Raw genomic sequence first — 72,089 nt, 5'->3', positions numbered from 1 at the left:
GAAATCAGGCAATGCTTCCTTTTCTACCTTTTCCTTCCACTTTTGTACCATCGGATCCTTCTCTTGGGCTTCTTTAATTCGATCAAGAATAGTAGATGTTACCCGAATATTCCCAAAAGTTATTTTCTTGCATCCCAATCTAGGGTTCCACTCACTAGCTGCTCCTAACATCTCCCACTCCTTGACCATCAGCCCTGCTACTTGAGCCTTTCGACTTAGGGCATCCGCCACTTCGTTAGCCTTACCGGGATGGTAGTTGATCGTGCAGTCATAATCTTCTAAGAGTTCCATCCACCGGCGTTGCCTCATATTCAACTCTTTTTGAGAGAAAAGGTACTTAAGACTCTTATGGTCTGATTAAACCTCAAAGGTAACCCCGTAGAGATAGTGTCTCCACTTTTTCAGAGCAAAGACCACAGCAGCTAACTCCAAGTCATGGGTAGGGTAGTTTTGTTCATGGGTTTTTAGTTTCCTAGAGGCAAAGGTAATCATGTTCTTATTTTGCATTAACACACACCCCAAGCCTTCCCTCGAAGCATCGGTATAAACAGTGAAACTGTCCTTCCCATTAGGCAAGGTTAAAACAGGAGCCATGGTTAACTTTCGCTTCAACTCCTAAAAACTAGTTTCACACTTTGTATCCCACACAAAACGGCCATTTTTCTTCGTCAGGTTGGTTAAAGGGCCGGCTGGTTTGGAAAAGTCTTTAATAAAGTGTCTATAGTACCCATCCAACCCTAAAAAACTATGAATCTCAGTGAGATTTTCTGGCCGCTTCCATCCAGCCACTGCTTCTACTTTCGCGGGGTCTATCGTGATACCTTCTTTTGAAATCACATGTCCCAAGAAAGAAATTTTCTCCAGCCAAAATTCACACTTACTAAATTTGGCGTATAGTTGATGATCTCTTAGGGTTTGTAACACTAACTTTAAATGCTCCTCATGTTCCTCACGGGTTTTAGAATAGACCAAAATGTCGTCAATAAACACGACAACAAATCGGTCCAGGTAGGGTTTGAAAACCCGATGCATCAAATCCATAAAGGCGGCAGGGGCATTGGTCAACCCAAAAGGCATGACCACAAACTCAAAATGCCCATATCTAGAATTGAAAGCAGTCTTGGGTACATCCTCTTTCTTAATTAGCAACTGATAGTAACCCTGTTGGAGATCTAACTTTGAAAAGACCACTACGCCTTGCAACTGGTCAAACAGTTCATCGATATGGGGAAGTGGATATTTGTTCTTAATGGTCATACTATTTAATCCCCGATAGTCGATACACAATCTTAAAGTTCCATCCTTCTTCTTAACAAATAGTACCGGAGCCCCCCAAGGAGATCCACTCTCACGAATAAACCCACGCTCCAACAGGTCTTGCAACTGCAATTTCAGCTCCTTGAGTTCAGCAGGTGCCATTCGGTAGGGGGTCTTAGATATATGTGATGTTCCTGGTAATAGGTCAATCTTAAACTCTATCTCTCGCTCCGGAGGTAAAGTTACTAATTCATCAGGAAACACATCCGGATATTTACTTACAACAGGCACATCTTCAACCCTCAGCTTATCAGTGGGAGTGTTTATAAGAAAAGCTAGAAACCCTTGTGCCCCTCTATACAGTAATTTCCTAACCCGAATACCCGAAATCAAGGCAGATGAGGCTAAACTACCCCTTATATCGAGCCTTAGGGTTGCCTCCCCCGGTATACGAAAGTCCACTACTTTTCTCTTACAATCGAGTTGTGCATCGTACTTAGCTAGCCAGTCCATACCCAATATAACGTCGTACCCCTGAATGGCCAAACTTATAAGATTCCCCAAAAGCTTCCTCTCTCCTACCCAAATTTCGCAATTCGCATACATCGAACCATTAATCAAACGTTGGTCCCCCGTAAGAGTACTAACTTCTAAGTCATAAGGCAAGCTAATAGGGGTTATATCAATGCCGCACATAAAATCGAGGTTAACAAAGGAATGGGTAGCACCAGGGTCGATCAAAATCCTAGCTAGACGATGAAAAATAGGGATCGTACCTTCTACAACCCCAGAGGAATCAGGGACTTGTTGTTGCTCAAAGGAGTAAACCCGAGCTAGCACCTTTGGCTTTGTCCCTTCTACCTTGGACTGTCCCGAATTGGCCTTCGACGACTGGGTGGTCACTCTCACCTCTCGAGGTAACACTGGACAATTGGCTATTTGATGCTCCGCACTCCCGCAGCTCAAGCATCTTCTCTCTTTCGTCCAACAGTTGTCCTCAGTGTGGTTTGGTTTCCCACAAAATCCACAGGGTCCGCGTGCAACTGAGGCCGAACTTCCTTGTGAGATGCTTCTCTGCGGGCCCCATCCATTGTGACCACCCTTCGGCGGAGTCCCTCGCGTCATCCCTGGTTGCCTTCCTCCACCGGCTCCTCTTCCAAACTTGGAAGGGGTCCCTTTATCCCCTTGGGTCGAACTACTCGCAGAGAACCCCCGTTTCTTCACCTGAAAGTTCCTTACTTGAAGCCTTGCATTTTCAACTCGCAAAGCTTTCTCCACGGCGTCACTAAAGGTATTGATCTGGGCTACTGCCCGATCCTTTTGGATTTCCACATTGAGCCCCTGAATAAAACGCCGAACTCTCCTTTGCTTCGTCAGAATGAGTTCAGGGGCAAACTTCAATAAACGAGTAAACTGGCTCTCGTACTCAGCCACTGATTGAGTCCCCTGACGGAGCCTAATGAACTCGTCCTCCTTCTTTTCCTGGACTAGAGAGGGAAAGTATTTCGCGTTGAAATCCCTCACAAAGTTTACCCATGTTCTTGGTGTTTGTTCCCGGTCCCACTTCATTCGTATCACGTTCCACCAAGAACGTGCGGCCCCTTCCAATTGAAAGACAGCGAAAGTAACCTGCCTCTCCTCTGAATAGTGTAGGGAAGCAAAAATATCTATCATTTTTTCTAACCACTTTTCGGCCACGTCCGGATCTGGCCCGCCCAGAAATTTTGGTGGAGAGAACTTCTGAAATCTCTCTAGGGCCTGATCTTCACTCTCTACTACATGACCAGGGTTCCCAGGTTGCTGGATAGGAGGTTGGCCCTGCTGTTGCACTACGTAGGCTAACAGGTCAGTCATTTGCTGCATAGTAGCAGCTATCTGGGCACTAGGGTCAACCCTAGGTTCAGGATTTGGTTCAGACGTGGTGTCCCTAGTACCCCCGTCAGTTGTAGGTTGCCTAATACCGCGTCCACGGCCTCGTCCACTACGAGTGCCTTCCATTGCTCTAATGTCAATCTAAAGTCGAGGCACAAAGTTAATATTAAAAGTGCATATAAATATAGTCATATAAGCATGAACAAAGAATCAAAAGTCAACACCACATAAGGCATGTGTACACATAGAGCATTTATATATGGAACACATAACTGTGTCAAACAGTCATACATAAGCAGTCGAGCAAATATATACAAAGGTACTCCCGTGAAGCCAAAAGAGGGTCTGCCAAAATACACTGTACAACCTAGGGCCCAAAAGTACCAAACAACTAACCAAGAGCCTCTCCTAGGTATCCCTCACACGGGATCAAAACAAAGCTCAAGGAACCCTAATCTAGTCCTCCACGGAGCCAACCGACTCCCCCCAGAGCTAGAGCTAGGGGCGCCTCCCTGACCTGGAGCTCCACCACCCCTTGGCGCATTGGCGCCAATCACCTCCAGGATTAGCGCCCCATACTCATCGATAATAGCGCCGGACCGGTCTCTCACCTCCCGGACTATTCGAGTAAGGCGGTCGTTAACCACCTGCAACTGCTCTCTCAGAGCGTTCGTCCTCTCCTGCTCCATGGCCACGTCCCCCTGGAGCTCTCCAATCCTATCGGCCCGCATCCGCATGATGCCCCTAAGCCTAAGGGTCTCAGTGCGCTCCTTGGCGGCATCACATCTAAGCCTCCGTCGTTCGGCAAGTACCGCCACAACCACGTGGTCCGCGTAGGAGTAAAACTGGCAACGCCTACAGCGGCGGGTCCGGCTAGCGGTATACCACAGCCGAATCGGACCTCCCGGTCTCTCCTGGTAATCGATAACCCATGGGCGCCTCTGAGGTGGCTCGCCTCCACCCGCTCCACTAGTTCCGGCCATAACCTACAAAGATAGCAAAGGTTTATATCTTAGACAATGTATTCACACTTAATAGCGTCTAAACGCAATCCCCAAAGGTTCTAAGAATCAGGTTTCAGGTTTGCCCAGGTTATTTCTAACCTAGGCTCTGATACCACCTGTGACAACCCCACCTTCCCCTAAGACGTACCAAAGGAGTTAGTGGATTGCCTGCCCAGCTCTCGCCAGGACTACTATAACAGTAAAACACCATCTCAAGTTGTTCGGAGGTCTATTAGCGCGCTTAACCAAACCAACAATCAAGAAACGGAAAACAAAGGTCAAAACGTAAGGTGAATAGTGACTGCCACATCACCATTCGCCAAGACCCAATTGAATACAAGTAACTTCTTACAATCCCTGAAAGGAATACGGACAAGCCAAATGTAATACATTGAACATGAGTACACACACTGTTACAAACCACATTTGTATGTTTACAAGCCAAGAGGAAGCATTTTAAATCCAAGTACAAATGAAGTTTTCAACTAGTGAGGGACTATACAAAATCTCTTAACTAGCTCTACTCAACTCATTCTTCACAACCAAAAGTCCAAAAGATGATTCCCTGTAAGGAAAACAAAATTAACGGAGTGAGCTTTCGCCCAATGAAGTACCATCACATAAATATACTAGGAGCACATAAACACAGGAATATTGAATCCAAATACGTACATCAAGTAAGCAAAAGTAACCACACCCAAGTATAAGGAATGAAAGGATACGGATGGCTCTCAAGAGCCCTTTTCCTCTTCTGCCATACTTGATCTCATCTCATTGACCCTCCGTCAATGTATACCAGGCAAACATGACCGTAGACTCCTCTTTACTCCGATTATCCGTCCACCTCACTTTCCCCTTACCGGGCCCGAACACCAAACAGTACAGAATTGGTATTACTCGAGTATACCGGAATCAAGGGTCTCATACCCAAAGATTCCCAAATACAGTCCCCATGGCTTGTCAAATGTCCCTGACCAAGTCCTTACTGGCTCGAGTCCATTGACTTCCAATGAGGTAGAGCTCAGAGTAAACAGTAAAGGTCCAGAGTTACAGTAAAGGTTGGTATCCAATCGACACCAAATCAAGTACAGTCAAGAGTATTCAAGTGATATAACAAATAGTCAAGGAGGCCAGAGAGTACGAGAGTGGTAAAGTACACCCTCGCCTCACCTAGTCCAAACAATAATCACAACTAGTCCAAATCATAGAATTCAAGTACAAAAAAGCCACGGAATAACAAACATGTAAGTAGTACACTCACCAAGTTTAACAAAGAAATTTCACAAGTTTTCGCCCGACGTGAGCCTCGGATCACCGGCACGCCCTATAATAATCAAGAAAGTACAATTAAAGCCCAAACACGAGTCGAATACCTTTTTAATAGGGACTATTAAGGCAAGACCCAAAAATAGCTTGGAAATAAAAAATACATAACATTTAGGGTTAAAAGTAGAAACAACCCCTAAAACCGTTCATTCTTATCTAATCTCAACCCAACTCACAAGAACCCGATACCCTAGACACTTGGACAGCATTTCCCCTAAAATTTCAGCTTTTCCAACCTACAAGACAATCATTAAAAGCCATCCAACGCAACCACAAGCACCCAAACAATTCATAAGCCATTCAATATACTTCATTAGGGTCACAATACCCCTCAATTATAGTCAATTAGAAGCTCAATAATCAACCATAGAAAACCCCCAATTAGAAACCCTAAAATCTGAAATTTTCCGCACAAGTGGAAATTTTCCGCAAATAATCACAATTAACGCACAAGAGAGCTATTTAACACCATTTAAACCACCAATTCAAGCCCAAACATATCCATCATAGGAAAACAGAAATATTCCCACAAAAATCAGAAAATTTGCTAGCTTCACTCCAATCCACCAAATCTTCCGAAAAATCACGTATATAGCTACTATAAGGCACCAATTGGCCAAAATTAGAAACAAAAGATGAGTTCCAAGCAAGATACCTTAGATCTTCAAGAAAGGTTGTAGCTTAGGAGGTTTTCTTCCAAAACAACACCACCAAGTTCTTCAAACACTCTTCGCAAGATGATTTTATGGACTAATTCAAGAAATAATCGGTTACTTTTCAAGATTTGAGCAAGGATTTGAAGATGAAGGTTGAAAATTTTTTTCCTTTGCTTGCTAGGGAGTTTCGGCCAAGAGGGAGGAAGAAATGAAGACAGATTGGTCAAAATTAGACTTTAAGTAAAGTAAGGAAAGTTAGGCCAAAAGTTAGGTAGGTTTAATCCAACAAAATTTGGACACTTGTCACTTTATTTTTGCTTAGAGTTATCCTCTTGTCCCTCATGGTTAATCCATCTAGGTAACCTCCAACTATCTCTTAATACCTAGTAATAAAATCCCTTTACGCAAAATTTAACCTAATTGGCCGAATTTTTCTCACTTAATATACTAGCGGGTCCCACGTCCAATATATATTCCTAATTTGTCACGAACTACCTTATACTAGAAAAATGATTTAAAAACTATATTTACTGATAAAATGTTAATAAAAGTAATATAATAAGGAAAATAAAAGAAAATGGGTGCCCCGGAATAAAACCCTAATTAATTTTTTTTTCCGTTCTAGGTTCTCACAACTATCAACCACGACACAAAACAAGGAAGTCCACAAATAATAACTACCAAGAACTCCAAGATCTTTCAAGAACTTTCAAGGAAGTTGTCAGGAACTTCAGAAATTTCAAGATTGTGGTCAAGAATTCAAGAAGCTCAAGATTATTGTAAGTTCTCTTCAAGATTCACAAAATTCCAACAAGTTTTGCCAAAATCCAGATATGAAAACCAAGTAAACAAGTTGGATAACACAAACAACAAGGCTGGACAGATTTATATTCGGATGAACAGTAACTATGAACAGTGTCGGGTGAACAGTACCGGTGAACAGTGTTTTTTTTTTTTTTTAACAAGGCAGCGGACAAAACACAAAGACCCTACGACACAACTACGAAAAATAAGGATATAATGAAAGATACCTCTACCAAAGCTCTGAAGCCAACTGATACGTTCCTCGATCAACTTATTTCGAGACACGTAGCACGTTTGCCCAAGGATCTAGCGAGGATGTCCAACGCTTGGAATTGCGGGATCTAGAACCAAATGAACGACACGATTGGATTCAAGACAGTAGTACGACGACTCCAATGAAGGTGACTACTCCACGGGATAGGTCGGTAGAACAATTTAGGACGAGATGCAAGATTGCTCAAAACCCTTGCCAAAGCAAGTAAAAGGCTCGAACACTCTTCTTAGAAGAAGGAACGAATATAAGACAATTTTATTGATAAGAGTTCTGACCCTTAAACCTTACAAAGCAAGCCTATTTATAGGCTAAAGTGACTAAAACCCTAAAGGCTAGGAAAAGGAAAAAGTCGGCCCATGCTCTTGGAATAAGATGGGCCGGCCCATGCTCTTACTTAATCCTTAACTAATTGCTAACTAATTGATGGGGCCTAAGGCCTTATTCTCTTGGTGGCCCGCTTGACTCTTCGTGGGCTTGGATCATGGTATAAATGACTCGATTGTCTCCTCCAAGCCCTCAATATCTTTGTGAACTCCATGTTGGTCTTGGACAATTCGAACAAGGGATTGGAGGGATTCTTTGAAGAGCTTGGCCCGTGCACGTGTGAGTGTGATTGGGCCCAATGGAACTCGGACTGGGTCATTACATAGGCTGAGATCCGTGCACACATCAGTCTAAAATGCAAATGCAATATGCCTATATATATATATATATAAATATATATATTTTTTATTTTTTATTTTTATTTTTTTATTATTTTTTTTCAAGGTTCTCACATATTTATTTATCATTTTATTTTCGAAACTTATTGACTTAATTATTTTTTTGACATCATTCTAGGATATCTCTAAATTCTCAATTTCTAGAATAATTAAATTTAGTGATTGAATTTGACCAATTATTTGTTATCTATAATATTTCAAATTACGAAATAAGGGTAATAATGGCTAAGTCTATTCAAGATTTTCTCGAGTTATCACATTCTTCCCCCCTTAAAAGAATTTCGTCCTCGAAATTCATACCTTCAATCACAAAAGTTCCAGGTATTCCTTCCGCATATTTTCTTCCAAATTCCACATCATTTCGTCTAATCATTCATGTTTCCACCAAAACCTTAACCAAAGAGATTTGTTTCTTAGTATTTTCTCCTTCCGATCTAAGTGTTGTATCGCTGTTTCCCCAAGTATATAAAATTCAACTACTTTAATTATACAATTCTACTAGGCGTGATACATAATTAAACAATCTATACCTAAGATAATGTTATAACCCTTAGATTATCGCTCCTTAAACTTTATATCTCTCTCAACTAGTTTATATACAAATGTGTAATAATGTGACGACCCCACCTTCCCCTAAGGCGAACCAGAGGGTTCGGCGGGCCGCCTGCCCGGCTCTCGCCGGGACTCAGTCGTTCACTAAAGTCCTCAAATGAATTACAAGAATAAACCTCAAATATACATCACATGGTCCACAATTATACATCCAAGTCTCCAATAATTACATGTCACAAATGCAGCGGAAACTAATTCCCAACTATACATCAAATGATTCCAAATTCAAAACTGTACAAGATATAGGCCATCCATTCACGTGAATAAGCACAACAAGTCCTGCCTTCGCCTTGAGCCCTGTGGAGGGGAATAAAATATTTTTGGGGTGAGCTAGAAGCTCAGCGAGTAACCAGAAAATCAGTAATCAAATCGGTTTAACAATATTTCTTTTCAATGATGTCATAAATCAAATGATAAGTCCAGAAACGATTACAACATTTACAAAATATTAAATATGGAGTATCAATAATTCAAGAAACATGTACAATGGAAAGTGATAGTAACATTCATGAAAAGGATACGTTCATTTTTTTTATCAATAATCCCTCGTTCATCTTTTTATTCGTTCATCTTTTTTTTTTTTTCCGGACGTTGGCCGGTCTCCACCCATCCGGACGTAGCCGGACTCCACCCATCCGGACGTAGCCGGACTACAAGGTAATACTCGAGTATACCAAATTCACCCAGGGTCACCATATCGCCCGACCGAGTCCGCTTCTGGCTCGAGTCGATCGGTAACAAAGGGCAGTGGCCAATTCAGCCAAACGGCTTACATTCATGCGCAACTAGCATTTCAATAATTAAATCCTTGAAAATTGCACAGTTATTTAGGTCGAGTGCGATAAAGTACACACTCGCCTAGAAAGCTCGTTTTGGAAATCATTCAAAGCACTTAACACGTTATCAATCAATAATACAAGTCATGAGGTCAAGAAAATATAGCAAATAAGGAACACTCACATGCAAGCACGCATGATATGCAAGAAAACAGTTCAAAAGTAACTTTGGAAACAGTTTAAAGGTAAATAATGCAAGAAAACGGTACAAAAGTAACTTTGGAAACAGCTCAAAAGTAAATAATGCAGGAAACGGTTCATAAATAACTTCAGAAATAGTTTGAGGTCACTCACCTCAATGGCTCAGAAATCATCCATCATGTATCATTGCCTTGCTCAAACCCAAGTCTTAGATCACAAACTCAATGCAAACAAATCCTTTAAAAGTTCGGACAACACTTCCCCTAAATTTGCTTACTTTTCCAGCCGTCATGGCTTCATGATTTCCTCATTCCAACCCAAAGGTACACACACAACAACAAGTTCATCCAATAGCCATTCAGCAAACTCCAAGTAGTACTAGTACAAGTCAAACTAGGGAAAAGTTTGGAAATGAAAGTTAAGCTCAAAACCAGAAAAACAGTTTTGACGTCATTTTACGGTAATGGTACCAAAGGCACTACGATTGTCGGATGAAGGTGCAAGACCCACCGTTTCGAAACTAAGAGATAGGGCTACAATATTACAGAAGGTCACTCAACTCAGTTTCGAGTGTAACCTGGTCAAAAACACAAGAAACTACACCAGAATCACAAAAACAGCTTCACAGAACGCATTCTAGCGGAAACATCATAACTCAGGCTCTCCAAGTCCAAATCCAGAAATTCCAAAACCAGTTGAAAGCTAAGAAACAGGGCTAAATTTCATCAGTAGGCCGTAACATCCAATTCGGAAGCAATTCCAGCCAAAACAACCAATTACAGTCGCAAATCCCAATTTCGGGTAAACCAGAACAGCAATAGGAATTTCAACTTTTCTCACTCTACGCTACTCCGATTGACCTGAAATTTTGTAGGAACCTCTACAATGTCATTCCCTACAACTTTCATGTTTTAAGCAAAGTCCAATTCGGCCTCTATCTAGGACCTAAAAATTCAGACAGAATGTTCATCACAAAACCCTCACTTTTCAATTTTTGGTCCAAAACAGAAATTGGTTGCAATTAATCACTTTTTCCACCTCCTAGAGTCATTAAACATCATTTCCAATCATCATACATGACCCCATAATCATATCCATATGAAAACAGAAAAATCCCCAAAAATAATAAAACTTCGTCATTTTCAACCAAAATCAGGAAATCAACCATAAAATCACTTATTCAACCACCACCAATCACTAATTGAACATTATCAAGATCAAAGGAAAGGTTCCTTAGTCACTTACCTTACAAACCCAAGAAAAGACCCAACTTAGCACCTTTGCTTCTCAAACCACTTCACTACACACCTTAATACTACCAAGAGAAAGGTTTTTATGGAGCAAATCCAAGTTTAATCGGTTAAATTGTTTGATTGGAGCAAGAAATGAAGAAGTAAGATGAAAGCTTTCCTTTCTTTTCTCCTTGTGAAGCTCAGCCAAGATGATGAAGAATGAAGGTAATTTTGGATCAATTTGATACTTATTTGGTAAAGGTAGTAAGATGGTCAAATGTCAAAGTCCAACCTTCAATAACAAGGTGACACTTGTCACCCTTGAAGCTTGAGATTATCTTCTTGTCTCTCCAAGACAAATATCTTAACACCTTGTAAAATAATATCACTCAATACAAAATTCCAACAAGTTGTCAAAAATATAATGCATTTACCGCACTTGCGGGTCCCACGTCCAAAATACGCTTTTAATTTCTCAAAAACTAACCAATACTAGAAAAATCATTTTAAAACTATCTTTGCTCATAAACTTTATCTGGGGAATTTTTCTAATAAAGAAAATGCAGAAAAGGCGGGCGATTAAATAAAATAAACCCTAGAAAATTAGAAAATTTCCGAGTTCTCACACTCATACTTTTCGGGGCGTCACAAATAATCAATTATGCATGCATACAATTGGAGGTAGCTATAACCCAGAAACACATTCACCCCATATATATCATTAATACAAAGCAAATTCATGATCAATTAAATTACACCACATAACAAAGTCAATTACAGCATATATCAAGCTCAAGTACACTTTAATAAGAAGTCAAACAAGTCTTTTTAAGTACATTCAATATCCAAACATGGCAAAGTTCCGACTCACTCATCCCAACCCTAGGGTTTCTATCCATAATAGAGCTGGTAGATCCCTGAAATTCCTACCTTTATTCACAAAAGTTCAGTTTTTTTTTTCAAATATCCCAATAATATCATCCCATTCACTAGATCTATCAAGTCATGGCTTCATCATTAGTCTGTCCTTTCTTCTAAATGTATGAGCTGACAAATAGATCAAATTTACTAACTTTAGCATATTATTCATGTTCTCACCCTTTCCTGCTTCTTGTTATCAATAATTGTTATATCCACAACTTGTAAACATGTTACGATAAATATTTCTTTAGACTCATAAACTGCATCGATTCACCATAACATCATTGCCCTAATAATCACCACCTACTCCATATATTACATTTCTCTGAATTCCACGGCAAAATAATTCATTTTCTTATTTCAGCCTTGCCTTAATAGTTAAAGCACCATTAACCTGAGTCTTGACTTACTCTTATCCATTGATAAACGTTTATTTTATACTGACTACCGTGTATAATCATCCCAACATAGTCAAGGTGACAATCGTTCAAGTGCATTAACTAATCCAATTACCCTATTAGTACCACTATTCAAAATTCCTTAGTAAATTGTAGATCTATTACGTCTAATATCAAATCAAATAATATGATCATTACTTAAGTACATCAATGGCTCTTAAGTATTCTACATGATCTCAAACATTTCATACATTGGCTTTTCTAATAACCTAACAACTAGTTATCTTTATCCTATTGGACATTAGCTCCAAATAATCCTCCAATAAAATTTAAGGAGCCACAATGTCATCAAGAACTCACCTCACATGGCAAATTCGTCAAACTTATCTCACCTCAATTTTGAAAACTCTCCCCAAGGTTTAGAGCTATTCACTACTGCATAGTTCTTACTTAAACTACGATTTCACTCAAATTCTAAGTCTAAACGTATATTTTGGGTAAGAGATGGCATATATTCCATTTACCATTGAACGACTAGTAAAACTATTCATCTTAAAAATGGAATTGGCACTAATCTTCAAGATCTCACTATTGGCTCTTCACTTTTAACTTTCAAAAGCTAGACTTGGTCCTTTCGATTCTACTTTGCCAAATTTAATCATGCTTTCTAGTCCCATCATAATGCAATATACTAAATTCTTCACAATTTGCAAATACACCATTGAATGAAATATCTGGTACTCGGGTACAAGAATCTGACAATAGGATAATTCACAGCTCAGGCTGGCCAGTTCCAAGAGTAACTCACCTATATTTGAGATTCCTACCCGACGTACATATCTAATTCCCTTAACAATAGTAATTAGTTCAACACTAAATAGGCCATTCCCCACAGTCCGAGACCCCTCTCCTGGCTTGAGCTCATTAAAGAGCTCTGATACCACCTGTGACGGCCCTACTTCTCCCTAAGGCGAACCAGAAGGTTGGCGGGTCGCCTGCCTAGCTCTCGCCAGGACTCACGCAAAGAAACCGACTAAACCCTTTCCACGTATAACTTAAACCAAAACAAAATTCGTCACCCGAACAAGCCAAACCTTTAAACGACCAGAATACTAAGAATACATTAACTTCAGAGATAACATTGCCATTGGACATATGAGCGTTCACTCTTAAATACACCTCCAACCAATTTAACACATAACTACATTTATACACTTCAAACCACAAAGTGAAATCATAAAATTCAAATACATTCATACAAGTCAAAGAAAAACTTAGGGTTTGCACTTTTCCAGCTTCAAGTGGCAACCCAAGACAAAAGATACATAGTCCGATTCAAAACAGCATTCACAAAAGCTAAAGGCAGACTTTAAGTCTCTCGAATGCCAAAACTTGTTCAGGAAAACAAATAGTGTAGGGTGAGCTAAAGCTCAGTGGTGCCCCAAACATGCAATCATATAAAACAAATAGCAAATAACAACTCCAAGCTTAAATTCAACAAGTAGGAAAGCATTTAACAGCACGGAATAGGATACAGGGCTCTCTGGAGCCATTTTCCACGAACTTGATCAAAATTAATCACAGTTGACCCTCCGTCAACTCTCACTATCTAAAGTCCATGTAGATTCATTATTTTTTTTCTTAACACGTTCCAACCAACTTACTCCCACCGGGCCCGTCCTTCACACGAGAGAGTTTGGTATTACTCAAGTATACCTTTTTATAGCCTAGTCGAGGGATTCACCCAATGACGTCACAACAAGTGGTCACCAAGTCAGGATAAGAGGCCCTCCCACCCTAAGGTGTGGTACATTCCCCTGCCTGGTGGTTTAGTTGACGAGTCGACGCTCCAGTCAACAGTTGCAAGGTTTTGGTACTTGAGTTAGGATAAGAGGCCCTCCCACCCTCAGGTGTGGTACATTCCCCCACTCAGTACTCAACTAGTACAAGCATGCTATTCAAGCAACATTTCAAACAATTCACCACTCGAAAGGGCTAATGCGATAAAGTACACACTGCCCACTTCGATGGATCAGCAAAACCACATTCCAATTATCATATAACAGTCGAGAAAGCACTTTAACAAGTTAATCATAGAACAAGCACGGACACTCACCAAAAGTCAAGCTGGGAATCGAAGTCCACGTCCTCGCTAAACCCTAAAAGACCAAGTTTTAAAACTATAAGTTTTACTATACAAATTCTTGATTTATATATAAAAGATTATCAGGTATATAACTAGTTTATTTTCTCAAAATAACTCAACAATTCTCTTAGAATTAAAACTAGTAAAAGTGATAAAATATTTCGTATGGTTTCTTTACAGATACATTTTTTTTCCTAGAGGTGCAATTAGAACTAATTTACTTCAAGTAAGGTTTCTTGCCAAACAAGTTTCCTAGGCCTTTCATTTAAAGTTATTGAAATCTCATGTTTTTGACAATTTTCCTCTAAAACAACTAGCCAAAGACAATTTTACAAAAAAACCTGGAGTTTAGAAGTTAGTGCAATTATTTCCTAAAAGTAATAAGGCTAACTTAAGCAAAGAAAAGAATTAACTAGTTGGCAAAGTTTTACACGTCCCGATACTCGAATTTTAGCATAATCGTACTATACTTACTTTCTATAGCTTGATACTAGGACAAAATATTTTAACAAAACTTGGTTAAAAAGTACTCGAATTCAAAGGACCAAAACAGACTTCACGATTCCCATTCATTTGCACATTATATTCCAATTTGCCAATATAGCAAAATCACAAATCAAACATCAATTTCACTAGGGCTTCATCAATTGTTAGCCCTAGGTCTCACCAAGCTCAATTCTAATAAAAAAATTAAATAAAGGAAGTTCAAGACATCAAAACAATTCCAAACCACAAGTCACGGACTTTCCAAGTGTATTTCGGCCAAATCACTTAAACAATTCCACCAAAAACTTAACTCTTGTAAAGATTACCCAAATGGCCAAGAGCTTCATCACTCATTAGCTCTTGGCATCAAACAATCATTTCTTACTTTATTATTTAAACTATTAAAATCAAGTTTGACCTTAATATATAAATTTAACATTCTTAATATTCATTTTTCCCTTTTAATTCAAAACTTATTAACTTTACCATTTTCAAACCATGAAACATACCTATCTTCAAGTTTAACTTGTATACTCATTCAATCCAATATACTTTCTCAATCCAATATTAATTATGACTTATAGAAACTCCACTCCCTTCTTCAACTAAACTTTAAGTTATTTGTAAATTAACTTAGTCCACAACCTTCACCTCTCACAATTTATAGTCTTTGAATTATTAAGAAAGCCAATTTTAAGTGGTTAGAAGTCATTTCATGAATACGGTTATAACAAATTACTTAAGAGTTTCTAAAATATCAAATAAGTTTTAACTCATTGCCATATAACCTATCTACATAAATCAGCAACAAAACTTCAAGTTTTCATCCAACTTCATTTTCCAATTGACTAAACTACAGAGTATCATCAACAGGAACACAAGATTACAGCCAAGGAAATTAGAAGCAACACTGGTTCAACTCCTAATCTCCCTCTCTCGGCATAACTTCAGAATTTTTAGTAGCAATCAACTTAACCCAATTTTTCTCCAATAATCTCTTCAGTTCATGTTCAAATCTCTCATGCATGTCCAAACCAAGCTAATATATAATATATATTACAGTTTAACATAGAAATTCAAGACCAAAAATCATGAAGACAGTTAAGAATCTGTCATTTTCTTTCTTGGGTAAGTTGGAAAATTTTGCAGTAGAAAACTTCCCTTGGTTTCCATCCAAAATCCAACTTTTCCCCAAATTTTCTTCAACTAAACCTCCCAAACATCAAAGACCCACGTATCACATGCAAAATCTACCATTAGTTTCCATTTTTTTTCAACAACAACAGGCTGCAACTCAGCTTGCAAGCTCTCGGTTTCCAACTTCAGTCCAGCTTCTATTTTTCTTCATTAACAGATTTTTTTATCAGTTAAAACTCGTTATTCCCTCGCTAAAACTAACATGCATTCAATCTACCCTCTGATATCTAGTAAATAAAAGGTGATTACAGAATTTCTTTACCTGTTTTCCCCCTTAAAGCTTAGCAAAAGCAGACTGTTCCTATGCTTAACTTTCGGTTCCTCAAACTGCAACTACTTCCTTCCTTCCTCTCGGTGATAACTGATCAGGGATGCACTAGCAACGTTTCCTCCTTCAATCACCCCCTTAGCACTCAGTTTAGAATAGTGGAAGGAGAAAGAAATGGTGAACTTCTCAGTTTCTCTCTCTCGGTTGCTGTTGTCCAGAGTAGAAATGTAAAGCTCTCTCACATTGCAACTTCCTATTATTCTCCCTCGGTCGATAACTCCTATGCTGGTCACTCACTTCCGCACATTTGGTGGGGAACAAACTCTGAGTTCTCCTCTCAATTTTGTTGCTGATCAGATACTCCACAGCTTTGCCTCACTCGGTTCTCTTATCCTTTGCTCAGACTACTAGCTGGCTGCATGGTAATTTTGAGATGGAGGAAGACTAATTTGGTCTTTTAACATCTTGTCCGACCTTCCACTTAAGTCCTCACTCGTAGACTACTTCCAAAATTTTACCCCAAAAACAATTTGGTAGCTTACTAGTATACTATTCTCACAAAAATTCAATTATCGAGATTTCAACGTCCTAAGTGTAGTTATAAGAAGTTTCGACCTAAAATCAATTTCATTTTAATCCTAGGTTTCTGTTGACACTTAGCATTATTAACGCTTAAAATTAGCTATCGGAACTCAAAGATTTAATATTAAAGCATTAACATAATCTACATCAAGAAATATTAATTTAACTTGGCAATAATCAAATAATTCAATATTTTGCAAAATTAAGTTATTTGTAACATAAAAATTATTTTTACATACTTATTTAAAAAAAAAACAAATAACAATAAAAGTTATCAAGAGTCTAAAATGCAAATGCTGTGACAGCCCCACCTTCCCCTAAGGGGAACCAAAGAGGTTAGCGGACTGCCTGCCCAGCTCTCGCCAGGACTAACGGTGCAGTTTAGAGCGATCTATTTTGTTCCGGAACTTATAACGCGCGTAAACAAGGCAAAAGGGCAAAATAACCCAAAATAAAAAAAATGAAATTCGGAATCGGCCATGAATAGTAACCGACCCGTCAGAACCCAACCAACTATCAAGTAACATTCACATATGGAATTTCAGCAATTACAACCCAAAGCAGCATACAAAAGTTTTCAAAAGTGAATATATACATGGTTTGCCAAATTGAAAGTGAAATCGGCCCTAAAGATACATTTAGGGTTTCCCTTCATATACAATACAAAAGAAATATACATCTAGTTCATTCGGTAACCATCTATCAAGATTCATTCCAAAAAGAGTCATATTCCTGTAAGGAAAACAAAAGAACGGTGTGAGCTAATTCCCCAGTGAGATACTATCACTTACGCACCCAAGTGCATATAAGCATCAAGCTTTCATTCAATTTAGTAAAATAAGCAAAGGCACACTTCAAATATGGTGATAAAAGGATACAGATGGCTCTCAAGAGCCCTTTCCTCGTTTGCATTTCTTGATCGGACGTCATTGACCCTCCGTCAATGTTCAAAAGTAACCAACCGTAGACTCAACTTTACCTCCACTCCTTCCACCTAACATCCCCCTACCGAGCCCGAACTCCAACACTTGCACTTTGGTATTACTCGAGTATACCGGAATCGAGAGTCTCGCATACTACAAGATTCCATATAACTTTACCCAAGGTTCATTAATTGGCACGACCAAGCCCTCGCCGGCTCGATTCAATCAACTACCAATGGGGTTGAGCTCATTGATAACATTTGTAGTTGTTGGATACTCGCCCAATCGACACCAAGTCGAGTACTTTCATTTCATGTAACATTACAAAAACATGACAACAATGATATAAGGCATATAAGTGAGAGTGATAAAGTACACTTTCACTGCAATCAAGTCACATTCAATTCACTTCAAGCAAATTACATTCAAAGCCATATAGTAACACATAAGTGAGTAGTACACTCACCAGGGTCAGTGCAGATACCTCCCAAAAGAGAGCTTTAATCACCAATAAACCCTAAAATAATCCAAGGAAAACAATTGAAGGTTCCACTTTCAAAATTGAGTATACAGAATGCACATGTGAGGCTCGACTACCAGTCGTATGCCTCGCCAAATAATTGCTAAAGCAAGGTGCAAAACATGATTTTTGGAACGAAAAGGTAACATGAAGACCTAGGCTCAAACAACCCAAAAGCCCTTCACTCAAAACACAAGTAAATCCAACTAGCCTTCAAGTAAAATTTCGGCAGCATATCCCTTGTGTTTACCTATTTTCCAGCCATCATGGCTTCATTATTTCCTCAAATCAGTCCCAACATCTCGTACAAAAATAATCTCATTCCCAAAAGCCGTTCACTAGGCTTAATGGCATTCAAGTACAAAATTTAGCTAGGAAATAACCGAATATGAAAGTCAAGCCCTAAACTATTCAAATGAACACAATAAGACTCGATTACAAGTCATAAACCAATTCTATATACTACCAAAACAGGGTTCCCTAAGCATACACAAACATTAAAGGAAACCAGAAAATTCGGAAATGCAATTAACTTTGGCCCTGAAAAAACAGTTTTTGTCCTCATTTTGCGGTAATGGCACCAATTTCACTACGATTATCGGATGAGGGTACAAGACCCACCATCTCGAAGATAAAAGACAGGGTTACAACATCACAGAAGGTCACTCAACCCAGTTTTGAGTGCAAACAGGTCAAAAATGCAAGATACTACATCAAAAACATAAAACAGATTCACCAAAACGCATTCTAGCGGAAAAATCATAACTCAGGATCTACAAGTCCAAATCCAGAAATTCCAAAGCGATATGAAAGCTAAGAAACAGGACTAAATTTCATCAGAAGGCCTCAACAACTAATTCGGAAGCAATTCCAGCCAAAACAACCAATTACAGGCGCAATTCTCCAATTCGGGTAAAACCAGAACAGCAATAGTAATTTCGACTTATCTCATTCTACACTACTCCGATTGATCTGAAATTTTGTAGGCACCTATAAAATGTCATTCCCTAAAACTTTCATGTTTTAGGCCAAGGCCAATTCGGCCTCTATCTAGGACCTAAAATTTCGGACAGAATGCTCCCTCAAGAACCCTAGTTTTCTGAAATTTCTTCCAAACCAGAAATTGGTTGCAATTAATCACTTTTCCCACCTCCTGAAGTCATTATAGACCATTTCCAATCATCATAGATAGCCACACAATCATGCTTATTTTAAAACAGAAAAATCCCCAAAAATAATAAAACTTGATCATTTCAACCACAAATCAAGAATTAATCCATAAACTTGCATCTTCTACTACCACTAAGCATGATTTAAGCATCAATTAAAGGAGGAGGGTGGTTCTTCACAACTTACCTTAAAACAAGAGAGAGAGAGCTATTGGTCACCTTAGCTTTCCAAATAATTCCACACAACAACTCACCAACACTTCCTTAAGTGGTTTTATGGAGCAAAATCAAGGTTGGATGGTTGAGTAAGTTGATTGAAGCAAGATGGAAGCCAAATTCTTGAAGAGTTTTCTTTCCTTTCCTTGCTTAAGAGATTCGGCCAAGAGGAAGAGAAGAATGAGGGATTTTTGGTGAATTTTTAAGATATTTAAGTCAATTGGTAAGACATGCAATAGTAGTCAAATGGTCCAACCAATAGCCAAGTGACACTTGTCACCTTTTTATTAAATACCTACCTAACTTGTCTCTCTCACATCAATCCAAATTGCAACCTCTACTTATCTCTTAACACCCGATAAATTAATTCAGTATCCAAAACTTAACCTAGTTGGTCGAATTTTTCCGGACTTTTCGCACTAGTGGGTCCCACGTCCGGTATACGCTCTTAATTTCTCAAAATCCATTCGATACTAGAAAAAGCATCTAAAAATTATATCTGCTCCTTAAAATTATCTAGAAATTTTTTTAATCACGAAAATGCAGAAAACAAGCCATAAAAATATGAGAAATCTAGAAAATGAAAATTACGGGTTCTCACACTCTCTCCCCCTTAAAAGAATTTCGCCCTCGAAATTTCTCACCTTGGTTCACAACTAGTTCAGGGTATTCCTTTTTCACCTCCCAGGTAGCCTCTTCTATCCCATGATTTTTTTCTACTTTTTTTTTCTGCGTGAATACTATTCTCTCTCCTACCCAAACTCTGCGATCCTTACAAACCATACCAATGCTCAAACGATGATTCCCCGTAGGAATACTACTTTCAGGTCGCAGGGTAGACAAGCAGGCGTGGTATCTATTTCGTCCATCAAAATTGGGATTGACAAATGGATGAGTAACGCCGGGATCTACTAATATTTCTGCAGAAATACCGCAATCGTACCTTCCTCAATCTCAGGAGAATCGGGGACCTGTTGTGGCTCCAGTAAATACACTCGAGCTGCCACCTTAGATTTAGTCCTTTCCTCCTTGGCCGATTCGGAGTTAGTCTTTGTCGCTTGCTGCTTCCCCTTTCCATCTCGTGATAGGACTGGACAAGTAGCGAGCTGATGGTTTGCTGTGAGAACCCGTAAATCCCTAATAATTTTCTTAGGGTTTTTCCCATTTAAAGGCATAATTTTTGCATTTTCTGGCTTAGGAAAATTCTCCTGGTAAATTTTATGAGTAATTATAGTTTTAGATGATTTTTCTAGTATTGGAGAGTTTTTGAAAAATTAAGGATATATAATGGATGTGGGACCCACTAGTGCGAAAAGCTCAGAAAAATTCGGCCATTTAGGTTAAATTCCGGATACTGGTGGAAATTTATCGGGTGTTAAGAGAAAAGTAGAGGATGTGAAGTGATTGATGTGAGAGGAAAAAGAAAAGATAGGATTGCATTAATGGAGGTGACAAGTGTCACCATTGTATTGGAAGTGACTTATGACTTACTATTCATTTTTTTGACTTTTGACCAATTGCTTAAATATCTCAAAAATCACACAAAATTCATTCTTGTCTTCAACCTCTTGGCCGACTTTCTCTCTAGGAAAAGAAGGAAAAACTTCTCCAAGTTTCAAGCTTCCAACTAGTTCAAATCCTCCAAAACAATTGCTTAAATTAGTTTCTACTCCATAAAATCCCTCCTTTTGGTGCTAGTAAGTGTTTTTGTGGAAGTGTTCAAGGAAGCTAAGGTGTTCTACAAAATTCTTTTTCTCTTGTTTACTAGGTAAGTGGTGCTTGAACTTCCTCCTACACCTAATGATGCTTAATTTGTGCCTAGTGGTGGCTAAAGTGCTGAAATTTGTGGTTTATTTCTTGGTTTGAGATGAATTGGTGAAGTTTTTATTTTATTGATGAATTTTCTGGTTTAATGTGATCATGATATTGTGGTTGTTTATGATGGTTGGTAATGAGGGTTAAGGACTGTCGCGCCCCATTTTTTGATAAATAAATAAATGGTAAAAAAAAATGTATTTTGATTCGATTTTTGGTTGGAAAATGAATTTTGATTTAAAAGAAAAGTGGGCCTCAATGGGGTTTTGAGAATGCGACGATTTGACCCAAAATTATAGTTTAAAAAGGGTTTTTTGAAATAAAAAATCGGAGTCGCCACTTGGTAATGAGTTAAGGTGTACCAAGTCACCTAAAAATGAATTTTTTAAAGAAAAATAGGAAAAAGTAGTAGAAACCCCTTTTAAACGACTCCTAGACTACGTAAACCAACGAAAAAGGTTCGGGAGTCACATTTGACGAAGGGGAAGGCAAGGATACAATCCAAGGCACCCCTTTGACCTAGCCAAGGCTAGTTGGTGATTTAATCAAAGATTTTCTTGTTTTAACCAAAGAATTTATTACATTTGGATGTGCTACATGAATGCAAACCCTAGACCTAGGGGACATGGGGGAAATTTCTCTTCAAAGGTTGAGTGGTGCCAATCACATTAATTGTGAAGCCCAATAATGATCCTTCGGAGAGGTCACACATAATTCTAAATGACGTAAAAATGAGTGGAATGCATGCCATGTGAAAATGTGAGTTTGTGTGAAGTGAGAAAAATAATAAAAATAATAGGATGTAAGTGGAGGCGTGCAAATGTATTTACAAGGTAAGGTGAGTAAAGAATGATGATGTGAAAATAACGTAAAGTGCATGTGCAAGTGATATAGTATAAAATGTGAATAGTTAAGTAAAAACGTCCAAAAGTAGTGTGAAGTGAGAACGTGGAAAAAGGGATAGAATATAAAGTAGAAGTGTATAGGATAGTGAATAAATGAAATGCATGAACCCTAGAGGAATGCAAACAAAACGGGTACGGGGACTCCTAACTTTGTGACCTTAATTTTCCCTTTGATTAGAAGGATAACTAGCGTGCTAAGGCTATTTTATAGCCACACTTGCTCGTTTCCCTTATCGAAAAGGGACTCTCAAGCAAATGTACCCTATTACTAGCATGATATGCAAAAATCTAAAATGAAGGGGAAAGGGTCGGAGGAACATGCTAAATGCTAGAAAACTAAGAAAAATGCATGAAATGAAATGAAACATGCACGTATGGACTCACGAGAGAAATCCGTAAGGGTCTAGCGTTGGACTAGCCCATTCTATGAATTCCTACTAGCGTTGGACTAGTGGAAACGTACATTCATCCATCACATTCATTCATGGCTATGGAAAGCGAGTAGACATGTCAATCACTTATAAGCACATAGCACATAACACTTAGCATGCTAGACTAGATGCAAGGCCCTAAGAAAACGGTAACACATAGAACACAATCATGCATATCACACCAAACAAATAAAGCAAAGAAATCCCTATCTATTACATTAGGGAGACCCTACTACAATCTAAAAGGGGGAAAAGGAATACAATAATTAAATCCCTAACTATTACAACTTTGGCATTCAAGTGCCTTTCGAATGATCAAAATTGAAATAAAATAAGTGTATAAAGCCCATAAAGTAAATAAATAAATGAAATGAATAAACACATCCAAGAGGCATACAATCAAGCATGTAAAGGCACGTAAGGCACATAGAGTCAAATAAAGTAAGAAATAAGGGATTAGGGTGTACCTCCCTTGAATTGTCACTCCTAATGAGGAGAAGTTATTTATTTGCCCTCCAAAATAATAAAAAAGTCAAGGCATCATTTTAATCAAAAGATAATCATGAAATTGAATCAATTAAGTCATATAGACAACCCACATTCAAAAAGTCAAAAGAATACAAGACTTGATTGCAAACATTAACAAAGTTTTGGGGTCACAATTAAAGAGAAATAAAGTTTAGGGACCCAATGGCAATTAAATTAAGGACCTAATCGAAAGAAACTGAAAGTTTTGAAGGCCACCGCATAATTACTCAGAAGTGCAGGGACTTAATTGCAAATTCAATTTCTGGTTTCTTAATGGATCAGATTATTGGGCCATATTTTATTTATTTGTTTGGGCCAAAACCTTCCAAGCCCAAATCATAAGCCCAGAAGAAGCAAACCAAGATCCATTAGCCCAACCCAACTAAGTATTATTACCCAAATCCTAAATCATAACACTAAACCCAATAACATAAACAAATTAACAAAAAATATTAAGCCACAATTATGAACTAAATTCTAGAAATAATCTATCCAAGAATCAAATTAACTTGTATCAAAAGAGAACATTTAAAGGGACAAAGTTGGTGAAATTATCTAATTCTCTGGGCCAAGACAGAACAAAGTGCAGCTTGAGGGGTTCAAATGTAACAAAAGCAGGGACCCAATTGAATGAATTATAGCAGTTTGGGGGCGAAATTAAAAAAAAAAAGTAAAGTCCAGGGGTCAAATTGAAAATTCATAAATATTTCCCCGACCCAGTTCGTCTTCCTCGCATATCAATACAAGCCAAACATCGTTCAAAGGGAAATTTCAGCTGGGGATTTTCTCAAACAGGTTGGGGGCATTCGGATTTCATCAAAATTTTGCTCAAATTGGAGTTAATCAGCCCCAAAGTTGTTCAACAAACAAGAGATTTCAGTCCAATTTAATACATAAGGCACATAATCTAAAATTATGAACAAACAACATGAAAATTGTACTGAACAAACGCACGGCAAATGTGCTCCGAACATCGCAAAATGCAACAACGAAAAGTGGAAAAAAATCAACTTCAAGAAATCATGACTTTTCTTTCTGGCTAGCAAACGCACGGATTCTGGCCAGCTTTGAACCGGCCAGATTCTCCTTTGAATTGCATACAGAAAATACACACGACTCCTTTTGGTTCAAAAATTTCATTCAGACATTGTACCAAACATCTAACGGGCATTAAAACATTCTGCCAATCTTTGTCTAATTGATGGTATAACCGGCCCCAAGATCATCAGCAAAACCAATCAAATCCCAGTCCAATTAGCATATAAGCATATGTATTCAGAAATTTAAGCTATTTAACAGGGAAATTGCACTAAATAATGTCACGGCAAACCCATTTCAGAGGCTTGAGAAGAACTGAAATTCGAAGAGAAAACTTACAGGGGCTCTTGTTTTGGAGATTCTGCGAGCAATGACGGAGGAATCGGTGAGGTAGTGATGGTTTGGTGAGTTGGAAGTCTCCGCTGCTGTCTTCTTCTAAACCCTCATCTCAAACCCTTTTTCGCCGCTGTCAGCTCCTCCTCCAGATTTTTCAATTTCCCGCAGATGTTTTTCCCCTCTCTCGGCCCTCTGCTCTCTCCCTAGCCGTCATCTGATTCCCTGTTTTCTAATTTTTCCCCGTTGCTTTTCTCCTCTGTTTTTCCCTTTTAACCGACCTCCTCTTTTTTTACTTTTAGCCGCACCCTTTAATAAGGAGAAATTGAGCTGCATCAGTGCCACAGTGGCTGGCGGGCTCTAGGCTGGTGGCGTGCCAGGCGGTGAGGAGCTCAGAAATGATGGCAATGGGGCCGGGCATGCGGTGGAAGTGGTAGGACGGTGTAATTGGTCATCGTGGCGATGGCCGACTGCGAAAGCTCAGGCGGTGACATGGAAATTAACGGCAAGAATTCTGGGCTTATTTAGGAATTCATGATCAAGGACCGTTTTGAGAAAATTTGGATGGATCGAGTTGAGGAAGATTGGGAATTTTTATTTTGGATTTTGGGTTTGGAATTTTCTTTCTCTCCTTGTAGGTCTTCTCTCTCTGCTCTCAGACCGCCGCCCCTCTCTCATCCGTTGCAGTTTTTCTTTCTCTTCTCTAATCCGCCGTCCCCTCTATTTTGTTTTTACCACCGCCCTCTTTTCACTCAGCCCCCCCTTAGATTTTTCCTTGTCGGCTGCTGCCAAATGCCACCTCCTATACACTTGTCTCATACTTCCCTTGACACTTGTCTAATGATTGTTTTGTACACTTGTTCAACATGCACACTTCCACCTATTCATACATTTTCCCTTACTTTTTGTCATTTTCATTTTTCTTCAAAAATCAATTAAAAATAAGTTAACAATTTTCAAACCAAATTTAAGAGAATTAAAGCCACTTTTAACATCTTACAAAAATGAAAATGATGAATCTAACCCAATTAAAATAATAATAATAAATAAATAAATGATAAATGATAAAAAATGAAATTAAAAATAATCAAAATTTGGTGTCTACAAGGACTCTAGTAGGTGTAAATGATTGGTAATTGCAACCAATTTTGAGTTTGCAAGGAATTTGAGGAAGTTAGGGTTTCATAACCCCCTTTTCTGTCCGGTTTTGTATCATATGGTTAGAGGCCGAATTGGCCTTTGGTTAAAACATGAAAGTTATAGGTATTGATGTGTTTGAGGTGCCTGTAAAATTTCAGGTCATTTGGAGTAGTGTAGATTGAGATATGTCAATTTTACTGTTGCTATTCTGGGTTGATCAGAATGTGCGAACTGCGCTTGTAATCGCCTGTGTTTGACTGGAATTGCTTTGGATTTGGATGTTAGTGTCTTCTGATGAAATGTAGCTGGATGTCTTGGCTACCGCATGCCTTTGGAATCTGTAGACACCAAATTTTTGGTGTAATTTCATTTACTGTTTATTTTTAGTTTTTTATTTGTCGTGTTAGTTTTATTCGATTTTTAGTTTTTAGTTTATAGTTTTATTTTTATTTTTAAGTTTTTAGCATAGAATTTCTTGAAAAAAAAAAGAGAAAAAGGAAAAATGAATGAAAAAAGAGAAAAAGGAAAATCATGGAAAAAGAGAAAAAGGAAAAATCATGAAAAAAAAGAAAAATCATAAAGAAAAAGGAAAAAAAAAAGAAAAGAAAAAAATAGCAATTTTGTTTTATTTGGTTTTATTTATCTATTTTAGTCATTGGATTTTATACTTTGTTGTTTCTAGTTTATTTGTTTTATCCAAGGTTAATTAAATTATTTTGTTATTTATTTTTATCAATATTGTTTTAATTAATCTCAAAAAAAAAAAAGAGCAAAGCCGCGGCAATGCAAGCTGCGTTTCTACGCAGCTTGCAAAGAGAGAACTTGGGCAGTCCTTGGTTGCAAATATAGCAGAGGATAGCTGAGGGTTTTAGGGTTGTTAGCTTGGTATAAATAGGACAGAAATAGCAGCCGCAACGGAGGGAGGATAGGATCGGAAAGAAAGAAAAACAGAGGAGGAAAAAACAACGGCTGAGAGCAGGGGGGTTTGGTGGTAACAACTGCTGAGAGTTTTGACGACTAGGGTTAAGGAGGCTGTGAAAGAGTGAGGAACCGAGAGACAGAAGGGGACCATTTTGAGAGATAGAAAACAGGGAGGTTTTAGGAGGTTGGGAAGTGGCGAGCAAGAAGGGATCGAAAGAAATGAAAAAACTGGGTAGAGGGCTGGAAGGAAGATTGGCGACGGCGGAGGAAGACAGAAAAACATCTGGAAAAAGGGCCGAACCAAGAGAGAGCTAGAGGGAGAGCTTTGGTGGAAGAAAAAGTTTCGGATAGAGGGAGGAACAAGAAGGAAGCTACGGACTGAGGAACCCAGGAAGCTGGGGAGGCGTTTTCGGCAAAAGAAAAGCTGGAAAGCTTCCCGAGCCGCACAAATCGTGACCCAAAGTATTGGATTCATCACTGCTAAGATTGTCTGCGACGACGCACTCAACCACCATTTCTGGAATCAGCACGTACTTGCCTAACATATTTCGCGTTTGCTTCACTTCACTGCGTTTGCAGGTCACTCTAACCTTTCTTATTGTCATTTTTATACCATTTCGTGAAAATCTGGAGTTCACAGCATGAATTTCTTCCTTGCGCACACATATTTTGTTTCTTTTCTTTGCGGTTTAATCTCTGGTTCTTTGTAGAGACCCGTTTAGTAATTCGTTTTGGGCTCTATATCTCTGATGTTGGATTGTGTATTGTTATAACTCATGAAACCCAAAGTATAGGAATCATTTCTAGCCTCCTTTAGTCGATGATTAATCCTCAAATTTGCCGAAAGGAGGTTGTAGAAATTTTTCAGATTTGGCAGGTTCTTGTTTCCCTCTAGTTTTGTATTCAAACATGAGAGTGTTGAGGTTTAGAAATGGAAAGAATGTGCGGTTATGTTGTCATTTTGATTCATGGCTTCATTGATTGAAGCCGTTGGTAGTGTTTGAATGAGCAAAAACAAAAAAAAAACTGCAAAAGCTCTCGGTTTTATGACTTTTATTATGCTTGGATTCATGATGCTCCCTTGGTTGCTGTTTCCTTTATGTTCTTAAGATGTTGATGATGGGTTTTAGCAAGGAAAGGCTTAGACAACATGGTTTTGGTTGGTTTGGAAATGGGTTGGAATTTCTGGTTCCAAATTTTGCATATTTGAGCAGCTAGTTCACGTCACTTTTCTGCATTTTTTGTGTCCGAGAGTATCTATTCGATGCCTCCCCTCTCCTTTGCCTCCTATTCTTTCATTTCAGGTATTGGACAAATTGGGAACTGCATTAAATCATTTCCTTGATATGTTAGAATTGTATAAAAAAACTGAAAGCTGCTGCATTTTTATTTTTGCCGTTTCCCTTCTCGAAGCAATCTGAAGGGCTGAGCTCCTTTTTGTACGTTTAGATGCTAAGCCAATGGGCTTTTATTTAAGTTGTGATACTTGGTTGAATTTGTATTGTTCGAAGTTGTGTTTCGAGGCTAAGATCTGTGCTTGAAAATCGAAAACTAGTATCTAGTTTGTTGCAGAAATTTTTTTAGCAACTGCCGAGAGTTTTGCAGAAGTAAGAAAGGCTGCTTCAGCTTTTGTTGCATGCATGAAATGATTTTGAACATTGCACTTTAATCCCTCAAGTTTCACCTTATGCTATTATGACCCACAAAATTGATAAAACTAATCAATTGGGTCCCTGTAACTTTTGCAGGAATGCATTATGGCCCAATTACATTCCATGTTCTTGAAATTAGGTCCAAAGATATTTGCGTTTGAACCATTACTTGATCCTTTCTTGGCTCTTGGATCCTTTGAGTTCTTCAATGTTTCAATTGGCTTTGAATGGTTGATTAATGCTTGCAATTGGGTCTTTGGTGGATCCCTTTATTGGAAACTATGTATTATTTGATTTTATTTAAATGGCAATTAGGAGAGATTTGGTGACTTTGTTATACTTTACTATTTGAGGTACCGTGACCTTTTTATTATTTTGAAGCCATTTTTCTTTCATTTGGACACCATTTAAAGGGGAAGGTATAATCTCTTTTATCTTTTGTCTCTCCTAAGTGAGGATTGCATGTCTAATTTGCTTTCCTTGCTTTTCTTTAGTTCCTTTATTTTATTTACTTTTGCTTTTAATTAAGTTATTCTTTTATGGGGTATGTGTACACCTCTTGGCTTGTAATAGATAGGGCTTGGAGGAGCATTTGATGAAGACCTATTGAAGACGTGTGCCTAGCTAGCAAATGTAATAGGTCCTTTAGCTTGATTGCTTTGCTTTTGTTGTTATGTGTTACTTGCTTTATTAGACTCTTGCATCTAGTCGAGCATGCTAAGTGTTACGTGCTATGTGTTTATGAGTGTTTGACATGTCTACTCGCTTTCCATAGCCATGAATGAATGTGATGGATGAATGTACGTTTCCACTAGTCCAACGCTAGTCAGAATTCATAGAATGGGCTAGTCCAACGCTAGACCCTTAGGGATTTCCCCTCGTTAGTACATGTTTGCATGTTCATTACATGTCATGCATTCTTTTTAGTTTTATCATTTTGCATGCCCCTCGAACCCCTTTTCCCTCCATTTTAGGATTTTTGCATTTCATGCTAGTTATAGGGTTCATTTGCTTGAGAGTCCCCTTAAATATGGAATATAGACGAGTGTGGCTTTTTCTAAGCCTTAGCACGCTTGTATTCCCTCTATAAAAGGGCAAATTGAGTCACGATTTAGGTCTCCCCGTACCCAATATGCATGAATTCCCTAGGCTCATGCATTTTTAAATCCACTCTACCATTTTATACCCTCATCACACTTTCATTTTTCCTCCCATTTTGCACACGTGCACCTTTATGTTTCTTCACTTGGACACGAACACTTTTATCATCACTTGCACACATGCACTTCATATTATCATTTCACATACTATACCTTGCCCACTCACGTGCACATTTTCATTTATATATTTATTGTTTTTTATTACTTTTTCAAACTCATGTTGTAACAGCCCCACCTTCCCCTAAGGCGAACCAAAGGGGTTGGCGGACTGCCTGCCCAGCTCTAGCCAGGACTAAGGGTTCAGATTAGCGCGATCTAATACTTTTCGGGTCATACAACCGCGTGAAAACAAGTCGAACCCACAAAAATAAAAAAAAAACAAAGTCGGAGTCGGCCATGAAGAGGAACCGACACGTCAAAACCCAACCAACGTCAAGCAAATATTTACATCTCGCAAGTTAGCATATACAACCCAAAAGGGGCATACCAAAGTGATTCAAAAGTGGATACATGTACGGTTTGCCAAATCCAAAAGAGAAACGGACCAAAAGTACACTTAGGGTTTTAATACATGAGCTATACAAAAGATAAATTCAACTAGCTCAATTTGGCAGCCATTTGTCAAATCCAGACCAAAAGGGTTTATTTTCCTGTAAGGAAAACAAAAGGAACAGAAAGGGGTGAGCTTGCGCTCAATGAGGTACCAAACATATAGCAGAAAAATCATGGCATTTCACATTTTACAAATCAGATACACATGCCAGATGTAAAGCAAAGGAACCAATGATTCAAATCAGAAGGATACGGGTGGCTCTTAGGAGCCAAATTTCCAGCGCAGTACTTGATCCAAATCGGTTGACTCTCCGTCAACGTATATAGAACCAACGCGTCCGTAGACCCCTCTTATCACCGAATTCCGTCCACCAAACACCCTTTTACCGGGCCCGCTCACCGTAACCGAACAGAAATGGTAATACTCGAGTATACCGGAATCAAGGGTCTCAATACCCAAAAATCCCCGAACAGACTACCGTGGTTCGTTATCTAATCGTCCAGGCCCTTGCCGGCCCGACTCGAATAACTTAGCCACAGGATTGAGCTCATAGGTCATAGAAATCCGAACAGATGCAGACACAGATAACAGATTCAGATACAGATACAGAATAGCAGATTCAGATAGCAGATTCAGACGGCAGATTCAGATAGGCACTCAAAATTGGCATATGAATAGATAGAAGAACGAGTGTGATAAAGTACACCCTCGCCTCCATTTTATCAAAACAGTATTTGGCTTCAATAGTCATAAATCAAGTATTCAGATATTCAGATATTTCACATAATGGGTAGCAGGTAGTGGAACACTCACCGGCTCAACTTCAAAAGTTTTCACTTCAGATTGGCCTTAATCGCCAAGAAACCCTAAAATAACCAAAATAAACCAATTGAAGGTTTCACATCCATAATCGAGTAAACACAATGCACATGAGGCTCGACTACTAGTCGTACGCCTCGCCAAATAATTACTAATGCAAGGGTGGAAAACATGATTTTCTTGGAAACGAAAAGGTAGCATGAAGACCTAGGCGCAAACAACCCAAAAGCCTTTCATTCTACCAAAAGGCAAATCCAACTTAAAGGAACCAAACGGCCTAGAAAATCGGGCAGCACTTCCCCTAAATTTCTTACTTTTCTAGCCATTAAGGCTTCATTATATCCTCAAATCAGTCCCAACATCTCACACAAAATTCATCTCATTTCCCAAAAGCCGTTCGCTAGGCTCAAAGTGGTATAAGTACAAAAGTTAGCTAGGAAACAACCGAAATGAAAGCAAGCCCTAAAAGAGACTCGATAACGAGTCATATAGCCATACCAATTATAACCCTAATAGGGTTTCATATGCATAAATAAGCATCATAGGTAACTAGAAATTAAGAAATGGCTTTAACTTAGGCCTTAACAAAAAAAATGTATTTGACCTCATAATGCGGTAATGACACCACTTTCACTACGGTTATCGGATGGGGGTACAAGACCCACCGTTTCGAAGCTATGAAACAGGGCTACAACAATGTAGAAGGCCACTCAGTCCAAATCCTAGCACAACTAGGTCAAAAATGCAGAATACCACAACCTGAACCGTAATTGCAGGTTTACAAATCACACAAAACTGTAATCAGTACAACTCGGTCTACACAGGTCGAAATGCATTGATTCCAAAGGCATATGGTAGCTAAGACATTCAGGTACATTTCATCAGAAGACACCAACAACAGAATCCAAACCAATTCCAGTCAAAATGGCCAATTACTAGTGCAGTTTTCGCATTCTGATCAACCCAGAACAGCAACAGTAAAAACGCCATATCTCACTCTACACTAATCCAAATGACCTGAAATTTTTCAGGCACCTCAAAAACATCAATACCTACAACTTTCATGTTTTGAGAAAAGTCCAATTCGGCCTCTAACCCTATTATCCAAAACCAGACAGAATTAGGGGTTATCAAACCCTAACTTTTCACAATTCACTCCAAACCCAAAATTAGTTGCTATTATCACCAATTCACACCCACATGAGTCATTACCCCTCATTATCAACCATCATAGATGACCACAACATCCCATTCATATTAAACCAAAAAATTCATCATAAAATTGAAAACTTCACCAAAACACTTCAAATCAAGAAATAAATCACATAATCCATCACTTTAGCCACTACTAAGCATCATTTAAGCTTTATTAAGTATAAGAGGGAAGTCACACACCACTTACCAAGTAAAAAAGAGAGATAGAGATGTTGGACACCTTAGCTCTTCAAACAAACTTCACTAGACCACTCACTAGCACCCAATGGATAGATTTTATGGAGTAGAATCTAATTTAGGTGGTTGGTTTTGGAAGATTGAGTGAAATGGAAGCTAGAAAGTTGAAGAATTTCTTTCTTCTTTGCTCAAGGAAGAACCGGCCATGGAAGAGAAGAAAATGGTGATTTATGAGCAATTTTTCAAGATATTTACTCAATTTAGTCAAAAGTCAAAAGTGTGAATAGTTGCCAACAAAGTCCAACCAATGGTTGTGTGACACTTGTCACTCCATTAATGCAATCTTATCACTTCTTTTTCTCTCTCACATCAATCATTTCACACACTCTACTTATCTCTTAACACCCGATAAATTTTACACAGTATCCGGAATTTAACCTAATTGGCCGAATTTTTCCGAACTTTTCACACTAGTGGGTCCCACGTCCAATATATATTCTTAATTTTCTAAAAATTCTCCAATACTAGAAAAATCATCTAAAAACTATAATTGCTCATAAAATCCACCAAAAAAATATTCCTAAGCCAGAAAATGCTGAAAACATGCAATTAAGGGGAAATAAACCCTAGGAAAAATATTAGGAAAATACGGGTTCTCACACTCTCTCCCTCTTAAAAGAATTTCGCCCTCGAAATTTTCTTATCAACGGAATCTATCAAATCTAAAGTACCCAACGGACCATAGCTTCTCCATCCTCAGACGAGTCAGGGACCTGATGCTGCTCTAGAGAATATACTCGAGCTGGTGCCTTCGATCCCGTCCCTTCTCCTTTCGTCTGTCCAGGGTTGCTCTTGGCGGGTTGCTGAGAATTGGGCTTGGTCGGTGGCAGAGTCCCTCTCCGCTCGTGCAGGCGAGCTGGACAGTTAGCAATCCGATGTTCAGCGCTTCCACAGCGCAAGCATTTTCCTTCTTTCTTCCAGCAATTTGTTTCCGTATGACTTGGCCCTCCGCGATATCCACAGGGACCACGAGTAGCAGAGACCAGTCCTCCCTGAGGGACATCACGCGACACCCCTGGTTGCCGTACTTCCCCGTTTCCCTTGCGAACTTTAGAGATTGTACTATTATCCGCTTGTTCTGAGCTGCTCCCCGGAAAACCCCTTTTTCTTGCTTGGAAGTTTCTAACTTGTAACCCTGCAGTTTCAACGCGCTGGGCTTTTTCCACCGCATCACTAAAGGCATTAAGTTGGGCTACCGCCAGATCTTTTTGAATTTCTACGTTCAAGCCCTGGATAAAACGCCTTATTCGCCGCTGCTCGGTCATGATGAGTTCGGGCGCAAATTTGGATAGGCGGGTGAATTGGCTCTCATATTCCGCCACAGTTTGAGCTCCTTGGCGGAGTCGAATGAACTCGTCTTCCTTCCTCTCCTGAACTAGAGGAGGGAAAAACTTCGCATTGAACTCTCTGATGAAGTTCACCCAAGTCCTAGGTGTCTGTTCTCGTTCCCACTTCTGCCGAATTACGTTCCACCAGGAACGGGCTGCCCCCTCAAGCTGGAACACGGCAAAAGTCACCTGCCGTTCGTCAGGGTAGTGTAGGGCTGCAAATATGTCAACCATCTTTTCAAGCCATCTCTCGGCAACATCCGGGTCGGGTCCCCCAACACACTTTGGCGGAGCGAACTTTTGAAAACGTTCGAGAGCTCTATCTTCGCTCTCGATATGATGGCCAGGGTTTTCAGGGTTAAAGTTTGGGTTCTGGGCTTGTTGCTGCACTACTTGTGCTAGCAGGTCTGTCATTTGCTGCGTAGCAGCAGCTATTTGCACATTAGGGTTTACTTGCGGTTCCAAATTGGGTCCAGTAGAGGTGTACCCCTAACCGGTGTGGGTTGTCTAGTTCCGCGCCCACGTCCCCGACCACTCCGTGTACCTTCCATGAGTTTTACTTGGTCTAGGCAATAATACTAAACCAAAATAAGCACGATGCATGTAAGTAACACTCAAAACTTTTATGATAACACACATTTTTACATTCCAAACAAGATCAAAACATATATATACAAGCCGGTCAAAATTAAGCCACACACATACATACAGCCAGTTAAGTCAGGTACAAACATAGACGATCCACCGAGGAATGGCCTTTCTAGTTCATCAAATCCTTTCTAACCTAGGCCCTCACATCTTTCGTATCCGGGCGCAAGAATCCCATCTAAGATAATTGTGACACCCCGAAAGAATGAGTACGCGGACCCGAAATTTTTTTAAGTTTCTAGGGTTTGTTTTATTGATCGCCCGCCTTTTCGACATTCTCTTTATTAGAAAATTCTCCAGATAATTTTTATGAGTAAATATAGTTTTAAAATGATTTTTCTAGTATCGGTTAGTTTTTGAGAAATTAAGAGCGTATATGGACGTGGGACCCGCTAGTGTGACATAATTTTGGTGACTAAATGAATTGTGTGCTAAGTGTTATTATTTTACAAGGTGTTAGGAAATGATTAGAGGGTGGTTATATGATGTAACCATTGGAAGCCAAAGGATTAAAGAAAATACTAGAAGGGCCAAGTGTCACAAACCCATTGCAAGTTGGACCTTTGACTAAGACCATGATTTCTTCTTCTTATCTTGACCAAACCTTTTGTTTTCATCATTTCTTCTTCTTGTAAGCATGATGGACGAAATTTTGAGAGAAAGAGAGAGAAAATCCAGCATCTTGCACCTCAATTTCTTCCTCCAATCTTGAGTTCTAACCGATTAAATTGCAAATCACTCCATAAACTTGCTAGCTAAGGAAGATTGAAGCTATTGGTGGAGTTGTTTTGGAAGAAAAATCCCTAAGCCATCACCTTTCTTGATATTTCAAGGTATCATGTCTAACCATCCTTTCTTTGATCTTGATTTTGTTAAATTAATGACTTGTGATGGCTAATGAGATGTTTTAGTGGAAGATTAGCACTTGAATGCAAAAATTTCCAGATTAGGGTTTTCAATTTCCCCAATTCTGCCTGATACTGTTCATCATAGTTAGAGGCCGAATTGGCCTGAGCACAAAACATGACAGTTGTATAGAATGATGTTTTATAGTTGCCTGCAAAATTTCAGCTCAATCCAAGTTCGGTAGCCTGTGAAAAGACCAAAATACCCCTGCTGCCCTGTTTCTGTCCGAACCTGGAAATCAGCTTTGGTAATTGGTTAGTTTGACTGGGAATACTACTGATTTAGTTATTGATGTCTTCTTAAGAATTCTAGCCCTGTATCTTAGCTTTCAAATGGCTTTGGAATTACCTGAATTGGAGTTGTGTGTGCTGAGATATGAGTGAATAAAGCAGGACTGCTAGTTGATTTCTGCAGTGAATTTCGAACTGGAAAATCTGGAGTTATTTTGGAAATTTTGACCTAGTTAGGGTAAGAACTGGACTGAGTGGTCTTCATGAAAGTTGTAGGGAATGATATTTTAGAGGTGCCTGCAAAACTTCAGGTCAATCGGAGTAGTGTGGAATGAGAAAAGTCGAAATTACTACTGCTGTTCTGGTTTTACCCGAAATTGAGAAGTGCGACTGTAATTGGTTGTTTTGGCTGGAATTGCTTCCGAATTGGATGTTGAGGCCTTCTGATAAATTTTAGCCCTGTTTCTTAACTTTCAGCTGGTTTTGGAATTTCTAGATTTGGACTTGGAGAGCCTGAGTTATGACGTTTCGGCTAGAATACGTTCTGTGAATCTGTTTTTGTGATTTTGATGTAGTATCTTGCATTTTTGACCTGGTTACACTCGAAACGGGGTTGAGTGACCTTCTGTAATATTGAAGCCCTATCTCTTAGCTTCGAAACGGTGTATCTTGCACCTTCATCCGATAATCGTAGTGCCTTTGGTACCATTACCGCAAAATGACGTCAAAACCTGTTTTTCTGGTTTTGAGCTTAACTTTCATTTCCGAACTTTTTCCTAGCTTGACTTATACTAGTACTACTTGGAGCTTGTTGAATGACTATTGGATGAACTTGTTGTTGTGTGTGTACCTTTGGGACTGGCTGAGGAAATAATGAAGCCATGATGGCTGGAAAAGTTAGCAAATTTAGGGGAAGTGCTGTCCGAACTTTGAAGGGACTTGTTCGCATTGAGTTGGTGATCTAAGACTTGGATTTGAGCAAGGCAATGATACATGATGGATGGTTTCTGAGCCGTGGAGGTGAGTGACCCCAAACTACTGTTAAAGCTTCTTATGAACCGTTTCTTGCACTAGTTACTTGATTGCATATCATGAGTGCTTGCATGTGGCCCATGACATGTTTTGGCTTAAATGAGTGCTTGGAATTCGTGTGCTGAACATCAACATCTCCACCTCTGTGTACTGTTCATCTGGAGCAAATGGCTCCCCACTGACTGTTTACTGTTTAATGTTTGTTTGGAGCGTTGGGTGTTTAAGTACAACGATTTCGCTGGCTCACGAGAGCAATAAATGTACATTTGATCTTGAAATCATGACATCACTGAAATGAACGACTGTGAAACTGAATTGATTACTGATTTTAATGGTTACTCGCTGAGCTTCTAGCTCACCCCAAAAATGTTTTATTCCCCCCCCCACAGGGCTCAAGGCGAAGAAAAGCTTGGAGTGCTTATTCACGTGACTGGATGGCTTATATCGTGTATAGTTTAAGTTTGGATCTATTTTATGTACGAGTTGGTCTTGTATAAATATTTGAAATTGATATGGATGTAAGTATACGTTCCACGATTGGAATCAGTTTCCGCTGCATTTGTAATATGTAACCATTGGAGAATTTGATGTAATTTTGAGATTTATATTGTAATTGGGTTGAGGACTGTAGTGAGCGACTGAGTCCCGGCGAGAGATGGGCAGGCGGCCCGCCGAACCCTGGGGTACGCCCTTGGGAGAGGTGGGGCCGTTACAATAATTCACAACTCGAGCCGGCCGGTCCCAAGAGTAAACCATCTTTATTAAGGATTCCTACCCGGCATACATACCTAACTTTCCTCACGTGCACATTTTCATTTACATATTTATTGTTTTTTATTACTTTTTCAAACTCATGTTGTAACAGCCCCACCTTCCCCTAAGGCGAACCAAAGGGGTTGGCGGACTGCCTGCCCAGCTCTCGCCAGGACTAAGGGTTCAGATTAGCGCGATCTAATACTTTTCGGGTCATACAACCGCGTGAAAACAAGTCGAACCCACAAAAAAAAAAAAAAAACAAAGTCGGAGTCGGCCATGAAGAGGAACCGACACGTCAAAACCCAACCAACGTCAAGCAAATATTTACATCTCGCAAGTTAGCATATACAACCCAAAAGGGGCATACCAAAGTGATTCAAAAGTGGATACATGTACGGTTTGCCAAATCCAAAAGAGAAACGGACCAAAAGTACACTTAGGGTTTTAATACATGAGCTATACAAAAGATAAGTTCAACTAGCTCAATTTGGCAGCCATTTGTCAAATCCAGACCAAAAGGGTTTATTTTCCTGTAAGGAAAACAAAAGGAACAGAAAGGGGTGAGCTTGCGCTCAATGAGGTACCAAACATATAGCAGAAAAATCATGGCATTTCACATTTTACAAATCAGATACACATGCCAGATGTAAAGCAAAGGAACCAATGATTCAAATCAGAAGGATACGGGTGGCTCTCAGGAGCCAAATTTCCAGCGCAGTACTTGATCCAAATCGGTTGACTCTCCGTCAACGTATATAGAACCAACGCGTCCGTAGACCCCTCTTATCACCGAATTCCGTCCACCAAACACCCCTTTACCGGGCCCGCTCACCGTAACCGAACAGAAATGGTAATACTCGAGTATACCGGAATCAAGGGTCTCAATACCCAAAAATCCCCGAACAGACTACCGTGGTTCGTTATCTAATCGTCCAGGCCCTTGCCGGCCCGACTCGAATAACTTAGCCACAGGATTGAGCTCATAGGTCATAGAAATCCGAACAGATGCAGACACAGATAACAGATTCAGATACAGATACAGAATAGCAGATTCAGATAGCAGATTCAGACGGCAGATTCAGATAGGCACTCAAAATTGGCATATGAATAGATAGAAGAACGAGTGTGATAAAGTACACCCTCGCCTCCATTTTATCAAAACAGTATTTGGCTTCAATAGTCATAAATCAAGTATTCAGATATTCAGATATTTCACATAATGGGTAGCAGGTAGTGGAACACTCACCGGCTCAACTTCAAAAGTTTTCACTTCAGATTGGCCTTAATCGCCAAGAAACCCTAAAATAACCAAAATAAACCAATTGAAGGTTTCACATCCATAATCGAGTAAACACAATGCACATGAGGCTCGACTACTAGTCGTACGCCTCGCCAAATAATTACTAATGCAAGGGTGGAAAACATGATTTTCTTGGAAACGAAAAGGTAGCATGAAGACCTAGGCGCAAACAACCCAAAAGCCTTTCATTCTACCAAAAGGCGAATCCAACTTAAAGGAACCAAACGGCCTAGAAAATCGGGCAGCACTTCCCCTAAATTTCTTACTTTTCCAGCCATTAAGGCTTCATTATATCCTCAAATCAGTCCCAACATCTCACACAAAATTCATCTCATTTCCCAAAAGCAGTTCGCTAGGCTCAAAGTGGTATAAGTACAAAAGTTAGCTAGGAAACAACCGAAATGAAAGCAAGCCCTAAAAGAGACTCGATAACGAGTCATATAGCCATACCAATTATAACCCTAATAGGGTTTCATATGCATAAATAAGCATCATAGGTAACCAGAAATTAAGAAATGGCTTTAACTTAGGCCTTAACAAAAAAAACGTATTTGACCTCATAATGCGGTAATGACACCACTTTCACTACGGTTATCGGATGGGGGTACAAGACCCACCGTTTCGAAGCTATGAAACAGGGCTACAACAATGTAGAAGGCCACTCAGTCCAAATCCTAGCACAACTAGGTCAAAAATGCAGAATACCACAACCTGAACCGTAATTGCAGGTTTACAAATCACACAAAACTGTAATCAGTACAACTCGGTCTACACAGGTCGAAATGCATTGATTCCAAAGGAATATGGTAGCTAAGACATTCAGGTACATTTCATCAGAAGACACCAACAACAGAATCCAAACCAATTCCAGTCAAAATGGCCAATTACTAGTGCAGTTTTCGCATTCTGATCAACCCAGAACAGCAACAGTAAAAACGCCATATCTCACTCTACACTAATCCAAATGACCTGAAATTTTGCAGGCACCTCAAAAACATCAATACCTACAACTTTCATGTTTTGAGCAAAGTCCAATTCGGCCTCTAACCCTATTATCCAAAACCGGACAGAATTAGGTGTTATCAAACCCTAACTTTTCACAATTCACTCCAAACCCAAAATTAGTTGCTATTATCACCAATTCACACCCACATGAGTCATTACCCCTCATTATCAACCATCATAGATGACCACAACATCCCATTCATATTAAACCAGAAAATTCATCATAAAATTGAAAACTTCACCAAAACACTTCAAATCAAGAAATAAATCACATAATCCATCACTTTAGCCACTACTAAGCATCATTTAAGCTTTATTAAGTATAAGAGGGAAGTCACACACCACTTACCAAGTAAAAAAGAGAGATAGAGATGTTGGACACCTTAGCTCTTCAAACAAACTTCACTAGACCACTCACTAGTACCCAATGGATAGATTTTATGGAGTAGAATCTAATTTAGGTGGTTGGTTTTGGAAGATTGAGTGAAATGGAAGCTAGAAAGTTGAAGAATTTCTTTCTTCTTTGCTCAAGGAAGAACCGGCCATGGAGGAGAAGAAAATGGTGATTTATGAGCAATTTTTCAAGATATTTACTCAATTTAGTCAAAAGTCAAAAGTGTGAATAGTTGCCAACAAAGTCCAACCAATGGTTGTGTGACACTTGTCACTCCATTAATGCAATCTTATCACTTCTTTTTCTCTCTCACATCAATCATTTCACACACTCTACTTATCTCTTAACACCCGATAAATTTTACACAGTATCCGGAATTTAACCTAATTGGCCGAATTTTTCCGAACTTTTCACACTAGTGGGTCCCACGTCCAATATATATTCTTAATTTTCTAAAAATTCTCCAATACTAGAAAAATCATCTAAAAACTATAATTGCTCATAAAATCCACCAAAAAAATATTCCTAAGCCAGAAAATGCAGAAAACATGCAATTAAGGGGAAATAAACCCTAGGAAAAATATTAGGAAAATACGGGTTCTCACACATGTCCTCACATTGCATACATGCATTCCATTCATTTGCATCCCACTCGCATTATTCGTGACTTCTTCAAAGGATCGTTATTGTGCTTCACAATTAATGTGATTGGCACCACTCAACCTTTGAAGAGAAATTTCCCCCAATACCCCTAGGTCTAGGGTTTGCATTCATGTAGTGCATCCAAATGTAATAAATTCTTTGGTTAAAACAAGAAAATTTTTGATTAAATCATGCAACTAGCCTTGGCTATGTAACATCCCGAATATTAGGAGGTTGTTTGTGAAGAAAATATTAAAGTATATTTCTTCGGGTTTGATTTAAAACCTTATTTTGTTTTAAAAGACTAGAAACCCTAATGTTTTAATCAAAAACCCTAGTTTACTTGTGACTAAACGGATTCTTAAATCTCTCATATTTTACTAGAGATCCTAATGTTAATTATTGAAATTGTAAATTCCTCACGTTTTCTTAAAAATTTCCTTTTATTTGAAAATTATTATTTATTAAGGCCCTACTACCCAATTGTTCAACAATAAGTGTAGATGAACCTGGAAATAGGGTTTTGCACTTCGGTTTCAAGATTTGAGCAAAATTAGGGTTTTCGCGATTTTTCGCCGGATGAATTTTCGATACTGACCAAGGATCAATTTGGTGATTAAAAGTGACTTTTAAGTGAGAAATAATATGTGATTAGTAGCAATGATATAAGGTTAGTGAATGGGAAGTAAAAACACTAGTACGTGAGTTTTTAAGAAAAACGGCGCGAACCGGCGGGTCCCACGCACTACCGATTGAACGCACCACTTGACCACCACTTTCTTGCCATACAAGTTTATCATTAATGGAGCAAAATATCTTCCCCCTCTTAGCTCTCCTATTGGCCGAAATTTAGTGGTTAAAATGCAAGGAAAGAAAGAGAAAATTTTGTGGTTGTAATTCAACCAAGTGTTAGACAAACTTGTGGCTAGAATTAATTCTTATCTTTCCAACCTTCTTATAAGACAACTAAGCTTCATTTCCCTCCATATTTCTGCATAAGAGCCGAGAGAGAGAGAGGGGAGGAACAAGAGAAAAACTCCTTCATTTCAACTTGAATCCAACAACTAAGTGAGGAATCAAACAAAAGAAACCGATTAAACTTGTTCTTGAGTGACTAGTTAGTGATTTGTGGTGAGACTTTGGAAGGAGAAAGCTTGGGCTACTCTTGGTGACCTCTAGTCAAGGTAAGAGAGCTTATCTCTCCAAGTTTTGCTTTCAATTTTGTTAAATTAAGCTTGGCAACTTGATTTTATGGTGAAATCATGGATGATTAGCATGTTTTAGAAGTTTTCCCCTTTCTTATTTGATGACTAGGGTTTGGGGAAAATTCTGCCCAATTTATTGTATGATACTTATATGTTGCAATTAAGGTTTTATAAGGTGTTTTGGTAGTGATTGGACCAAGAAATTAAGGAAAGATTCACTAAAAACTAGAAATTCCAGAATCTGGAAAATTTTGCCCTCTTTTCTGTCCGGTTTTGTAGCTCCATGTTAGAGGCCGAATTGGCCTTAGGTCAAAGAAGGAAAGTTGTAGAGAATGGTGTTTTATAGGTGCCTAAAAAAGTTCAGCTCAATCGGAGCAACGTAGGTCCTGAAAAGTCCAAAATACCCTTACTGTTTTAAGTTTTTCCTCAGCAGTCCGTTTCTTCAGTTTGTCCAGTTTATTACGTTTTTTCACTAGAATTCGTACTGATTTAGCTTTTTACCAAAACATGAAAGTTGTGATACTCTGACTTAGCTTTAAAATGCCTCTAAGAACACCTGAATCGGACTTGTGTACTCTGAGATATGACCATTACAGTGTAAGGCGGTTAATCAGCCGACAAATTGGATTTTGGTTCTGTAATTTGAGGATTTGACTAAGCTACATTAGGAACTGGACTAAGTGACCTTCATGAACATTTCAGCCCTATATCTTAGCTTCGAAACGGCATAGGTTGTGCCTCAATCCGATAAGTGTAGCCCCGGATATGTTATTTCCGCATTCATACGTCAAATCTGCCTTGTGCTAGATTGTATTTCTGCACTTGCTATTATTGTAATTCCTATTCTTATGATATTGTAAGCCTATGGAACGGCTTTTGACTTGAATTGCTGATATTTATGATGTTGGATTTTGGTTGAGGAAAAATAATGAAGCCTAAATGGCTGGAAAATTAGGTAAACACAAGGGGCATGCTGCCCAAATTTACGCTCGAAGACTAGAGAACTACTTGCAACTTGAGTAAGGGTTAAGAGTGATTACTGTGACGACCCCACTTCTCCCAAGGGCGAACCCTAGGGTATCGGCGGGCCGCCTGCCTAGCTCGCGCCAGGACTCGAAACTTAAAACACTAAAAGTCAGAAAATTCAAAAGAGTACTATATACAACCCCAAAAGAGTTATAAGTACATTTCCCCAAAAGTACCTGCTCAAACTATTACATCCTTATAATTACAGCCAAAACCAAAAGGTAGACCCTAAGAAGGGTCCTTATACAAACCACCACAATAAAAACAAACATCCTAATTGTCCGCTATTACAAGCAAGTCTAACTATACTATACTAGTGTAAGTGCCCAAACGTACCCGCGTCGGCCCTTGCTAAGGAAAACAAAAGGAATGGGGTAAGCTATATGCTTAGTAAGTAAACAGGGGCGAAAGCATAAATTTCACGTAACAGTTACACAATAAGAGTAAAGCAAAAGCAGAAAAGTAACATCACATAATAAGGATACAGGTGGCTCCAAAGCCAACTCATGTGCCATGCGTGATCTCCTGCCGACACTCCGTCGACTGCAAATAATAGTCCGTAGAACTTCACTTGTACACCCACCGACACCTTATCACCCTCACTGGCCAGTCACCTCACAAACTTGCCCGGGCGAACGAAATCACAAACTTGAGCTTGAGTCACAAGCTCGGGTCACAAACTTGGTCACCTTCTCGGTGAACTGGATTCACAAAATTGGTTCATAACATGAACCTACAAACTTGGTGACCTCAGACTAAGTTGGACTGCCTTCGACCAAGCCCTAACCGGCTCGAATAGTCCAACCAGGTCAAGAGTTCGCCCCAAACTCACAAACTTCACAAAATTATTCAAAATCACAAACTTTGCAAACTTCACAAACTTTATTCGAAAGTCGCCCCGAGCCACAAGCTCAAGGGTTTTGGTTCCAAAAGGTTCATATACATACGCCAAGTACAATAATACATTCAAATTAGGGTTTAGGTCGAGTGCGATAAAGTACACCCTCGCCTAAGTGCCCTTTTCACATATCTCAAACACATAGCAAAGAAAACACACCAAACTGGCCTGAATACTTACCCAAAATACCGAAAGTAGTACTAAAGCAAAATCGCTTCGCGCGTTCGCTAGTAGTGGGCCCCACCGGCTCCGCCTAGCTCACCGCTGTCTGAAATGGAAGATTTTATCACATTATATCACAAACGGCTACTAACAGATCCAAAACAAGCAAAACGTCAAAATTGGCACGCGCAAGTGCGGAAACGGCAAAAAGGGGCACACGCGCACGCGCGGAACGGCAAACGGGACGGCCAAATCCGCCATCTCAAACTGTTTTGGTCAAAAATTAGGTTAGGAATATTGGATCAAGGTGAACGAGACACCGTTTCGAAGCTATGAGGAAGGCCTACAATTCTCATGAAGACACCTTAAACTGGATCCGAATCAAAACAAGTTGAAATCATGGAAAACGGTACCAGAGGTTTGCACTTTGAATGACAGACAAGGTCTGTTTACTAGACCATAACTTCTAGTTCACAAGTCCAAATCAGGAAATTCCAAAGGCATTAGAAATTTGAGACATAAGGCTAAAACTTTGATGTTTTAGCCAAGATCTGAATCCACTCAGAATAGAACGAAAATCGAGTACCAAAATACCCGTCAGAACTGTCCAAATACAAGGCAGTTCTGACGATCGATATTGTTTTGATCATAACAGGAGCTACGGAACTCGGATTTCGACGCACTTTATACTGTTTCGAAGCTGAGACCAAGATCTAAATTTCTTATGAAGAAGTCGACACCCAGATCGAATGGGATCAATAGGGAAAAACCCACGGTCAGAAACTGAAATTCAAAACGTACACAAACGAACGTCTAAAACAGGCCTGATGGTTTTGTCCATAACTCAGGATACACTAATCCGTTTGACCTGAAATTTTACAAGTAGATTCAGGACCTAAGAGGCTACAATGTTGAAGAAGGACACTCAGTCCAGTTCCTATCTTAACTAGGTCAAAAATGCCAAATACTATACCAGAATTACCAAAACAGGTTTGCAAATCGCACAAAACTGTAATTACTATAAGGCGGTCTATACAAGTCCAAATGCCGAAATTCCAAAGGCATATGATAGCAAAGACATCCAGCTACATTTCATCAGAAGACACCAACAACTAAATCCAAACCAATTCCAGTCAAAATGGCCAATTACCAGTACAGTTTTCGCATTCTGTCCAAAGCAGAACAGCTACAGTAATTTCGTCATAACTCATTCTACATTAATCCAAATGACCTGAAATTTTACAGACACCTCAAACACATCAATACCTACAATTTTCATGTTTTAAGCAAAGTCAAATTCGGCCTCTAACCCTATGATCCAAAACCGGACAGAATTAGGGATTTTCAAACCCTAACTTGCTAATTTATCTTCCAAACCAGAAATTTGCTGCAATTAACTACCATTCACACCAACTAGCTTCATTCCCAATCATTTCCAATCATCATACATAGCCACATCATAGTAATCATATGCAACCAGCAAAAATCCCAAATAAATAGAAAACTTCATCAATCTTAACCAAAATCAAGAAATAGTCCACAAAATCACACTTATAACAACCACAAGTCATTTATTAAGCATCTTTAGATAGAAGAGAGGGGTTCCATAGTCACTTACCTTAGAACCAAAGAAGAGAGACCACTTAGCACCTTAAGCTTCCAACCAACTTCACCACACAACTCACTATCACTCACTTAATGGATTTTATGGAGGAACTTGAAGATTAATCGGTTTAGTTGAGAGATTGGGCAAGATTGAAGACAAGATTGTGGAGAGTTTCTTTTCTCTTTTTGCTTGGAGAAGGTCGGCCAAAGAGAGGGAAGAAATGGTGATTTTTTTGTGAATTTTTTAGATATTTAACCAATTTTGGTCAAAAGTCAAAAAATGAAATAGTAATTCATAAGTCTTCTCCAATGAAATGGTGACACTTGTCACCACCTTTAATGCATTCCTATCCTTTCTTTTCTCTCTCACATCAATCAATTCACACTCTCTACTTATCTCTTAACACCCGATAAATTTTACACAGTATCCGGAATTTAACCTAATTGGCCGAATTTTCCCGAACTTTTCGCACTAGCGGGTCCCACTTCCGATATACGTTCTTAATTTCTCAAAAACAAACTAATCCTAGAAAAATCATCTAAAAACTCTATTTACTCAATAAAAATTATCTAGGGAATTTTCTAATAAAGAAAATGTAGAAAAGGACGGGCGATAAATATAACTCCACTTAAGCTTTCTAACATTGTGACACTAGAGGTTTACTAATCCAGAGTTTACTAACCATTTTCAAACTTGTTAAACCTCTGTAAACTATAACGAATCCTATTTTTTTTTCTTGTGCCAAAACACACACTAGAATACCGCATAAACTAGGATTTTATCGTAAGCAAAGTTAGGGTTTTCAATCTTGGCCGAGATTAGGGTTTCTCCTTAGCCCTAAAACCTTAATTTACCCGTACAAAATAATGAATAACCCTAATCTCAATGTATGAACGGACTAGGTCCTCACAATTACTGCTTGAACCATCTAGGGTACTTGAGTCTTCTTGTTCCGAGGTATATAAGTAAGGACTTGGCCGAACTTGTACCCTTGAGAAATGCAATCATGATTGCTCGAAGTATGTTTTCCTTGTATTTTCCACTCGCATGACGATTTCAAGTATAAAAGTTACAAAGTTTTACCGTTTAAAAAGTGAGCAAGTGTTTCACGACTACCATCCAAGTGAATTCCAATTTCTTGAATTTTATTGAACGAAACGTTTAAGTTTCGAATCTAAGTCATGTTTCAAAGTTCTCAAACTGAGTTTTATCGCAGATTTGGACTCCGAACCCGGAGTATAACCTGAAAGTGACCAGTAAAGGCACTATATCTTTTGGTGAGTGCTTTCAAATACCGAATTGAACTTGATACGTGACCAATCTGATTACATGTTATATACGTGAATTGTAAGGGCAAGAGTGTACTTTATCGCACTTGCCCTTACGTGATATACTTGTTTATTGTTGCAATTGACTTGATATACTTGTTTATGATGCGCGCACTTCCTGGAATTCCAGAAACCCTGTGGCGAGTTACTCTAGTCGAGCCGGCAAGGGCTTGGTCGATTGGGTAACGAACCCTGGGTCTCTTGTATTGTCGAGTGGAGTGATATCTCCTCGACTAATCGGTATGCTCGAGTATTACCACCCGTGTTTATTGAGGATTTTGGGCCCAGCTGGGGGTTTGAACGGTGGACGGAGAGTCGTGTAAGTGGTGTTCTACTGGATTGGTTACTTACTTGAAAGTTGACGGAGTGTCAACTACTACGTGATCAAGCTTCTGGTAATGCAACGGGAATTTGGCTCCTGAGAGTCATCCGTATCCTTATACTTTGGAGTGAATATTGTTTATTGGATTATTGTTGCTTTTGAAAAACTTCTACACTCGCTCATTTTAAGATTGCTACTTGACGTGTTATTGCTCACATTTATGAACTCTTCATGCTTGTTACTTTGCTATACCGAAAACTTGTACTTCTAAATATTGGTCAATTTGCTATTTGGAACCTCACTGGGCTTTTAGCTCATTCCACTCCAATTGTTTTCCTTTCAGGGGTACGAGTGACGCGTGAGACTTGTAAAAGACTAGCGTAGCCTTTTGTTTGACTTTTGACTTTTTGGTCTTGTACTCGCGCTATTCCTCGAATGGAACATGTTGTACTTGGATTGTATACGTTTTGAACTAGTTTGGTGTATTGAGACTTTGTACCTCGATTTCTATCAATGTAAATTATAAGCTTGAATTGGGAATGTTATTTATGGTTCATGGATGTGTGTACATGACATGTTTGAGATAGGGAGTGAGTCCTGGCGAGAGTTGGGCAGGCGGTCTGCCGAACCCTTTGGTACGCCTTAGGGGGAGGTGGGGTCGTCACAGGCTAGGTCAAAAGGGTGCCTTGGATTTTATCCTTGCCTTCCCCTTTGTCAAATATGACTCCCGAACCTTTTTCTTTGGTTTACGTGGACTAGGAGTCGTTTAAAAGGGGTTTCTTACTACTTTTTCCTATTTTTTCTTTAAAAATTCATTTTTTGGTGACTTGGTACACCTTAACTCATTACCAAGTGGCGACTCCAATTTTTATTTGAAAAACCCTTTTTAAACTATAATTTTGGGTCAAATCGTCGCATTCTCAACCCCCCATTTAGACCCATTTTTTCTTTTAAATCACAATTCATTTTCCAATCACAAAAAATACATTTTTTTTAACCATTTATTTATTTTATCAAAAAAATGGGGCGCGATAGTTGGCGACTCCACTGGGGACATTTGAGAATCCGAGCAAATTTGATTTAATCAACCTTTTTCTTCTTTTAACCTTTTCATATATCACATTTGGGTGTTTTAGGGTTGCATTTTTCCTTTTTAGGATTTTGCATTTCGCGCGTATTAATTACTCCCTCACTCACGCATGTATGATTGGTCGATTGGATGTATGTTTACTTGTTTATCTCGCACTTGCATTGCATTTGGGAGGGTGTGTGTCACCTTTAGAGCCTCGCATGGTTCTCAACCCTTTCCCTCAAAATAGGGAACACTTCATACGTGCACGTTTACTTATTGTTATCCTATTTTATATTTTTTGTGGGCGCTACCCCACACCGCCTTGTAGGATTAGGATTGATTGCCTTGGGTAGGCGGATGGTGTGCACTGCGCCCATAACGCTACCTAAGGGATCACTCGAGCCACCGATCGAAGGCCTTGGGAGTGATGACCCTTTGCCTTTAGGTCTGAAGGCTTGGGAGCCGAAGCTTTATCGAGTCTAGTTGCATTAGTGAACCCCAGCCTCATGCATCCATGTTAGAATTTTCCTAGGTTAGAGTCAGCCTCACCCTATTTTAAGCACATTAGGCACGAGGGAAGGGGTTCCACCCCTTTTACTTGCTTTATTGTATTTCTTTTTCTTAATTGCTCCCAATATGTTATGTGTATTATCAATTGCACTAACCATTCTTTTGTTTTCTTGGCTTGCATTCATGTGCCTTAGTAATAAGAGGCCTCTTTGGCACTCTTTTAGTGACTTACCCACTACATAGCTTACATGTTTAAATTTCAGTCATTACACTTAATTTTCAATAAATACATTTCATTTTAGACCTTTCCCCCCCCCGATGCATTATTCATGTCCTTTAGGCCATATTTGTCACATATTTACATCGCTTTAATAAATGGCATCATGCATTAAACCCTAGAAAGGGAATGCCATTTAGGGGATCCCGTGTTAGGAATAAGCCACCTTGTCTCTGATACTTAATCCAAAGAGACTTGCACGTTTACATTTTGTACCATCCAAAGGGGTAGTGCACAAGGTAAGGTAGGATCCGATCATTTTCATAGAGTGATCTTTGGAATATGAGCGTCTAATAATCACTTTTTGGCCATTTTATCAAAATTGGTAAAAATCCCTTGCGTAAAGGACATTAATTTGAAGACATTTACCAATATTTCCTCACTATTGAGACAATAAGTGAATTGAGGTCAAAATTTGATTTTTAGAAGGTCATAGACTAATGCACTTCAATAATTTTGAAATAACCAATGGCCGGACGATTCAACCAATCCATTTTGCCGATTCATTCGATAAATCGTCAATTCATTTGACCAATTTACCCTTTTTAGGGTCATTTGACCAGTTTACCCTTTTTAGGGTCATCTGGTCAATTTTGAATAAATCGTCAGTTTATTTGACCAATTTACCCTTTTTAGGATCATTTGACCAATTTACCCTTTTTAGGGTCATCTGGTCAATTTTGAATAAATCGTCAATTCATTTGACCAATTTACCCTTTTTAGGGTCATTTGACCAATTTACCCTTTTTAGGGTCATTTGACCAATTTACCCTTTTTAGGGTCATCCGGTCGATTTTGAATAAATCGTCAATTCATTTGACCAATTTATCCTTTTTAGGGTCATTCGGCCAATTTTTGAATAAATCACTAATTCAATTTCATTCATTTGACCAATTTACCCTTTTAGGGCGATCTGGTCAATTTTGAATAAATTCTCGATTTCATTCAATTCATTTGATCAAGTTCCTTTTTAGGATGATCCGATCCATTTTTGAATAAAATTTTCAATTTCATTCGATCAAGTTCCTTTTTTTAGGATGATCCGGTCAATTTTGAGTAAGTTTTTAAATTTTACTCAATTCATTTGACCCGTTTCCCTTTTTAGGGTAATGCGGTCGATTTTAAATAAATTTCATTCAACCCATTTGACCAATTAGAGTTTCAATGTCGAATTCCAAATTGGGAAATCTAGTCTATTTTTTTTGAAAAAACCATCCATTGCATCCAGCCATTTGATCAGTTGGAGTTGTGACCCGTGCTTCACTGAAAAATTTGTCAACGAATTCCGATCTCTTCGATAGGAAGTTTGTCAAGGTCAAACCCGTGCGTTTTTGCAAATTCTTGTATCGATCAAAAGTGATCAATCCATTCGGACGTTGATCTCATTTTTACAAATGTCTCTCGTCACTCCAATTGACCAAATTTTTCAAAGAATTATTTTTCACTCAATGAGTTGATCAGATCTATCAGGTATGGTATAGTACCTATCCTAGAGGATTGCATTTTCATGCTAGGCCTACCCTTGGCACAAAAAGGGTCCCCCCATAGGACATGCATACCGATTTTATATTCTTTCTTACTAACTCAGGGTATTTTTCTTTTGTTTCTCCCCTCCCTTGCATTCATAAAAATGTTTCAATAAGGCGAAAATATTCTTCTATATCTGATAATTTTGATCCAATAAAGCTTGAAGATTACAAGTATTACTTGATTCTTGGGCAGACATTGCCACGAAAACATAAATGATTTATCTGGAAGCTCTACGCTAAAGCCTCTGAGAGATGTTGTAATTGTCTTCCAAAGGGAAATTCTATTTATTTGATTTGTTAATACATTTTGTTCCAAAAGAAAAGGAGATGAAAAGTGTAACGGCCCCACCTCCCCCTAAGGCGAACCAGAGGGTTCGGCGGGCCGCCTGCCCAGCTCTCGCCGGGACTCAATCGCTCACTACAGTCCTCAACCCAATTACAATATAAATCTCAAAATTAAATCAAATTCTCCAATGATTACATATTACAAATGCAGCCGAAAACTGATTCCAATCGTGGAACGTATACTTACATCCATATCAATTTCAAATATTTATACAAGACCAACTCGTACATAAAATAGATCCAAATTTAAACTGTGCACGATATAAGCCATCCAGTCACGTGAACAAGCACTACAAGTCCTTCCTTCGCCACGAGCCCTGTGGAGGGGAATAAAATATTTTTGGGGTGAGATAGAAGCTCAGCGAGTAACCAGAAAATCATTATTCAAATCGGTTTCACAATAGTTCATTTCAATGATGTCATATTGTGAGACCCCGAAAATTTTCTTATTTTCCGGGCAGTTATTTTGGGACTTTTGAGTATATTTTAGGGTTTTCTATTATATGTAGGTTTTCTGGGGAAATTTTATGATAAAATGTGAATTTTATAGCATATTCTGGGTTTAGGTCAAGTTTGGGCTATTAGAGGTGTATAGTGCATGTGGGACCCGCTAAAATGATCGGTACCGGGAAAGGTAACTTTGGGAAATTTTATTTACGGAAGCCTAGTACTTAGTGTTAGGAGTTAATTAGATGTTAGTCATATTAATTAAGTGTTACAAGACACAAATTGAGATAAGCTTGAAGAACACATGTTGCAATTTCATTGGCCCTTGAATTTTGACTTTTCCTACACCTTTACTAAAACAAAAATTGACCCAAAATTCTTTATTTTTCTCCTCCTCTTTGCCGACCAACAAGGAAGAAAGAAAGAGAGAAAGTTCTTCAATTTTTGCTTCAATCTCTTGCCAAATCTTGAAATCCAACCGGTTAATTCATAAATTCTTCCATAAAACTTGCTTGCTAGGAGTGTTTGAGGTGTTTGGTGGATTTTGTTTGAAGAGAGAGGCCCCATCTACCTTGTATCCAACATTTGTGAGGTAAGCAAGTTAGGAAATGCTTATTTCTTGGTTGTAAGATGAAATTTATTGGTGATAGGGGTTAAAGATCCAATTTTATGGGCTATTTTAAGATTTATGGTTGAGTTGTGGAAATTTTCTATTTATTGAGGAATTTTCTGTTTTATATGATAACTTATGGTTGAGTTGGGTGTGGTGGATTTATATGGCTTGATTTAGAGCCTTGGTGTGTTAATGGTGTTTAATTGTAGAAAATTTCAGCATTTGTAGGATTTTCGGTTTTTAGGTTTTGGTATAAATTGGGGTTTTTCTATATATGGTATATATGCTAGTAGTTGATGTGTATTTGATTGTATTGTGGCTTAAATGGGATGAATGGACTAAATTGTGATATATAAGTGTATTGGTATAAGTTGGGTGTTGTTCATTAGGTTGGAAAAGTGAAGAAATTAAGGGGTTATGCCGTCCAAATGGTTAGAAATATAGATGGTTTTGTATTGAGAAGGATTTGAGTAGAAATGGATAAGTTTTGGGCTTTTACCCACATTCCATACCTTAATGTTTCATTGTATTGGCTTTTGAGCAACTTGCATTAGTAAGTTAAACTTGTACGTTGAATTGTGTTTGAGTCTTCAATATGGTTACTTGCTTGTTTTAGGTCGTACCGGTGGGCCGGGACCTACACCTGATTCAAACGTGTGACTTGCTTGGAAATTTGGTGAGTGTACCAGTATATGATGAACATACTTGTTATGTGATTTTAAATGTCTTGATTTGGGTCGAAAGTGTACTTGATCGCTCTTGACCACTTACTTGCATTTGTCCATTTTTGTTTGGATGTGAAATGGTATATGTACATGATTTGACATGTGATGGGGCAATGCCTTAGTATTAATGTGAAATTGAGCTCATGCCCTTAGACCATTATTCGAGTCGAGCCGACAAGGGCTTGGGCGATTCGTTAATGAGCCTTTGGGTTCTTGATAGGCGAGTGGAGTGTTAACTCCTCGACCTTGTGGTATACTCGAGTATTACCCTTTTGGAACTATGAGGCGGCGGGCCCGAATAGGGGGTGAATGGTGGAAGGAAATGGTGCGAAGTGGTGTCTACGGATCTTGGTTTGTTTAAATGGTTGACGGAGTGTCAACGTGTGTGATCAAGAATGGCAATCGGAAACCGGCCCTTGAGGGTCACATGTATCCTTTTATATGTGTATGTGTGTATGAAGGTGTTTATGTATATGTGTTAATAGTTGTATCATGAAATTGTGCATTTGGTACCTCACGAGCGTAAGCTCACCCCCGTTGTTTTGTTTTCCTTACAGGGACACTGTTGAACTCAAGCTTTGAAAGGGGTTGAGCTAGTTATATAGTTAATTTTGAATAGCTCCTCTCACATTTGAAAACCTTGATGTATATGAATTCAAGTGCTTTTGAAGTGTAATTTGAACCTTCTTATGTATATAAGGCATGTATGTATATAGCTTTATCAAGTCTGGGACCAACTGCGTTATGTTTTGATGTGTTTATGTGAGTATCGGTTGCAAACGAAGGGAGAAAGAATTTTGGCAAAAACTCTACCCAGAATCCGGCCAAGAATCCGGCCAGTTTCTGGCCGGATACAAGGCCGGATATGCAGGGGAAGAAAAAAAATTTTTGATTTTGCTTCTGGCCACAATCCGGCTAGAGCAATCCGGCCAACTTCCGGCCGGATTTCTGGCCGGATTGGCAGGGGATTTTGAAAATTTTGGGTTTGGCCTCGGCCTCCTATCCGGCCGAGAATCCGGCCGGATATCCGGCCAGATTCTGGCCGGATAGTGACGCAGTAGGTTACTGTTCATCCGCGGCAAATTTTCGTTTTTTCATTTTCTTGTCCGATTGATGTGCTCGAGCGCTATACTTTCTTGCATGATGATGATATGGTTATAAGAACAAGTTAATGGGATAAATTGTTCACTTGGTTGAATTTTCCTTTATAATTTAAACGCGATTCGATTATTTTTGACCCGTAGTCCTGGCGAGAGCTGGGCAGGCGGTCCGTCGACCCCTCTGGTTCGCCTTAGGGGAAGATGGTGATACGAAATATGGGCCGCTTATGGGCCATGTTTTGGGCTGCAAGAGATTGAATCTTTTAGTAATAGTTAGTAGTTTATTTTCTAGATTTCTATTTTATTTGCTAGGAATAAATTCGGTCCGAGACCTCATGTTGAGTTGGATCCGATTTATAGTGTCTAGGCTCACTATAACTTAAGTTGGTTAATTAGCTTTTATTGGGTTATGTTGGGCCAGCTTAAAGCCTTCATTGGATCAATTATAAGCTGACCATTAGATAGTGGATTTGAGTAGTGGAATTGGGCCAAGGGCCTAGCCTAGCCGAGTTAGGGTTTTGTCTTGTAAGGCTATATATAGCCTAGGTTTTCATTCATTAGGGGACAGATTCAGATTTTATAACATATTCGTGAGTTTATTCACTCTCTCTTGCTTCAAGAGAATTTCCTTTGAATACTTGAGAATCAATCTCAAGTTGTTCAACGAACTTATCAATCAAGTAGTCTCCTTGATTGTGGCGTTCTTCTATCTATACTTTTGGTTCACTAAAGTGGCTAGTCGTGGGTTAAGGAATCTCCTTAGTTCGTGGCTCGTGATTCTAGAAGGGTCAAAGTTCCGCAAATCATCCCAACTTGGTATTCGTCTAGATCCGTCTCACATCAGTTGGTATCCAGAGCTAGTCGACGACATCAAGTATATCCCGTTGAGTTTGTTCGTAAGCTTTCTAGTCAATTTTATTTTGCAATTCTGGTCGTGTCTTCCTTTGTGTCAAGTCCGATTGTTATTACAAAAAAAAAGTAAAAAGGTACTGTAGCATCGTACTGTTCATCGCTACTGTAGCGATACTGTTCACCGTGCCGCACTGTAGCGATACTGTTCACCGCTACTGTAGCGACACTGTTCATCCCGAAAAAAAAAACTTTTGTTCATAACTTGTGTTTCTTTTCTTATTTTGGTGTCTTGTTATATTGTTCTTGAAGTTTTGTGTTGGTTTAGAGTAAAAAAAAAAAAAAAAAAAAATCCAACCATTAGGGTTTCCTTGGGCGCAAGTTTCTTGCCAAATCTGTCCAAACTTTAGTTTATTCCACCAAGTTGTTTTAATTAATTTCCTAAACTGATTTTGTGGTTGAACTTGTTTGGGGTTGGAATCTTGAAGAGGGACCACCATAATCTAGGGTTTCTTGAGTTTCTTGAAACTAATCTTGAAGTCTTGAAACTTTGATACATGTCTTGATCATTATTGGAGGATTGAAGGAGAGCATCGGTTTGACATTAGATTCTGGAATTTTTACCCAAAAACAGCCGAGTAATTGTGTGTTCTTAGAGTCAAAAAAAAAAAAAAAAGGAAAAGAGAAAGGGCATTCGGGTAGCAAACAACAAAGAAGGAAGCCGCACATTTATTTGCCAATTCTGTCTTGTTGCAATTGTTACAAACCAAACCAGAAACTACACCAGGAAAAAAAAAAAGAAAAAAAAAAAGAAAAGAAACTCAAAAATTCTGTCCCATCTCTTCTTGAAAGTCTCGAACACCTTGCGTCTTGATCACTTGAACAACCCTTGCTTGAGGTTCTTGATTATCTTGGGCCTTAAAAACTTGCACTTGCCTTCATATAAAAAGTTTCTTGTACGTTCTTGCATCCATACGGGGCTTCCTTGGTTTAGGAGTAAATCTCTTGGGAATTTCTTGAGCAAGCCGCTTGGGGGACTCTTGAGTGACAATACTCTCGTTGTCTTGAGAAGCCATTTCCTTGAAACAAGAAACAAAACTGCCGTGGCCTTGTCTAAGGAAGAGAGAACAGAATTGTGCGTTGCGTCTTGAAAGAGAAAGGCCGAATTGTTGGCAAGCTAAGGGCGGCTGGAGAGAGGAAATTTTAGTGAGGGATAGTCGACTTTTTGAAGGCTTCAAGAAGACAAGAAATCTGGAATTTTTTTCGTGGAAGCAATTCTGATTTGATAAGGTAACAAATCTGGAAATTTTCAGCGGTTAGGAAGCTACCAAATTCTGTTTTGTAGCCGACTTTGGAAGGTTTAAAAGGAGCAGAAATCTGGAAATTTTTTTAGCTACCAAATTCTGTTTTGCAGCCGACTTTGGAAGGTTTCAAAAGAGAAGGAAATCTGGAATTTTTTTGGGAACAATTCTGATTTGTTATAGCCGACTTTAGGAAGGTTTTTGGAGAGGGAATCTGGAAAAATTTTGGAAGGTTTTTGGAGAGGGAATCTGGAAAAATTTTGGTAATAATTCTGTTTGGTTAGCCGACTTTAAGGAAATTTCCAAATAAGTCCAACACCTAACTTGTTTCCAAAAATCAATTGGGCAATTAAGTAAAGCACTTGGGAACTCCATCATCGTACTTGGACTTTCTTTTTCTTTGTACATCAATTTTTTCCTCTTCCATTCCTTATTCATTACTTGAGCTTTCCATTTCTACTTTTTGTTTCCTTGTTCCTTTGATACAATTGGGAGCTATATTGATTAAAGTTTGATTGAACTTCCTTGAGAAAATTTCTGATTTCTTCAAAGGAAACAAACAAGTGGTTTGAGAAGTGAATTGGTGAGAGCATTAGAGTGCCATACACACTTGAGTGAAAACACGAGAGGAATGAAACACTTAAGGGAGCGAGTGAGGACTGTTCTACTAATTTTTGTTGAGTTTTGCAGGTAATAAAAGTATGAGTCAAACGAATGCTCAGCTGGAGCTTCACCATCTTGTGCCTAAAGAAGTAAATACTGTGGCATTGCGTGAGATAACTGAGCAATTGGAAATCATCAAAGCTCAAAAAAATGATTGGTTTTATACACGTTGCCATATCAAGGATAAAGTTTGCAGCTTAGCCATTGATAAGGGTTGTGAGGTTAATCTCGCAAGTACTGTCTTGGTTGAGAAATTGAATCTTCCAACCATTGATCATCTTCGACCTTACAAGTTGCAAAGTGATAGTGGTGATATTTGGATTACTAAGCACACACTTGTTCCTTTTCGTATTGGTCAATACGTGGATGAGGTGTTGTGTGATGTGGTTCCCATTCAAGTGACGCATGTACTGTTGGGACAATGGTGGATGTTTAATCGAGAAGTCAAATATGATGGATATACTAATAAGTATTCCTTCACATTTAATGGCCGTCGTACCAGGCTTGTGTCGCTTAACTCTAAGCAACTTTGTATTGATCTAACATACATGAAGAGTGAGCATGAGCGTTATAGTATGAAGAAAGAGCTGGAGGAGAGCATTGTGACTGAAGAGGTAAAATTCGAGGGAGTTGAAAAGGAGAAAGAGGTTGAGAATAATGAGGGGAAAAAGTCAGCTACTGAGCATGAACAAGAGATTAAAAATTCTAAGAGTAAGTTGATTGTGAGAAAGGATGTGAGACCATATGTTTTTTCTAACGATCTTGACTCTACTTTGTTTAGTGTTTCTACTTTTATGCAGGTTAAGCAAGGAAAAATTGAGTTGATCTTGGCATGTTCTATGCCTAAATCCATTGGTGAATATCAAACTTTTCATGGAGTTTGCACCTTAAGTGTTGTCTCTCTTTGTCATCCACTGATGTTCAACGTCAACCATGAGCCTGATTTGCTTGTTGGGAGGAATAATGAAGTTTCAAAGGGAGTTTCTACACTTGAAACTTGTTATACATTTCCTTCTTATTTTGTTGGTGACAATCCTTTCCTCATTGGTCCAAATTCTGATTCCTTACAACCTGATTTTATTCCTCAATTTGAAGGTTCAGAAGCTGCCTATCTCGATCTTACTCCATTTGTGCAAGATAGGCCATACCAACAACCACTTGCAATGAATTTTGTAACTTTGCAAAATCATGTCCGGGACTTTTCTAACCTGATTGAGCATCACTATGAAGATCCTTATCTTGTGAATGTGAATGGTAAGCTATCAAGTGATTTTATACCTACAAATGCTAATCGTGTGATTTATTGTGTAGGTCCAAAGTCGACCATTCATGACACAGGACTGCTTAGAGAACTTTGGAGTGGTTGGATTCAAGCCTTGAGTTTCCCATGGCAGATTGTGAGCATTTTCAAGCTGACCAAGAGACATGTGCACCGAATTACAATAATCATGACGTATGCAAGTATCATTCATTCTAAGCGAGCCAATATGTGGAGATTTGAAGTTTCATACTGCCAATTCTTGTAGTACTATTCATTTCCAAACACGATTTGAGGACAAATCTTTTTCAAGAGGAGGGGAATGATACGAAATATGGGCCGCTTATGGGCCATGTTTTGGGCTGCAAGAGATTGAATCTTTTAGTAATAGTTAGTAGTTTATTTTCTAGATTTCTATTTTATTTGCTAGGAATAAATTCGGTCCGAGACCTCATGTTGAGTTGGATCCGATTTATAGAGTCTAGGCTCACTATAACTTAAGTTGGTTAATTAGCTTTTATTGGGTTATGTTGGGCCAGCTTAAAGCCTTCATTGGATCAATTATAAGCTGACCATTAGATAGTGGATTTGAGTAGTGGAATTGGGCCAAGGGCCTAGCCTAGCCGAGTTAGGGTTTTGTCTTGTAAGGCTATATATAGCCTAGGTTTTCATTCATTAGGGGACAGATTCAGATTTTATAACATATTCGTGAGTTTATTCACTCTCTCTTGCTTCAAGAGAATTTCCTTTGAATACTTGAGAATCAATCTCAAGTTGTTCAACGAACTTATCAATCAAGTAGTCTCCTTGATTGTGGCGTTCTTCTATCTATACTTTTGGTTCACTAAAGTGGCTAGTCGTGGGTTAAGGAATCTCCTTAGTTCGTGGCTCGTGATTCTAGAAGGGTCAAAGTTCCGCAAATCATCCCAACTTGGTGTTCGTCTAGATCCGTCTCACATCAGATGGGGTCGTCACAAGTGGTATCAGAGCCAGGTTTAGTTTAACCGGGGCATGTTCGAAATGTCTTGATTTTGGAGTTGTATTTGCTTGTTTTTTTTAAGGGTGTTGGAGATTAACGATACTTTTGTGTAGGATGGACGTGCCTAGTGGCTCCCTTGTGCGATCGACCGCGAGGCAAGGCCGTGGAGTACTTCCTATGATCAAGTACCAAATCCGGCCGAGAGGGGCGACTCTACGTTGGAGTCCGGCGAGTCGAATTCGACGTTGTGAGTGCCGTCACAAGTTTGCCTACCCCAATACTCTTGTATTTGCGGTGGACAAAGAACGAAAGGAGTTGGCCAAGGATTATGCTAAGATTGAAGCCGAAGTGAAACAATTAAGTGAGGCCAACAAGAGGCAAGCGGAGCGTATTAAGGAATTGGAGTACGACGTGGGTGAAAGTCAAGATAGGGTGGATGACTTGTGTACCCAACTTGGAGATACGCGCAAACGTATGACCAAGAGGGCGAGACAACTGAGGGAGAACGCCGGAACAATGTTAAATTTGTGTGATGACCTACTAGGGGACGAGAGTGTCGAGAGCTCTAGTGTAGGAGGTGGGGTTGGAAGTGAACCCTCCCAAGCGAATAGGTCCTCTAGTCCCACGGTAGGCTAGGGAATGGTTTTAAAGCCATTTTGGATGATTTTGACTTGTATATATAAGGGACACGGAATGGTAGGCCGGGAAGGACTCTTAGCTAGTCGCGTTGTATATAGGACTAGTTTTGTATATATTACTTTTGTATTGCCATTCCGTTAGAGGCTTTTCTTGACTGATCTTTTTGTATAAATGTTGGATCTTGTTGTGAATGCTATGAATATGTGTTATGTGTTTAAGTGCTTTATGAAGTACTTGTTTGGTTAAGTGTTCATGGTTATTGTTATGTACAGGGATGTGTATTTTTTTTTAATGTTAATGTTATATTTATGGGTATATTTTGGCCCTAGATTGCTCTAGAACGATGGAAGGCACGCGTAGTGGCCGAGGTAGAGGACGTGGGGGTAGACCTCCCATAACTGAACAGGGTACGGGAACTGCAGTGCCCGAACCAACTCCTGAACCCCAAATCGATCCCAACGTGCAAGTAGCCGCTGCTATCCAGCGGATGACCGATCTCTTAGCCCAGGTGGTACAACAACAGGGCCCCAACCCTAATCCACCAGTTGGCAATCCTGGAAACCCCGGAAATCATGTCGAGAGCGAGGATCGAGCTCTCGAACGATTCCAAAAATTTTCACCGCCTAAATTTCTTGGAGGGCCCGATCCTGATGTGGCCGAACAATGGTTAGAAAAGATGATAGATATTTTTGCCGCTCTACATTACTCGGAAGAGAGGCAAGTAACCTTTGCGGTTTTTCAACTTGAAGGTGCCGCTCGCTCATGGTGGAATATTATCCGAACGAAGTGGGAGCGAGAACAGACACCAAGGACCTGGATGAATTTTGTACGGGAATTCAATGCCAAGTACTTTCCGCCGTTGGTTCAAGAGAAGAAAGAGGACGAATTTATTCGTCTACGCCAAGGCACGCAATCGGTGGCCGAATATGAGAGCCAATTCACACGTTTATCTAAATTTGCTCCTGAGCTCATTTTAACCGAACAAAGGAGGGCTAGGCATTTTCTTCAGGGGCTTAATGTGGAAATCCAAAAGGATTTAGCTGTTGCCCAAATCACTACTTTTAGTGATGCTGTTGAGAAGGCCTTACGATCCGAGAATGCGAGGCTCCAGGTGAGAAACTTCCAAAATCGAAAGCGGGGAGCTGCTGGGAGTAGCTCAACTCAAGGGGATAAGAGTACCCCTCCCCCTCCTAAATTTGGAAGGGGAGCTGGAGGGGGACGATTTTCGAGTCCAACTAGAGGGGCTTCTTCCCGAGGAAGCCAACCAGGCCGAGGGCCGCCGAGGAGCACCACACAAGGGAGTTCCGCTACTGTAGCGCGTGGTCCGTGTAACTTCTGTGGGAAACCCAATCACACGGAGGACGACTGCTGGAGGAAGCAGAATAAGTGTTTGCGGTGCGGAAGTGCGGAGCACCGGTTCGCCAACTGTCCGGTCCAGGCACGTGACGCGAGAGGAACTACCCCGATGACATCTAAGGCTACCTCAAGTCAATCCCGGGTAGACAGTACCAAACCAAAGGTACCTGCACGGGTGTACTCCATTGAACAACGGCCAGTCCCTGATTCCGCTGAGGTAGTGGAAGGTACGATTCCTGTCTTCCACCGCCTAGCTAGAATTTTGATAGACCCTGGAGCCACCCATTCTTTTGTTAACCCCGAGTTTATGTGTGGAAATGATATAAACCCTGTTATTCTTCCTTATGAGTTAGAAGTTAGTACTTCTACGGGGGACCAACGTTTGATTTCTAGCAAAATGTACACGAATTGTGAGATCTGGGTAGGTGAGCGGAAGTTATTGGGGAATTTGATAAGTCTAGCCATAAAGGGGTACGATGTGATATTAGGTATGGATTGGTTGGCTCGATACGATGCTCAGCTAGACTGTAAACGGAAAACTGTTGAATTTCGCATTCCTGGGGAGGCAACTTTGAGGTTAGATGTGAGGGGTAGTCTAGCCTCATCTGCTATGATATCGGGTATTCGAGCTAGGAAATTGTTGAATAGAGGGGCGCAAGGGTTCCTAGCTTTTCTTATAAACACTCCTGCCGACAAATTGAAAATAGAAGATGTCCCAGTAGTGAGTGAATACCTCGATGTTTTTCCTGACGAGTTAGTAAATTTGCCTCCAGAAAGAGAAATTGAGTTTGAAGTTAACCTATGCCCAGGGGCTTCCCCTATTTCCAAAACTCCCTACCGAATGGCACCTGCGGAACTCAAAGAGTTGAAATTTCAGTTGCAAGACCTTCTAGAGCGAGGGTTTATTCACAAGAGTGGATCACCTTGGGGGGCACCTGTTCTCTTTGTTAAAAAGAAGGACGGGACCCTGAGGCTATGTATCGATTACCGAGGGTTGAACAACGTGACCATTAAGAATAAGTACCCTCTACCTCACATCGATGAATTATTTGATCAATTGCAAGGTGCGAAGGTCTTCTCAAAATTAGACCTTCGACAGGGGTATTACCAGCTGTTGATTAAGAAGGAGGATGTACCCAAAACTGCCTTCAATTCTCGGTATGGGCATTTCGAATTTGCCGTGATGCCTTTTGGACTGACTAATGCCCCTGCTGCCTTCATGGACCTCATGCACCGAATTTTCAAACCCTATCTCGACCGATTTGTCGTTGTTTTTATCGATGACATATTGGTCTATTCAAAAACCCGTGAGGAGCATGAACAACATCTAAAAGAGGTCCTACAAACCCTGAGGGAGCACCAGTTGTACGCCAAATTCAGCAAATGTGAGTTTTGGCTGGAGAAAGTTTCTTTTCTGGGGCACGTGATTTCTAAGGAGGGGATTGCTGTGGATCCGGCCAAGGTAGAAGCGGTAACTGAGTGGAAGAGACCCGATAATCCCACGGAGATTCGAAGTTTTCTAGGATTGGCAGGTTATTACCGGCGGTTTATTAAAGATTTTTCGAAACTTGCCAGTCCCTTAACTGATTTAACCAAGAAGGGTGGACGATTTCTGTGGAGTGATAAGTGTGAGGGTAGCTTTCAAGAGCTGAAACGGAGGTTAACTATGGCCCCTATTCTAGCTTTACCTAACGGTCCGGATGGTTTCACTGTTTACACTGACGCCTCCAAAGAAGGGTTGGGGTGCGTACTGATGCAACACCAAAACGTGATAGCTTATGCTTCCAGAAAATTGAAAACCCATGAGAAAAACTATCCTATTCATGACCTTGAACTGGCCGCAGTTGTCTTCGCTCTTAAAAAGTGGAGACACTATCTGTACGGGGTGACTTTTGAAGTCTACTCTGACTGTAAGTCCCACAGACAACCAAGAGGGGGGGGTGAATTGGTTGATTAAAATCTTAACCAAGTTTATGCACTTTTTCTTTAATGAAAATTTACCTTCCTTTTTAGTAATGATCAACCAAGTAGATTAGAAGACAATAGCAATATTAATCAGAGAAGCAAGTATAGATAAGCAATGAAGATTTTATTAAACAGAAATATAAAATAGAGAAACAAACCAAGTGTCTACCAAGCTTTACCCAAACTTGAAGACCAAACACTAGGAAGAGCAACTTCTCTTTGATGAACGAAGATCAACTAGATGTACAATGGAGGGAGCTCTTCCTCCTTGCCCTAAGCCTCACTTAGTCAAGCTAGGAAGTTTTACAATCACTCAAAAAACCCTCAACAAAGCTACACTAAAGATCTTTTCAACCACAAAAGAAATGCTCAACAGAAATTCACACCACTTTAATACAAATCTGCTTTGGAGACGATTTTCTAGCTAAAATATCTCTTGAGAACTTGTAAACAAAGTGAGCAAAAGTCCCTACTTCGTTCAGACCAGTTTGATTTTAAAGGGATCCAGAAATGGGCTTCATCAATGCTTCCAACGGATAGAAGGCAGCTGAAGAGTCAACTAGCCGTTGGGGCTGTCGGACGTCCGACGATCGAATCATCGTCCGAACCAATCGTCCGATGATAGCCAAGTTGAGGTTCGGACGTCCGATAAGTTCTTTGTCGTCCGTCAGCACAGCGTCCGACCTTGGGCCGAGAGCTAGCAAGTTATCTTGGAATTTTTCGGACCGCGTCCGATGGCAAGCGTCCGATCCTTCCGGACGTCCGGTGCTTCCATGTGAGCGTCCGACGGTGCTTCCTTCCTGATGTTCTTTATCTTTTCGGACGTCCGATAGTTTCCTTTCGGCCGTCCGACCTGATTGTCCTGTTTTTGCTTCTCATTTTGGTTGTTTTACATTTCATGACATATTTGAACCTGATTCTTGGATAGACAAAAAACACTTGTATTTGAGGAAGGTTAGACAAATATTTCAAAGTACCAAGAATGACAAACTAGACATACTTAAAAGACAATATCTTTGATCGAAAACAAAACAATGACTAAATTCATTCATATTATTCCAATCTTGTTTGCCACATCCAAAGCAACGTAGTCAGGAGATAAACGAACATATGCTTTCTTTGTTCCAACAGACCTGATCAAAGTGTTCACTTTCTTGGTCTGTATAAACAAACTTTTGTGATCATCAAAACCAAGAATAACATTCTCCCCCTTTTTGATGATGACAAAATAAAAGTTTGAAATGAAATTGATGATTGAAATGAAAACTCCCCCTGTCTTAGTGAATCCTAAAATTTAAAAATTTTGAAAACCTCCCCCTCACTTGGCTGCCCATCCGAGTTAAACAATTAAACATTAAACAATTAAGCATATCAGCCAATCCAAATTTAAACAATCAATTCCAACATATCCTAACATCACTAATCATCAATCACCAATCATCACTCAATCCAATCATTCATCAATCACCAATCATCACTCAATCCAATCATTATACCATCTCCCCCTTTTTGTCATCACAAAAAGGCAACCAATCACATCAACATCAACATCCCTTTTTGTCATCCACACAGTCACAAATTTACACAAGTTCACAAATCAACATCCTGGTGACACCATCCAACACATCCATCAAAACAGTACTTAAAATAGACAATCATATTCAATAGACAATCATACAATCCACAAATTCATTACATTCACACAAGCAGAATAGACAATCATTCATCAAAATATTTAGACATTCATCAAAACAGTACTTAAACATCCACCAGATCATACCAAAAGAAACTTAAAATATCCATTACAATACATATTCATTGTTGAATACCACAAACACATAAAAGAGACAAACAGAATGCAAATGTCCTAAATGATGAACTAAGTGGATCCAGGAGTCCTCCGAGAGAGCTGATATTGAGAGAGGTCTTCCTCATCAGTTTCTTCATCATCTTCAGTAGCTTCTTCAATTGGTGCCTTGCCTTTGTCTGATGTGGAAGGGCCATGAGGAGTCACAGGAGTTGATGGATTCGGATCTGGAACTGATGAACCTGGATCAGTGGTTCGAGGTTCTTTGTCATGTGAGACTTCCTCAACCACAGGTGGAGGAAAAAGAAGGTTCTTTTTATCAAGAAAGGCAGCTTGTTGCTCAGAAGACATGGTGAGCATTAGGCCATGTTCTAGAAGAAGAACATGCTGTTTGAGTTCATGAAGAAGCTCAATTACCTCATTACTGGAAGAGGAAGATGCTTTAGTGGTAGACTTCCTAGGGTGAATGGGAGTGAGTGAAATGGGTGAAGAATCATGTACAGTCTTAGATCTTTGTTCACTAGATGATGCCCCCTTATATGCCCACAGATTATCTTTAAAAATAAGATTTTTCCTTTCAAAATATGCTCTGGTAAAAGCATAAGAAGATGCTTCTTTGGGACAAACACCTAGAATTGGAACTTTGTAAAATTCAAAAATCTTTTGAAGAAACTTCCCATAGGATAGTTTTCTTCGAGAGTCAGTAGCATAGCGAAGTAAAAACTTGCACATGACAAAGCCAAAATCAATCCGAATTTTTTCTCGAAAACAGTAAAAAAGATACAGCTCCATTTTGTTTGCATCAGTTCTATGGCCATCAGTGGGCACAAGCAAGTTTGAAATGATAGAAAAGGCAATCAAATTCACAGGAGCCAAATCATTCAACTTAGCATCAGCAGGTGAAGAAAAACTTCTTTTGAAATAAGTTAACATTTTTGTCCCATCAAAATGATTTGCAGCAGTAGGAAGCTCTTCATAAGAAAAGAAATTAGCAACCTTATCTTTGCACAAACGTTCAATGGTAGTCTTTAAAATGGAATTCACAGTATCAGAATCAAAGATTAGGTCTACCCCATTTACCCTAGACATGATCTCAGTTTGGTCAGTTCCTTTCCTAAGGTTAGCAAAAAATTGATGCAGCATATCAGGATAGTAGACATTGGGCATGGAAATGAGATGCGACCATTTCTGGAAATCAAATAGACTTAGAATGGATTCTAAACCTATGGAACGAAATTCAGAGGGGTTTACAGTTCTTTGAGGGATGACACCCTTCTGAGATATCCAGGCGTATTTGTCTTTCGCAGCATCATCAAAGAATGGAGGGAGAGGGACTGATTTAGGAGGCGGTTGAGAAGAGGTCCCCTGTCCAGATTCTGGTTGAGAAGTGGGTTGTGGAGTAGGTCGTGACATTTGACCCTTGATAGCTCCCCTTTTGAAGCGTTTGGATGTCCGTTTGACAGTAGGAAGATTTTCATCCTCATCCCTGAGTGGATGCTTGCGTCCGGCAGTAACTTTTCCTCCCCTTAGATTCACCATTGTTCTAAATGTGTGGAATGGAGGATGCAAATGATTCACACAACAGTAGGGAAGTGAATCGCACAGAAATTTTGGGACAAAAACACCTTGAACGAGATTTGACAGAGCGGTTATGCAAGAGTAGGGTTGTGAGGAAAATTTGGGGATTTGCGAAGTGTTACTCAGTTTGGTGAAATGATCAGGAGAAATGAAACGCAAACGATGGGGAAATGTTTTGGTTGAGTCAATTTGGGAATGGTAGCTACAGAATGGTACGAATTTGAGAGTGAGAGAAGAGAGGGTTTTCGTCCGAGAGGAGATAAAATAGGAAGAGACTGAAGCAAATAAGGAAGAAAGTTATTTTAAAAAATGAGCCGTTGCACTGTCGGACGGCCGAACGAAGTTGTGCGTCCGACAGCTGCGTCCGAACAGGTGCAATCTGGAAAATGGCTGAAGAACATCATCGGACGTCCGTTCATCCTCTTTCGGACGTCCGAAGGCAATGAAAAATTTATGATGATTTTTCGAACATTCCTAATTTTGATCTTAGATGAATGAATTGATCTAATGGCAAAGCTTTTGTAAAAATATCAGCAAATTGATCTTTAGAACTAACATAATTTACACAAATTTCACCTTTTTGAACAAGATCACGAATAAAGTGGTGCTTTATTTCAATATGCTTTGTCCTAGAATGCTGAATAGGATTTTTGGTCAAATTTATAGCACTAGTATTATCACAGAATACAGGCATGCAGTCATACAACAATCCATAGTCATTCAGGGTATGCTTCATCCATAAAAGTTGAGCACAACATGCACTAGCGGCAATATATTCTGCTTCGGTTGTAGACAATGAGATTGCATTTTGTTTCTTGCTAAACCAAGAGACTAAAGAATTTCCAAGAAAGTGACAAGATCCACTAGTACTCTTTCTATCTACACGACACCCTCCAAAATCAGCATCCGAATAACCATATAGTGCAAACTCACTGGATTTAGCATACCAAAGACCATAGTCTAATGTACCTTTCAAATACCTAAAAATTCTTTTTACAGCATTCAAATGTGATTCTTTTGGACACGATTGAAATCTAGCACACAAGCAAACTGCAAACATAATATCAGGTCTACTTGCAGTTAAATAGAGTAAGCTTCCGATCATACCTCTATAATGCTTTTCATCCACATGATTACCTTCTTCATCTTTGTCAAGCTTTGTAGAAGTGCACATTGGAGTTCCAACTTGCTTTGAGTCCTCCATGCCAAACCTTTTCAGTAATTCCTTGGTATACTTTGCTTGATTGATAAAGATTCCCTCAAGAGTTTGATGTATTTGAAGTCCAAGGAAGAAATTTAATTCTCCCATCATACTCATTTCAAATTCATTTTGCATAGTGGTGGAAAACTCCTTACATAGATACTCATTAGTAGCACCAAAGATAATATCATCAACATATATTTGCACAATGAGAAGGTCATTCAACACATGCTTAGTAAAAAGTGTGGTGTCCACAATACCTCTTTTGAAACCTTTTTCAATCAAGAACCCACTTAATCTTTCATACCAAGCTCTTGGAGCCTGTTTTAAACCATATAAAGCTTTAGAAAGTTTAAACACATGACTTGGAAATTTTGTATTTTCAAAACCTGGGGGTTGATCCACATACACTTCTTGATCAATAAAACCATTTAAAAAGGCACTTTTAACATCCATTTGAAACAATTTGAAACCTTTGAAGCAAGCAAAAGCAAGAAGCATTCTAATAGATTCTAATCTTGCTACGGGAGCAAATGTTTCATCAAAATCTATTCCTTCTTCTTGTGCATATCCTTTAGCAACTAATCTGGCTTTATTTCTTACAACATCACCTTTATCATCCAACTTATTTCTAAAAATCCACTTTGTGCCAATGATAGGTTGATTTTGAGGTCTATCAACAAGTGTCCAAACTTCATTTCTCTCAAATTGATTAAGTTCCTCTTGCATAGCCAAAATCCAATTTTCATCCTTTAAAGCATCATTGATATTTTTGGGTTCAAAAAGAGAAACTAAAGCAAAATTATCAATCAATTTTCTGGATGAGGAACGAGTGTTTACCTTCTCGGATGGATCACCAATTATAAGCTCTTTTGGATGATTTTGGTTGAATTTCCAAGCCTTGGGAAGATCTTTGAGTAGATCATCATTTTTGTCTTCATCTTCCTCTTCTTGATCATTATGAACTTCATTTTCCATTTCAGTTGCTGCTGGTTCAGAACTTCCTTCATTTCCAATTGATAGCTTTTCCATTCCTTCTCGGACACCTACATCATCATCCTCACACAAACTTTTGGAATTATCATCATTGGCTTCATCAAATGTTATATGTATAGCTTCTTCAATCACAAGTGTCCTTCTATTAAAAACTCTATATCCTCTTTTATTCTCACAATACCCCAAAAATATTCCTTCATCAGATTTTTTGTCAAACTTACCAAGATGTTCCTTTAGATTCAAAATAAAACATTTACAACCAAATACTTTGAAATAACCAACCGTAGGTTTCTTATCAAAAATCAGCTCATAAGGAGTTTTCTTTAAAATAGGTCTCAAGAGTATTCTATTCATCACATAACATGCAGTGTTTACCGCTTCCGCCCAAAGATATTTAGGCAACCTACATTCATTCAACATAGTTCTAGCAGCCTCTTGGAGAGTCCTGTTTTTCCTTTCTACAACACCATTTTGCTGTGGAGTCCTTGCAATAGAAAACTCATGTGTTATACCATTATGATCACAAAATTCTGGAAAACCACAATACTTGAATTCCGTCCCATTATCACTTCTAATCCTAACAATTTTTAACCCAAGCAGATTTTGCACTTTAGCAAACATTGAAGTAAAATTCTTGAAGGCATCATCTTTATGAGCAAGAAATATCACCCAAGTGTATCTGGAATAATCATCAACAATTACAAAACAATATTTTTTACCTCCCAAGCTAGTGATTTGAGTGGGACCAAATAAATCAAGATGCAAGAGTTCCAAAGGTTTTGAAGTAGATACACACATTTTTGGTTTAAAAGAAATTTTAGTTTGCTTCCCAAATTGACATGCATCACATATTTTGTCCTTATCAAAACTAATTTTTGGCAAGCCTCTAACCAACTCCTTTTTCGAAATTTCCTTTAGTAAATCCATGTTAAAATGACAAAGTCTTCTATGCCACAACCAAGAATCTTCATTTGAAGCTTTAAGACATTTTAAGCTAGAAGAATCAACTTTATCAAGAATCACAATATATATGTCATTAAACCTCTTACCTTTGAACACAACATTATATTTGGAATCAAGTACAATGCATTCATGCTTTTTAAATAACACATACAAGTCTTTATCACACAGTTGACTAACACTAAGCAAGTTATAACCTAAGTTATCAACCAAGAGCACATTATGAACAAAAGTTTCACCATCCTTACCAACATCACCTATTCCAATTGTCTTAGCTTTCACATCATCACCAAATGTTACCTTTCCACTTGATTTTGATTTCAGCTTTATGAACAAGGAAGGATCACCGGTCATGTGCCTTGAGCAGCCGCTATCAATAAACCATTTTGACTTGTTTGATCCTTTATCCTGAAAAGATAACGTGTTTGGTACCCTTTTTAATTTTTGGGTCCATAATAGTTAGCATTGTATCTAACTAACCACATGCACTTCATCCCTTTGTTCAGATTTCTTTTCACATAGCAATTACTTTTCAAATGCCCTCTTTGACAACAAAAAACACACATAATGGAAGAGTCCTTAACATGTACTGGTTTGACATATCTTAATTCACCTCTTCTATATGTTGTGAAACCATGTGCAATTTTGTTGTGTGCAAATGTTCTTTGAAAAGTAGTAGGATGTGTAGATAACATGTTCCTTTTGTTAAACTCCTGCTTTCTTGCTTTCAAATTCTCATCCAAGCTGTCCATCCTTTTTTTCAAATCACCATGTCTTTCCTTCAGCATTTCACAAATATTTGTCTTTCTATCAAGCTCATCTTGAACATTACATCCAGCTCTTACTAGACTTTCATTGTCGGTCTTTAGTTGTTTATTTTGTTGAAAAAGACTTGCATTTTCTTGAATGAGAAAAGCCATTTTCTGTTTTAACTGCTTGTTTTTATCATAGGATTCCTTCAAGGCATTATGCAGTTTTTCAACAAAAGATTCAAGATCATCATCTTCATCATTATCACTTTCAGATTGAGAGTGTGTGGAGGTTACCTCATTATTTCCAATAGCCATGAAGGCCATTTGAGCAGATTCTTCTTCTTCTTCAACTTCCCCTTCGGAGTTGCATTCATTCCAAGTAATCTGAAAATTGTTGAATCTTGGCTTTCGATCAGCTTTTCCATCTTTCATCTTCTTCATGGGGCATTCGTTTGCATAATGTCCAATCTGTCCACATTCGAAGCATTTGTCCAACTGTTTCTTGTTGAAATCTTGTTTACCTTTATACTTTGCGATAGATGGCTGATTCTGGAATTGATTGCTAGGTCCTCCCCTTCTAAACTTTCTTTTATTCAGGATTCTTTTGAAGCCTCTGGTGATGAGAGCAAGATCATTATCATCACCATCCGAGTCTTCATCATCCAGATGAGCAGAATCATCTTCACCTTGAGTAGTCTTTAGAGCAATGTTTCTCTTTGCTCTAGCATCCTCTTCCTCCTGCACTTTAGATTTCAGTTTCAACTCATAAGTGGTTAGTGAGTTAATGATAGATTCAATAGGCACAGAACTTAAATCCTTGGCCTCCTCTATTGCTGTCACTTTATTTTCCCATTCTTTGCCCAAGGCATTGAGAATTTTCCTGTTCTTCTCTCCCAAGGTGTACTCTTTGCCCAACGCCTCGAGATCTTTGATCAAGTCAGTGAACCTGCAATACATTTTGTCAATATCCTCAAGAGGTTCAATTTTAAATGATTCATATTTCGTGACCAAGATGGCCTTTTTCTGTTCTTTCACATTGTCACCACCCTCATGGATTTCTCTTAGTTTATCCCACATTTCTTTAGCCGATTTGCAGCCTTTTACTCTGATTGATTCATTTGAATCTAGGGCACTATAAATAACATTCATGGCCTTGGCATTCAATGTGAGGTTAGTCCTATCTTGAGCATTCATTTCAACTCTTGTTTTTGGCCGAAGCAACCCTGTATCTGCATCAAGAAAGTTAGCTTCATGCGGTCCTTCACTCACAATAAACCATAGTTCAATATCGATAGATTGCAAAAAGATAATCATTCGTTCTTTCCAGCTAACATAGTTAGAGCCACTGAACATGGGAGGCCTAGTAACAGATTGCCCCTCAACAAACATAGCATGACTGGTTGTCATCTTTACTCCAAGCCGTTAGAGCTTAATCTCAAGGAGACCAAGCTCTGATACCAATTGTAAGTCCCACAGACAACCAAGAGGGGGGGTGAATTGGTTGATTAAAATCTTAACCAAGTTTATGCACTTTTTCTTTAATGAAAATTTACCTTCCTTTTTAGTAATGATCAACCAAGTAGATTAGAAGACAATAGCAATATTAATCAGAGAAGCAAGTATAGATAAGCAATGAAGATTTTATTAAACAGAAATATAAAATAGAGAAACAAACCAAGTGTCTACCAAGCTTTACCCAAACTTGAAGACCAAACACTAGGAAGAGCAACTTCTCTTTGATGAACGAAGATCAACTAGATGTACAATGGAGGGAGCTCTTCCTCCTTGCCCTAAGCCTCACTTAGTCAAGCTAGGAAGTTTTACAATCACTCAAAAAACCCTCAACAAAGCTACACTAAAGATCTTTTCAACCACAAAAGAAATGCTCAACAGAAATTCACACCACTTTAATACAAATCTGCTTTGGAGACGATTTTCTAGCTAAAATATCTCTTGAGAACTTGTAAACAAAGTGAGCAAAAGTCCCTACTTCGTTCAGACCAGTTTGATTTTAAAGGGATCCAGAAATGGGCTTCATCAATGCTTCCAACGGATAGAAGGCAGCTGAAG

The sequence above is a fragment of the Coffea arabica genome, chromosome 6c (genome assembly GCF_036785885.1).
Source record: "Coffea arabica cultivar ET-39 chromosome 6c, Coffea Arabica ET-39 HiFi, whole genome shotgun sequence".
NCBI classification, from domain to species: Eukaryota; Viridiplantae; Streptophyta; class Magnoliopsida; order Gentianales; family Rubiaceae; genus Coffea; species Coffea arabica.
The sequence above is the reverse complement of the archived record's forward strand: the minus strand, read 5'-3'. Positions refer to the sequence as shown.